General features: G+C 45.2%; 1 protein-coding gene across 2 annotated transcripts; it reads left to right on the top strand.

Moving 5' to 3' along the window:
• Nucleotides 1-42348: 42348 nt before the first annotated feature.
• ZNF217 (zinc finger protein 217) lies at nt 42349-69305 on the top strand. Of its 2 annotated transcripts, none has more exons than XM_084217687.1 (6): nt 42349-42406; nt 56186-57987; nt 60061-60186; nt 61010-62593; nt 65844-65967; nt 67156-69305. In XM_084217687.1, exons 2-5 carry the CDS (start codon nt 56589-56591, stop codon nt 65951-65953), a joined length of 3219 nt encoding a protein of 1072 aa, XP_084073813.1. In that variant the 5' UTR covers nt 42349-42406; nt 56186-56588; the 3' UTR covers nt 65954-65967; nt 67156-69305. The 2 variants fall into 2 exon arrangements, with proteins under 2 accessions (XP_084073813.1, XP_084073814.1); XM_084217688.1 differs by lacking the exon at nt 42349-42406 and adding an exon at nt 42863-43084.
• Nucleotides 69306-71216: the final 1911 nt, after the last annotated feature.

The raw sequence follows: 71216 nt of genomic DNA, 5'->3' as shown, positions 1-71216 counted from the left end.
GTTGTTGGTTTTTAGATTTTATTTTGGGGGTCCTTTTTAAGCAAAGCAGGCAAAACAATGAAATGAGATGAAGCATTCAGCACGGGCCAGCCTTTCCAGCTGCCCTTGGCAGGTCTGGGTGATGGGCAGGGTTGTGATCCATCCTCAGGACACTGCTGATGCTCTGGGGATCTGCAGAGCTCCTGAGCCCATCGTGTCCAGCTCTGCTCCAGCCATTCCCAACGCTCTGCTTCCCCTCCTGAAATGCCAGTTGACTTCAACACAGCTGAACCTAAAAATAATCCATACACAGATATTAGAGGTAACAAAAGAAGCACAGTAACAAGGAAAAAATCGCAATCCAGGTTGGGCGCAGGAGCGATTCCTAAATATTAAAGCCCCAGTGGTCTTATCTGGACCAGCTGCTTATAATGTCTGTGAGGAATGTGGCACATCAAGTGTGTGAACACTGCAGCTATTGTATCCTAACAGGCTGATTGAACCCTGGATAATTGGCATGTAACCTTCTCTATTAATAGTGCAGACAGATATGTGAATTAGCTGAATGCCTCAGACATATGCCATGCATTAACCAAAAGGGCTTACAATTCTCATAACAACTTGGCTAACTATTACACCAGTAATTATTCTTTAGAACTTGATAATATTAGAGCAAAATCAAGAAATAATTTGTAGTTTCGGGCCAGATTATGAATAATCAGTCGCACTGTAACACGACGCCAAGGGCTGGGCTGGGAGGAAGACTCAGGGCTGATAGTGGCACTTTGATGTTTTTAAAGGGGTCAGAGTGTGATTCTCTGGCTTTGTTTAGCTCTTGTAACTTGAAGGGTTCGATAGGCATGAGAAACATTTAGAATAATTCCAGGATTGCTGTTCTTTCCGTGGTGCAGGACCTGTACAGTCAGGGCCATTGTCTTTGGAGAGACAATAGATTATTTTTCCTTGTGAAATCCCAAGTGGAAGGGTAAATATGCTTCTTAATTATTTTCTTTTCAGTACATTGTCTTACTGCTCTGAACTTCCCATCCTTCCATTGCAGTTGTTTGTGTAGAATGAAATGGCAAAGCCACCTTTTACTTTTTAATGAGGTTCTTTTGCTAAAGTGATGGAGTGTATGATTCATGTCTGAGTGATCTCGAAAGAATGCAGCATTACAACACTTTGAAGGCAGAGAAATATCAACCATTTAAATGTGGGAGCCCCTAGAGCTGCACAACCTGTCTGAGAGTGTGGAGCAACAAGCTGCTCCAACAGAGCTATGGAGCTTTTTGTTATTTGAGAACCTTCCCTTAGAAAATCTTTTTGCAATTCAGTGGAAAATAATCGGATATTTTAGGATAGAAATTCAAGTTTAGATGTTCCAGCATTCCCAACAATTGTGCTGTTGTTTTGCAAATGCTTTACTCATTTAAATGCTCCTCTTAGTAATCCACCTCCAGTCAAATCCAATCAACACCGACATAAAAAGTGTTTTAACCAGCTACAAATACTACACAAACAGGCACGTTCATTTCTGAGGAAGTTTTATTTACATTTGCCCCTCTTCCACAGGGGCTGAGCTCAAAACAAAGTGTTTGGAAGGTGTTCAGGTGTAAAGAACTCAGAGAGCTTTGTTCTCACATCATTCCTGGGCATCAATCTCCCTTCATGCAGAAACTGAAATCCTTCTTGCCCTGGCAATTGCCTCTGAGCACCCCCCTCCAGCAGCTCCCAGGGGTAACCTTGGAGCACCACTCATCCCTCAGGTTTCCGAGGAATTCTGAGTGCTCTGGGTGCCCCAGCTCTCAAAGCCTGCCCTGCCCTGCCCTGCTGGCAGAGCCGGGGGAGCCCCAGGAGCAGGGATGGGATGGATGGGATGGGATGGGATGGGATGGGATGGGATGGGATGGGATGGGATGGGATGGGATGGATGGGATGGGATGGGATGGGATGGGATGGGATGGGATGGGATGGGATAATGGGATGGGATGGGATGGGATGGGATGGGATGGGATGGGATGGGATGGGATGGGATGGGATGGGATGGGATGGATGGGATGGGATGGGATGGGATGGGATGGATGGGATGGGATGGGATGGGATGGGATGGGATGGGATGGATGGGATGGGATGGGATGGGATGGGATGGGATGGGATGGGATGGGATGGGATGGGATGGGATGGGATGGATGGGATGGGATGGGATAATGGGATGGATGGGATGGGATGGATGGGATGGGATGGGATGGGATGGGATGGGATGGGATGGGATGGGATGGGATGGGATGGGATGGGATGGGATGGATGGGATGGGATGGGATGGGATGGATGGGATGGGATGGGATGGGATGGGATGGGATGGGATGGAATGGGATGGGATGGGATGGGATGGGATGGGACGGGACGGGATGGGACGGGATGGGATGGGATGGGATGGATGGGCTGATCCAGTGGGGCTGATCCACATCCATCCCTCACCCAAACCCAACGTCAGATCCTTGCTCTGAGCCCAGGCCCAGCTTTGGTTTGGCTCCTGCCAGTTCAGCCGTGTCCAGGAGGAAACTGAGGCAGCACAAAGGTTGTAAAACCACCTTGGCAGTGCTGAAAGAAACAAGGAGGTGGCGTGGGAGAGGCTGGAATACATTCTGTGTGCATGGACTTTGCTTGGCATTCTTTCCCATCTTCCCAGTGGAAAGATACTAAAAAAAACATAATTAAAAGGGAACCAGTGCCCACCCAGTCAAGCTCTGGAGCAGAGCTCTTCAAGCAAAGGTGTTTGGTATTTGTCAATCAAAGTAGTGAAATATGTTTCTGTTTTGCCCCTTAATGCCCACCCACCATCACATTTTTCTCTTCTGCTCCTGAGCAGGATTAGGTGAGGGGAACAGGAATGTGTCCTTTGTTTAGGGTCCTTACACATGATTTTCTCTCTCTTTAAAGTACTGAGCAATGATTTTCAGCTTTTCTTAATACTGAGAACACCTAACCTTGGGGTAAAGAAGTTCAAATTGGGTAGAAGTTAAAATAAACTTTGGCTATATCCCCCCCTTTTTTTATTCCATATTCCACCTTTGGTTCACACTCATGGGAAAGTTTCCTTGGTTTCATTTGGCAGCAGCTTAGTGAACTGCTGCCTTCTTGATGCTCAGAAGAGCAGAAGTGAGTGGGCCTGTGGCAGGAGAAAAACTGGAACTGATGCTCCTGAAACTGCCTGCTTGGGACATGCAGATGGGTTATCCCAGGTGGAGAGAGTTATTAATGCAGATTTGGCTTCTGCATTTAATCCAGATGGCCACTGCAATTAACCACAACGCAGAGGAAATGTCTAAAATTGCTGGTGACAGAAAAAGCACAAGCTTGCACAAGCTGTGGACCTGTCCTGATTCAGCTGAAAAGGGGGTGAGGTGTTGGTGGTAAAATCCTTGCACTGCACAGGGGCACCTTGAAAGCCAAGAGGGGAGGGGACAGGAATGTCTGTGCCAGGGGAGGGGACAGGAGAATGTCTGTGCCAGGGGAGGGGACAGGAATGTCTGTGCCAGGGCAGGTTTGGGGAACAGGACCTGCTCAGTGAGCAGGCACCAGAATAATCCAGGGCTGGGTGGTTTGGGCAGCTTTTGGAGGCTCCAGTTTGCATTCTCAGGGATGGGCATGGCTCAGGGGCAGGAGGGCAGGACCCACCTGTCCAGTCACTGCTGGGATGTGGGTGCAGAGTGGGAGCACCCAGTGGGCAGGAGCTGTTTCACATCCCATTTCCTCCTGAAAACCAGGAGCCATAACAGGAGGGATAATCAAGATCCAGTCTTTGTAATTCAGCATCAAAATCAGAAGGGAGACCAGGAATTCTTACAATTAGCTTAGAGCAGAAATCCCAATGTTAATGGAGATTAGGAAGTATTGATTTGTCACAGGCCATAAGGTTTCCTGTGTGCCTGACTTTCCTTAATTCCCCTGGGTTTGACAACATTGACTTAGACCTGTGATGAAGGATAAAACATCACCATCTGCTCAGGCAAACATTTATAACTTAAAAAGACCCATCAAGAGAGTGGGATAGAGAATAAAATCTTCATCATGTTTAAGGTGGTGAACAAAAAAAAAATAAAAATTAGAATTTTTAAATTCAGAGTTCTTTTAAAGGAAATCCAAGAGTAGCTGAGGAAGAAGATGACTGGGTTACAAACAGATGTTGGTTCCTGGTGAAATGATAGAGGCTGGCAGGCAGCAGGATGCAGTGGATTGAAAATTCTGTGTTTTGGCTGTGATGCCTCTGTTGGGGAGTGTTGCTGGAGTCGTGTCCCCATTCAGTCACAGACAGACAGACAGACATGAGCTGTCCCCACCTTTCCCCACAGACACTGTGACTCACAGCTGGTGTCTTCCTCCTGCAAGTACCAACAGCAGCACTCTGGGGAAAGACCCACAAAGTGAATCACAGGCCAGCCTGGTTTCATCAGGGATCACAAACACCCTGTGCCTTGAGACTCATGGCTTGGAGTGTCTGAAAATGCACATTTCTGCTGGGCTTTGGGTGACAGCTGCCAGCACAGCAGATCCAAATAACTGCAGGAGCCCTCAGTGTGTGCTGTGCTGGTGCTGGTGCTGGTGCAGGGCAGTCCCTGGCAGATGTTGCCATCCCTGCCAGCCCTGGGGATGCTCTCCTGCAGCTGGAACTGGTGCCTGGTGCTGGAGCAGCCCTGCCAAGGGTGCTGGATGCTCTGTGCCACCAGCACAGCCACAGCTCCCTGGAGCCACCCCTGGGCCAGCCTGGGAGGGCACTGGGGATAGACTGGGCAGGGATTCTGTCCTGCTGCAGCCTGGCTGGGCCAGCACCAGCCCTCAGCCCAGCTCTTGTACATCCAAACACGATTTTAGGCTGTGCTGGCACATCTAAACCCAGCTTAAATTGGGCAGTTGGGGTCTGGGGGCTGTGAGGGTCTGCAAGGGGCTGCTGGTGTCTCCATCTCCCTTTGTGCTGCAGCACTCAGATATGCAGCTGGTGAAGGACAATTTAGGATGCTCTTAAGCCAGCCTAAGGGCCAAGAGGCATGAGAAAGGATGGACTGAGGCTGCTCTGCTTGCTGCAGCAGGCTGCACCCTTACACAGCCCCATTGGTGAGCCCAGTTTACATTTTTGAATCCTTCTTTCACACACTGATGTGCCAGCATCACTGCTCTGCTCACCTGGGACTAAACCACAGAATAGCCAAACGCTGCGGGCTGGAAGGCATCTTAAAAATCATCTCCTTCCAGCTCCCCTGGGCAGGAATACCTTCCTCTGGACCAGTTCTGATAATGCTGAGGGTACTTGTGAATAAAAGCAATAACTCCTGTGGAACTGCTCTGCCCAGTCACTGCAGAGCTTGCTCAGGAAGCAGTCTGTGTGTAACTCGTGAGTAAGAGGCAGGAATTGTTTACAGTGATAACCACAATGAACATCACACTCTTCCCTCTGAGCAAATCTGTGTGAAGGCTGAGCCAGGCTGGGTTTATTTGTTAGTGAAAGAGCTCAGGTCCTGCTAAACATCTGCTTTTTGAGGCCCTTGCTTTGAATTAAACGAACATTTTTATCAGATGTGTTGCAGCACACTCCTGTAATGGTGATTCCATCCTTCCCCTCCTCTCAGTGCACACAGGGCACAGCCCCAAAATCTCCGGGGCCAGTGGGAATTTTTCTTTGGATCCCTGAGGCTCAGGCCCAGGGAAAGCTGCAGGGAGATCCTGGGAAAGGGCAGGACACCCAAAGGAGAGGCTGGTTCATGTGATGTGGCCAAAAAGCCCCGGTCTGAGCAGTTCAGGAGCCTGGGGTGCAACTGCAGGAATTCCTCTACCTCCCCTTCCTCTTGAGCACACAGTGAGCAGGAGGGAGATCCTTGTGATAATGAGCTGGCTCAAATAAGAGTGAAGAGATCTCATATCATCAGGGCTGGGCAGCACTGGGTACTGCACAGAGCTCACGCTGGTTCCATGCAGAGAAATTCATTTCAGCTGCAGCAAAGATCCATCCCAGGCCAGGAGGGACGGGCTCCTCCCAGGGTGGGCTCCTGGCAGCGCTGGGGATGCAGGGCACAGCTCCATCACAGGGATGGAGGGCAGAAATTGGCTTGCAAGGGTAATTTGGATGATCTGGGTACAACACAACCTCCTGGATCTCATGGACGTTTGGATCTATAGGAATTCGAGTGAAGCCTGGCAGAGGGGAGGGGGTGGAAAAGGGCTGGGAATGTCTTGTGAATGCTCCAGCTGAAGAAAACACTCAGATAACCCTCCACATTAAATATAATGATAAAAAAGCACCACTTAACCTGGGCAAGTTTGGTTTATTTGGGATAAATAATTATTATTTTGTTTATTTTGACAGAAGGAGAATAATATCTATTATATTATCATCATATTATTAATTAGTATAATATATTATCCTATTATCTTATATAAGATGAATATTAGCATATCATAGTCTAAGAACAGGGGAAACCCTTCCCCTGCACTTCGGAGGAAAAATAACTTCATTCATAATTTGGGGATTCCAAACGTCCAAAGCTGAAGATTTGGTAAGAGGGAAGTCCAGGGAAAGAAAGAAAAAGAAAAGTGGGAGTGAACACAGGTGGGAATGCTTCCTTTCAATAATTTTAGGGAAAATGCTCGCAAAAGAGGGGAAAATATTGAAATAGAGTTCAAAAATTAAAAACTAAAGGCCCATTCTAGGTTGGGGAGGGATGCTCAGCTGGTGGAGCTCCAGGGGAGCGTTTCTCTCCCGGCCTATAAAGGGTGCTTCCCCCAAATGTTTTTTTAATCAGTCGTGTTTTAAACAATGCGAGCTGACAGCAGCCCTTTAATATGCATGGCCGAGGCTCTCGGAACTGCGAGGAAAAAGGACGAGGAGATTTCCCTGGATTTGGGAGCGCGGTCTGGAATTTCATAGGTGCAGAGAAAAGGCTGCCCGCCTTTGAAGTTCGCTGCTTTATATGCTAAAGAGCGCTGCTGACTGATTTACTGCCACCCCGCATTCAGGGGGTGGGGAAAAGGGAAAGCCACGACTTTTTGTGGAGTGATGAGGAATTATTGACAGATAGGGATACGAGTTCCGCTCGCTTGCAAATTTGCTTTCAAACCCCAAGAAGTTCTCACAAGCCAGGGCTTGTAGCAGAGCAGTGCCACATTTGGTAGAGCCCTGCCACATCTGGAGCTGCAAACATCACCTGGCTCTCCCCAGCAAAGGCTGGCCCAGAGGGGAAAGGCAGCACAAATAGATTGTTATATATTTGTTATTTGTTATTTGTATATATTTGTTATTTTTCTACGAATTAGTGCAGCCCACTCTTTCACTGGTGGCAGGAAAGCTCTTTTATTTAGCCTGTCTTCCTAGTGAGTGTTTAAGATTCCTGGAATATTTTGTCTCCACCAGAAGATTTAACAAGCCTGATTATGCATCAGTGGCAGGGACGTATCCTCAGCAATAAATTCATATTCATGGGGGGAAATGAACTGTGGAGCATCTGTGGAGTTCCGAGACCAAAAACCTTCGGAACAAAGAAATTCCTCCCAAGGAGTGACCCAGTGAATTGTGCTCTGAACACTTGGGTTAGGAAGGATCTCTTCCCATGGTTGAGGAATAAATGCCAGGCTGGCTGTGGAAATACTGGAGCCTGTTGTGCAGTCTGGTGTCAGAATGTGCAGTTTTCAGCGTGGTTAAAATAAAAAAAAAAAAAATTAAAAAAAGCAATGATATGAAGCAGTGAGCAAGAATTGAATAGAGGTTTTGTTTTAGTGCCTCTGAAAGGAAGCTGTCTCCTCTAGGAGAACACTTCTTCCTCGATAGCATATCATTAGTTGCTTCTTTACATGCTCTGGAAAGATGTTTCTTTGAATCTTTATGTGTGGCAAGAGGCAGAAAAGGGTGGAGGATAAAAGAGAGCTAAAAATAGCAGCAGCATCTGAATGCACAAATGCAGAACTTGTCTGCAAAACGGGTAACAAAGGCAAACATGCCTTAGCACATCAAAATATTGCTTTTTGTTGGTGGGTATTTGTGTTCTCTAACGACATTTCTGTTGGGAAGGAAATTCTGCCTCCTCCTCCTCCTCTGGCAATAACCAGCAGGACAAATTTCATTCACTCCATTCCCCAAAGTGGAATTTGCTCCCTCACAGTCCCACTTAGCCCAGCCCTTCTGTGCCGTGGTTTCCTGTCTGTCAATTGAATTTTCAGGCATATTATTAAGTCATTTATGTGTTTTTAAAGCGCTTGGATATCTCATATAAATGACTGCAGGAAAGCGCACTTACACCGGTACACCTTAATAAACCCGGATCATGCCAGGCACAATTAAACTCTTTTTTAGGTCCCACCATGCAAATCTTCCTGTAGAGCTTGAAGTTTAACTTTCAAAGCTCAGCTGAGTTTATTCAACTGATTACTATCTAATCCACCCACCCATCATCCCACACTCCCTCAAAAAAATGTTCGAATCCTGCCCAGAGTGATATTTTTATTTTTAAACTTGAATGTCTAAGCATTCCTCACAGATGTGCGAAAACTTGAGGCTTAATCATTACAGCAACCCCGTGCTGGCATTAGCCAGGACACAGCCTCCTGCAGGATTGGGGTTTTCAGCAATAAACTGAAATAAAGTGCTCTGTGAGCGCCACGAGGGTGTTTTACCCGGGTGGCACTGGGACAAGGTGCCACCGTCCCTCTGTGCCAGCCCCAGCTGGGGCACATTGGGGTCACTTCCAGAGTTCCCAAGGGGAGCTGGGAGTGCTGGTGTGGATGGACAGACAGGCACAGGAGCTCTCTGTGGTGGTGAAGGGTACACTGGGCATAGTTTTGGGGACAGTTTTGGGGGGTACAAGGTGCCTGTGCCATTCCTTGTTGCCTCACTCCTGGCACCTCCTCCCTTCCCCTCCTCACCTCGGACCCTCAGGGCAGCACAGAGAGCTCCTGTGCCTGCTTGTCCATCCACACCAGCACACCCTGCACATTTTGGGGTGCCCTGCACATTTTGGGGTGCCCTGCACATTTTGGGGTGCAGCAGAACCACCTTTGCTGCGCTCAGACAGGGGTTAGCGAGCCAAGGGAGTTGGGCAGCCCCAGGGAATCTGCAGGTTTTGGGTTTCTCTAGGAAATTTGGTGCCTGGCCAGGTGCCCACAGAGGCTCTGGGGCAGCTCAGGGCTCCTGGACAGCCCAACACCTCTGGTGGGGTTTTGTGGTCTGGGAGAGCCAAAGATCTGGTGGGGTTTCAGTGTGAGCACAGAGCGATCCCCAAGTTCAGTTTCTTGATGATGATGATCAAGATGAGCCCAATTCTTTAGGGCAGCTCAGTGGAGAACCCTCCTGAGGAAGCTCCTTAGACAAAACTGTATTTTTGTGTGTCAGTGCAGCTGTTGGGCCGGACCATCCATCTCTGGGTCCATAAAAATCTGATCCACTTGATCTAAAAAGGGCTGATTTTTACAGGCTGGAGGGAGGGCAGCCTCTCCCTGATAATCAATAAATACTCTATTATTTGTACCAGCACTGCTGGGTGATCAGCAGCTCAGACACTGCTCACAGGGGGTGTTGGGGGGATTAATCCCATCTGCTTATAAACAATTTTCAGATGAGGCCCAACAAACCCAATTACAGTGGTCCAGAACTCATCAAACCCCTTGAACTCAAGGTGCCCTGCCAGGGTGCAGAGCTGGGCTGAGCCCCTCTGGTGAGATAGGGAAGAGCCCCTGGTGAACCCTGAAATCATCAGGGCTGCCAGGAGTTAATTAGGGGGGATTAAGGGCCCCTATGAAAAATAACAGATGTGAGTGAGCAGTAAGTTTGCAAGCAGCACTATGACCAATCAACATAAAGCTGTGTTTAGCAGGAGATTATGCACCAAACACGGCAGGGAGATTAAAAAAAGCAAAACTCTTCCTACTTGAAATCAGATTTGAAATGCTGGCAGTATGCAAAGCAGCCAATAATGAAAGCAGCGTGCTACCACTGCTGGGGGAACTCCTCCTCCTTGCTCCTACACAAGGTGATCTTTAAAAGCTTGGCTTCTTTTCCCAGTTTTGTTTTCACTCAGGCCAGAACAAAGCCAAGCACAGGTAACAGAAGTGCCTTAAATAGTTACTTTGCTGGCAGAGCATCATGTCAAGTCCATTTTGCATTTCTGTACCAGAGTGATTAATCTGAGCTAGAAAGGATGGGAAAAAATAAACATTAGGATAAGCAGATATGATATCAGGAGCTGGCTGTGCTTGAAATTTCTCTTGATTATTGCTGCTAATGCTCAAGACAGACAGGAACTGCAAATAAATAAATACGTTCTGTTAATATTTGCTGAAATTTTTGAACACATTCCCTTTGGCTCTGCTTGGATCCCAGCTCTCTTTTGCTTTCTGGGAACATATGTGTGATTGAGTTGGAGAACAAATGTTTGGAGAAGAAGTTCAAAGTCTCTAAAACTGGCCCACATTTGTATTTGTGTCAGAGATTTGTGCACTTTAACCCCAGCTCAGGATTCCTGCTCAGGACAGCGCTGGCACCCAGGTAAATCCCTGCCTGCACCAGAGCCAGGGGGATTTGGATGGGAAAACCTTCTACCATTGTCCTTTTTTCACTTTTTTGTGCATCCTGGGGGCTCTAATCCTTCCCCAAAATCCAGAGAAGTCAATGAAATCAGTCCCTTTTGGATTTTAAAGGACTTTGGAGGAGGCTCCCAGACAGCAAAGTTTTATGTGACTTTGCTCCAGCGCTGCAAACTCAGGGATTCACAAATTTTTAAGTCAGGCCCTGCAGAACTGTGGCAAAATTACATTTAAAATTATAAATTTTGGCTCTTTTGCCTTTTTGTCCCTTGAACCAACGTGGTTCATATTTCCCAGCTGCCCTGCTATGTTGGTGATTTAGTGAACCAACTGCCAACTGCGTTTCAAATATCAAATGCTGCAGATTATGATCAGCTGGCAAAAATCTTAATTTTTTGAAGCAAGTTTTCCAAAACACTTTAGTAAATCCTGTTGAACGAGCAAATCAAAACACTGTAGGAAAACTTGACTTGAAATGGAGGCTTTGCCAAGATCCAAAGAGTTTAATATGAGTTTGTGTTTACACTTGAGGATATTCCCTTCGCTGCAGCTGGGAGGTGTGATGTGAAAACCCTGAGTAAGTGTCCATACAAGCAGGCAGCCTGGTGAATGCTCTGGGTTTTATCCTGATTTATCTGGAGTTTATGCCACCTTAGCTTTGAGAGTCACAGAACCTATCCCAGGTTTTTCCAGCTTGGGCACTTCCAGGGATGGGGGAGCCCCTGCCAGGGCGGGATTTCATCCAAAAATTAAAATAAAGGGCAAAACTTGGCTTTGTACGGACTGGCCAGCAGAGCAGCATCACCTCTCTTCATCCACCTGCATCAGACTCAAAGTTTTAGGTGTGTTCCAAAAGGTCAAAACTCCAATTCTGGCTTGTGCTACAGGAAGCTCCAACTGGGTGACTTAAAACCTTTAGGTTATTCACCTAGTGGTTAAAAACATCAATGAAATGTTTTCCTCAGGAGCAGGAAAAAAAGCAAAACAAGCAAATAAAGAAACCCAAACAGTTCCAGAGCTGTCATGGCCTTGGATTTCTGAGTTTCAGCAGCTTCTGGGACAGTGTCAGGAGAAAAGCTGGGAGAGGGCTGGTACAGCCTGAGAACTGTGCAGCATTCTGAGGCTCCATGTAGGATTTAGTGGTTGATTCTGTGGCTTTACGACACCGAGGGGTTGCATTATTTGCAATTTGCAGACTCACAGGGCTGTAAAATATGGTGTGCTTACGTTTTGGAATTAAAAAGCCATTTTCACCAATAAATCGAAGCAGATTGGAGCCCATACAAAAATCTGTTCCTTTTACCAGAAGAGTTTGAACAGAAACTGGGCAAGGGTTCAAAGGCAGAGCACAACCCAGGATGTATTTGGGTTTGCAGGGATGCAGCCAGTTGTCATTTGCTCACTGATCATTAAATCAGGGCTGCTGAGGGGGCAGGATGGAATCAGCATTCCTCCTTTTTCTGTTCATTGTTCTTATCTCTGGACAAGTTGATAAGGGGAAAAATCAAGCCAGGACATGAGTAATTACAAGGTCCAAGTGAGCTCCCTTGCCAGGGCTGGGCCAGATCTGCTCTGCAGGGAAAGGGACACTGGCTGAGGGAAAACTGCATTTTTCTCCATACAAATCATGCTGGCTCATTCCAGCAAAATTCCCATGGAAACTCCAGGGCCATCCAGCGCTGCTCATTAAAGGGAAATGTGGTTTCAGGTTTGCTCTGGGTTCCTGTCCTGCCATCCAAGCTCTGTAGCAGGACAGGGACAATAAATGCAGTAAATCCTGTGCTCCACTACCTCAGGCATGGAAAACCATCCAAGCTGCATTTTCCATGGAATGGCAGCTGAATTCCCTCCTGCAGGACTGGCTGGGTGCAGAACTGAAAGAGCTGATAGCAGAAGCATCACCTGCAAAAAGCCTGCGAGGTTCAAACTCTGCTCCCCAGAATCCTGAAAGCACTTTAATTATTTTTAAAATTAGCATATATTTATTGACTTGCACTTTTTTTTCTCAGTAAGTTTTAGCAAGATAAAGAGAATATTTCACTGGTCATGGCAGGGCTGGGTCTCCTGCCAGACTTTGTTGGTTGGTTAATTTTTATACAGCAGGGGAAAAACAAAGGAAGAAAAAAAAAAAAAAAGTAAAGAAATGAAGTAGGGGTAAAAAGTCTCCCAGATATTTTCTGACTCATTTTGTTTCTGTATCAGGGTGGTTGTAAAAATGCTGTTGGATGTGCAGATTAACACCAGTCACCAAGCAACTAAGGTGGGGAAAAGGGATGAGTGTTAGCAGGAAAACAAGGATATGAGTAAAGCAGGAGCAGAGTTCTGGTTGTTCCAGGAAAAAAAAAATCACTTCAAAACAAACCCCAAAACAAACAACGCTTTTCACTTAGAAAATCCAAAACAACACATCAGCATTCGAGTAATTCCTGCCATTGAGTGCTTGCCTCTCACCCAGCACATATTCCAGCAGGAAATATCTGAGCTGTACAAATAAAAGGCACCCAAGAACCTTTGTTTTCCTCTGAAATGCAAGGCCAATAACTTATCTCTTATTAACAAGTTCATCTTTTGTTTTCCCAAGGTGCCTTTTTTATTTATCCTTTTTTTTTCCCCTCCGGTGTGTGTGTGTGTGTGTGTGTGCTCTTGGCTAAATTGTTTGGAACAAAAAAAAAGCAGCTTCCCCTCCCGTTGTTGTGCTGCCTTTGCAGGCATTTCTTTGCAGGGAGACAAAGCTGGTTTTCCTCTGTGCTGGTGCCCAAACGTCCCCACATTCCTGTGAATGGAGGCTGCTAAAGACAGCCCGCTCTGTTTGCGACTTGTTATGACAAAAATAGCAAAAAAAAAAGGGGGGAAAAAATAAAAGGAGGCAGCTTGTCAAATTAGGAATTACATGAGGTCAGCAAATTTGGGAACAACCGCAAGGGGAGGAGGGAGAAGGAGAGAGACCTAATTAGGGCTGGGGGAGGAGGAGGAGGAAGGGTGGCCCCTCTGAAAGCCCAGCGCTGCTTTTGATCTCAGAGGGGCACTGGGACCAGGCTCCTCTGATTCCGGTGGCCAGGGTGGCCCTTCACGTGCCTAAAAACTAAAAAAATGTGCCTAAAAGCTAAAAATCCTGCTGCTCCTGAGCTCTCTGAGCTGGGTTTGGCCCCAAAGCCCGTTCCCCCCGGTGCCTTTGGGGTTCTCCTGCCGTGCCCATCCCTGTGGCACCCGGAGTGGCCGGGTACCAGAGCCAGCTCCGAGAGGGGCTCAGCCCTGGGGCAGCTCTGGCAGCCCAGCACAGGGATTCCAGTGCCACACCTGGGATGGCACGGGCACGGCAGGCTCCTGCAGGACTGCCAGCTCCCATGGGAAGGGGCTCCTGGCACTCCTCTGTGCGCTTCCAGAAACAGAGGGGGCAGGAAAGGCAAACTCCTTCCTCCTGCTCTTGGGCAGGACACCCAAACTCCTTCCTCCTGCTCTTCTCCAGGCCTCACAATAATCCTGCTGACCTGCAGCTCCTGCAGGGCTGCAGGGGATGCTCTCCCTCCACCTGTCCATTTTGTAATGCTTGACAAATTCCTGGATTATATTTTATTTCCCAATCCCTGTTTATCAGTATTCCACAGTTCATATAAATTTATAATTTTTTTAGTTATAATATACTAGTAATAATATAGAATATTTTAGTTCTTATATAATAATAACAACAACCATAATAAATATAACATTTAATAGATTAAATACAGATTCTAGAATATATTTAGCTATTATAACAGATAATATTTTAGATATATTAGTTTAATAATAATTAATATAAAATACATTAGTTTTTATATTCCTTAAAAATGAAAAAAAAAAAAAGCTTTCTGCTATATTAGTTTTTATATTCCTTAAAAATGAAAAAAGAGAGCTTTCTGCAGGTGTTATAGGGAAGTTCAAATTGAAAGTAAGATTTCCACGCAGCCAAAGAGCTTTGAAACAGACCAATAATTGTATTTTCAAAGAGCATTATGATTGCTGGGCCAGCTGGGGAGTGAGGGTGAAGAGTGTCCTGCCTTGTGAACACTTGGGAATGGCATTCCCAGTTGTTTAGCCTGATGCAGCACAATAAACCATAAGGCAGGAGCTTGTTGAGCCTCTGCCTGGCTCCCAGGGCTGCACACAGAGCAGGGCTGTTCTTGCTGCTCGCCTTTGCTCACATGCAGATGCAGAATCCAAATCAGCAGCTCCCAGTTAACTATTTATTCAAATCAAATTCAACCAGCTAATTGTTCCCAAGCCTTTGCCTGCACTATTCATTATTGGGGACGTACAATCGGTCCCCAGGGACCCAGCCTGGATGACAAGGCTCTTTTTTGGGCCTGGATAATCAGAGTGTGAAGGTACAATCAACAGTAAATCCCAAATTTTCCTTACAGACACGAGCCCCCTCCTGCCAGCCCGAGCTCTCTGCTGACAGTCCCTCAGTCATGCCACAGCCAGCCAGGAATGGGGCACAGGGCTGAGTGGGGGGAGAGAAAAGCGCTTTGCAAATGTCTGTAAATCCTTCCCTGTGCCCTGGATGGTCCCTGTGCAGCACCCAGGGACAGGGGGTGACAGATCCCGGGGCAGGAGTCACCCCCAATAAATGTGGCATCTTTGAGGTGTCACACCTGGAAATGGCACCCTGCCAGCCACATCTTCAATCCTGCAGTTCGAATCTGCCCCAGCTTTGCATTGTCTGACTGGGGAGTTAAAAGTCCAACATTCTGATTTGTTAATTTTTAACCTGGGTTTGGAAAAAATGTTCTGTTTTTTTTTTTTTTTTTTTTGAAATGGGGATGTAAAATTAGCAAATCCACCCCCCTCCTGGTTTCTGCACTGGAATATAAAAACACCCAGTCAAGCCCCACTAGAACCATGCAGTAAGAACTAAACTAGATAACCTATTTGGGCTTAATCCAGCCTGAACAAAGGCAGCAGTTCAAGTTGAAACTGAAAGCCAATATTTAATATCTGAGCTGGTAAAGGCAGCATTTGGTGGAACTTTAACAGAATTGCCAAAGTTTAACAATTGGAGGGGGGCAAAGTTGTGAATTTCAACCTTCTGGTTATTGCAAACAGAAAGGAAACTTTTTCAAACAGCAGCTGAGGAAGCTTACAAATGAAATTACATGAATGTAGCTCATCGGGGAAGGAGGAAGTCCTGCTCACATACATATGTTTTATGCAGCAGAACTGTTTACTTTATTTGTAAACCCTTCCAAACACTGTCCAAAGTTCAGCCTTTGTTCAAGGTAAGAATGTAATTGCACTGCCCTGAGATGCAAGAGAAGCAATAAAGTTAGGATTCACCAGAGGAAGACAATTTGGAATTAAGAAAAAGCAATTTAAACAATCTTAATGCCTCTCCTCCCTCCCCTCCTGCCTAATGACTCTCATCCCCTTCAGAAATCTTTGAAGGAAGCCAAAAAGCACGAGCAGTGTGTTTAAAGGTCGTGTGTGTGTGCTCTGCTCCTCGCTGCAATGTGCCTTGGAGAATCCCACCAGGACACTCTTGGTTTACATTTTCATCCAAGTTTCATTTTTAGGGAAGACACAGCAATGCCCAGGCTTTATACACAACCTCTGAGATGTGTTTAATTTTGGTAATTAGGCTCTTGTTGGGACTTTCAGCAGCAAAGCCTCTCTGTAGAAGTTCAATGGAGATTTATTTTCAAGCACAGAGCGTGCTTAGAGAGAAATAAAATTAGGGAAATAGGAAGGCATATTGAATATAGGCACTCCTTCTGCAAAGATAAATGATTTAGTAATGAATAGATTCTTCAGGCCATAAAAAATCCATTTATTTCCTTTTGAATTTCAACCAGAGGTCTTGCACTTTCCCACTCAGTTATAATCAGTTAAGATGAGAACACAGAGAATGAAACCAGTGTACAGGCAGGGAAGGCAACAACCACAATGCATAATAATAAATAGAAGTTAAATTAACCAACATCTCAAAAGAGGCAGCATTTGCACAGAAAGGTGCTGGTTTATTGCCATTCAAAGGGGCAGGAAGATGAGATCTAAAACACCCAACACATACAAATTACCTGCCTCCCAACAACAAGCTGCCAGATTTTAGGCAACTCATTAAAATGGAGGATCCACTTGACCTCATCTGTAATTGTGGAAATGAACCAGAAATATGATTAGTGGGGCAACTCCAGGGGTTGCTCCACACCAAATTTGCCCTATCAGGGAGCCTGACCTTGCAGCAGAGCAGGAGCAGCAGCGCTGCCTCGGCTCCCCTGGGCGCTCCTGGGCTTCATCCTCTCGGGGAGGAGAGGGCTGGCACTGCCCTGGGGAGCAGCACAGGCTGCCCTGGCCTCCTGCCACCCCTCATCCCCCATTTCCAGGGAGATGGGCACACCAGAGGGGCAGCTTGGCCAGGCTGGGGCCACAGGATGGGCATTTCTGCCCCCAGGGCCACGTGGCTGCTCAAAGAAAATCCTTGGGCAGTTCTCTGACCTAAAAGCCAAATTCATCCTGGGCAAGCAAAATGGGCTTTTAGGGCTGAACCTGGCTGGGTGGCTGGGCTGAAAATGTGCTCAGCAGTGCTCAGCTGCTGCTGCAGCATTTCCCCTTCCCCCTTTCATCTCTGTGGTTCTCAGGCTCGGCTTGAACAAGACATCTCTATTTTTTCTGTTTAAATATAAACTGGAAGCAGATCTGGTGGTGCTACTGTAGAGTCCACAGAGACCTGTGCTATAGGAAAGGTCCCACTGAGGTCAGCAGGGCCATTTGCATGATTTACTGCAACAAGGCAGGTCGGAGAAACAAGAATTTTTATCTCACCTGTAGCCCTCATATCTTGGTGTTGTTAACGTGGTGAAATGAGCTGGGTGATTCCAGAGCAGGGAGCTGGCAGCCAGTTCTGCAGCAGCTCCATCCCCAGCTCTGCTGCTGCAGAGTTACCCTTGGATTATTATGACCAGGTAAAATGCAGCTGTCCCCAGGCCCTGTCACACCTCACTCAGCTCCTGCCATCTGCTCCCAGCGCTGGATTTGCATTATTTTCATTATTGGGCAGGAATCCCTCCCTGGCAGGGTGGGAAGGGGCTGGGATGGGATTCCCAGAGCAGCTGTGGCTGCCCCTGGATCCCTGAAGTGCCCAAGGCCAGGCTGGACACTGGGCTGGGAGCACCTGGGACAGTGGGAGGTGTCCCTGCCATGGCAGGGGCGGCTCTGGAGGAGCTTTAAGGTCCCTCCCAACCCAAACCACTCTGGGATTCCATGAATTGAGGCAGAAGGAACTGGGATTTGATCATCCAAATATTTTCTAACGTGAAAGTTGTGAACTGTATTGGGAAGTTTTGAAATGCTGCAGGATTCAGCATTCCTGCCTGAGCACAATAACAACTGGGAAAGTCTGCCCCAACTTCCTTGGAACACAAGTGCATCCCTCTGTTCTACAATAATCCACACAGTTTAGAGATTAGGACAGAAACAGAAAGAGAAGGGAGCAGAAATTAGGCTGAATAAAAGCTCAGTAAAATCCTGGGTGCTGGTTTTATGGCAGTGCTGTTCCCTCCTTCCCTGAGCTGCTCCTGGGGGCTGTGGCCCTGCACAGACACATCTGGGAGCCCAGGGCCAGGAGCATCCTGCCTGCCTGGTCCAGCTGGGCTGGGAAACACAGCCAGCCCAAAAGCATCTCCAGGGCTGATCCCTGCTCATTATTATCTGTGATCTGACCCATGGAATTTCTGCATATATCCTGAAGCCCAGGAATTTTAATCTAACAGTTTACATGTTTCAAGACAAGGGCTTTTTTTGGTTACCCACTGGAGCTGCTCAGTCCAGGACTGTAAATCTGACGAAACTGCTAAGGACTGAAACTGCAGCAGGCAGCAGGAATGATGCAAACAGAAGGTCCTGTTCTGACTCAGTCACTTACCAACTTGTGCTACATTTTTATTGCGGGTCAAAAGTCGACAGAGTATGCAAATGTACAGAGAAAAAGTTCTTGTTTTGGAAAAATACACCATTTTAGCATTTATAATTACACACTAAGGGCCTTTTATGCTCAGCCTCGTTTATCTTGGATTTTTTGCATAATTTGAACTGTAAGTGGTGATATATGTAGAGCTCATTTATTCAAATGATACAGGGTTAGTGTTTTCCCTCTCCTGAATGTGGTGTGCATTTTGGGAGAAGTGCCAGAATCAAGGAGGCAGGAGGAGGAGCAGAAAGAGAAGACACAGCAAAGAAGACCACAGAGGCACTTGTTCCACTTTTAAAATGGCTCCCAAGCCCTCATGACAAATTAGATGTGTGAGTTAAATCCTCTTGCCTTTGTGAGACAAATACATCCCCTGCAGATCCCAACAAACCCACCTGGCACCTGCCCTGTTGCTCGTGCCATGGAAGGTGCACAGGAAATTGCTGCTCTCACCTGTGTCCTTTAACAGCAGGGCCTTTTCTGCAGCCTCAGCCACCACATCTTCCCTTTGCACTGGGATCCTCCCAAGTGGCACCTGCCACAGGGAGTGACCTGGGAGTGACTCACCTGTGCCTGCTGTTGGAGATGGGCTTTGTGCACACCAGCACTTCCCGAGCTCTCAGGGTGTCACTCCTGGTCCAGCCTTGTGTGCCCATTTCCTCCTGCACTTCCAGGTCGTGAACCCAGCTGGGTCTCAGGCTGATCCTTGGGAAATGATCATTTAACATGCCCACAGAACCCCTCTGCCCCGCTCCAGGGAAAGGCTGTGATTAGCAGGATTTATTTTTTCCTTTCTAAGAATGCACTTGTTATGGAAAGAGCAGAAGTTGAACTTCCACTCCTTAGGAAACAAAGCTGCAGTGTTCCTTTTGTGAGGAGATGGCCTCCAGGAACGAGGAATAGGGGGGAAAAAGCAAAAAAAAAAAAGCAGCTATCCACATTTTACGACATCAAATGCTAAATTGTAATTTTTAAACAGCCTATTGCATCTCCATGATGGCCCATGGTGTTTCCCCACGGGAATCCATGGAAAACTCCCATTGGAAAGAGGCAGGGAGGGCCAGAGCAGCCTTCACGCACACAGACAGACACACAGACACGCAGGGGCCGTGTGTGAGCGCTCTCTGGCCAGGTCCGCGGCAGGCTCTGCTGCCACATGTCCCCATGAACTCGCAGTGATCCTCTCCCCATGCTAATGCACAGCTGTGCGCCGTGGATGCTCCAGAGCTGACTCACCCTGCGCAGCAGATTCGCAGCCACGGTGGAGGAGGGGCGCTGCAGAATGGCTCTTTCAGGAATTAAAAGAACTCCTAACCCCCAAAGTATTGCTATTCCATTACAGTATTTCTCTCATTGAAAACTTTGGGTTTTAATGACCCCTAATTGATTTTTTTTTTCTTTTTTTGGCTTCGCTTTGTTTCAACATAAAATCTATGTCACTCTGGCACAGCCTGCCAGTCTTTTGTCTGATGTTACAAACAAATCCAGGCAAACATTAAGATTCATAAGGGGGATGGGGGGAAGCACAGCTTCTTAAAGCCACATCAAGTATGTCAGAGACAAAACATTTAATTTAAATGGTAGAAACTAACACAAAACAGCTTCAAACTTAGTAAGCAGAGTCAGCTAAGCAGAAACACATGTTCTTTTGACATTTGTTTTCATGACAATTAGAAGCAACTAGTTTTCAGCTCGCATTCTTGTTCATCCCTTTGAGGCTTTGGCCGGGACATTAATTCCGAATTACTGCAGAACAGGTGCCGAGTGGAACATGCAACCTCGGAGTTTGGAAAGCAGAGCAGCCAAGTCTGGTTCAGGCACGTCCCTGGCCAGGGATCCAGTGAGTCAGGCAAATGAGGAACACAAAACGCTTTCATTTTTCTGCTGCTTTGACCTCAGTGTGTGTTTTGTTGGGATGTGTTTTGCATGCTCCGATCACCCTGATCACATGCATGTGTCTCATTCACTGCCTGAGCATTGAGTTTCTTCCCCGATGGAAGACAAAGCCCTGTGACAGCTTGCAGAGACAGGAACAGGTTTTTAAGTGTCATTAACCACTTGGGTTTGGTTGCAACAGTTTTAATGTCAGCCCAGAGCCACCGAGAGGATTAAACTGTCAATAGCCTCCCCTTACCTTTTTTTTTTTTAAATTTCTCTCCTTAGCCACTAAGTGAATCCTCATTTTGGTGAAGTCAGTGAAAGGGCTCAGACTGATTTCAGCAGGCAGGAGTTGTGGACTGGGGAGAGGCAGGGCTGGGGTTTCAGAGCAGCAGATGGGTCTGAGTGCCCTGCTGGCAGCAGGGAGGTGATGGGGAGCACGGGGAGCCACAGAACTGCCAGGATAACCCAAATAAACCCCAAATTATATCCCAGCTCTTCACCAGCAGGGGCTCCCCTGGAATTTGCTGCTGCAGGAATAAAGGAGCAGTTTGGCCAAGGCCAGGCTGGGTTTGTCACAAATGAGGGTGGAAACGGACTGAGGAGAGCAGGGAAGAGCTGAGGCTTGGCTGGGTTGTGATTCCTGGGTGCCCAAACCAGGTGGGAATGCCCCTGCCAGCAGGAACATCAGCACCCAGACCATTCTCCCTGTGGAATATCCATTTTTTTCCACTGCCTCCAGCAGCTCTGTGCCGGGGCCATCCCGAGCAGGATGAGCTGGGTGTCCCAGAGAGGAGAAGGCACAGGCTGTGTCCAGAGCAGGGAGACATCCCTGGGAACACGGACAGGAATCCCATTAGCTCCTCTGAATGCAATTTTCAGAAGAGCTGCTGCTGCTGTCAAGGGATTTGTCCTGGGAGTGAGATTTTCAAGAAACCCAAAGGCCTATTATTGCTGTTAGCCAATTAATAATTATTTTCTTTCTGTTTGTTTAAACTGGTTTACCGTGCCACCGAAAGACAGGAGTAATCTTAAAGGACTTGCTAATGAGTTAGGAAATGCAGAAACACCACACCCTGCTCCTGCTTTATTTCAGTCATACAATGGGCTGGGATGTGATGAAGAATGCAGATGGTGTCACATGACCAGCCCTGTATGGATCCAGCCCGCCTCAAATGGATATAGTTGTGACCTTGGATTTCAGGAAAAACCAACAAAAAGCTTGGCTTAACATTCTGAAAGCTTAAAAATACCATTTTGGCACCCATATGTGCCCTTGGAATACAAGCAACTGTATATAGAGGGCTGGGGTTTCTCCCACATAACATAAAAATATTATAGAGGATTCACAGACATCAATTGATGCCTCTGATGGGCAATAAGATGGAAAGGGACTTTTTATAGGAGCAGGTAATGACAGGACAAGGAGGAATGGATCCACACCGACAGACAGGAGGTTTAGATTGGATATTAGGAAAATATTCTTCTCTGGCACAGGGTGCCCAGAGCAGCTGTGGCCGCCCCTGGATCCCTGGCAGTGCCCAAGGCCAGGCTGGGCAGGGCTGGGAGCACCTGGGGACAGTGGGAGGTGTCCCTGCCATGGCAGGGGCGGGATAGGATGGGCTTTAAGGTCCCTTCCAACCCAAACCATTCCATGCTGTGCATTCCCAAGTGCAGGGAGCCAGCCTGTGGCTCTTGGGGACAAAATGTTGTCATTGCCATGGAACATAGAGGTGATCCTACCAATTTTTGCCATAGCAGGGTGTCCATTGCAAAATCAAAGGCTTTTACTTTGATAACTTTTAATTGCAATCAAATGCATATGGTTGGACCACAGAGCACTCTCCCTTAATTGCAATTTGCTAAAGCTGCAAAATGCTTCATAGCAACGGCGTGGATGTAGATGTAAACACTGCCCTTCTCATGCTGGTAAATTCTGCCTTTTATCTGCTGATCCCAAGGAGTTTATCAGCACTGAAGGATGCCCTCACAGCACCACTGTGCATCTTGCAAATAACTGAGATAATACAAAAGAATAGAAAGAGCTTTAAAACAACCCCGTGCTTTTTAAACAAGCTGTAACAAATTGTGCATCACAAGGTGCATAAACTCTACACAAATGCCTCTCCTTTGCCTCTTCCTGCTGCATACGATTTCGATTTAATGTCACTTATTTCTGAAGTCTATTAAACCAATTGTCTTAATCTCACTTATTCTGCAGTGTATTTGCTCCGTGTAGCAGCACATTAATAAAAATCCCTCTGTAAACACAGCCCAGCTGGAGCGAGCGGCACAGGAACTGAGCAGGGTGACCCAGATGTGCAGCATTACCGTGTTCTTTTTACGAGAGATAAACATTTTGTCTGGTCCCTCTCAGGAATGCCTTCCCCGGTGTCCTGCTCTCCCCAGCAGCTGCAGTAAATCAGGATCCTTCCATCCCACTCCCCAGCCCATGAGGAAGGGGAAATCTCTCCTGCCCTCCCCTTTTCTCTGTGTTCAGCCGGAGGTGATAATCCCCACGGAATGCAGCATTTAGCACTTGTCAGGTATATGGTAATTGCTACATTCCCGGGGGATTAAATCCCTGGAATCTAATTACAGTCGAGGGAAACCTCCCTATAAGAGAGGAGCTTTGCTGGATAGGAGTGAAAGTCTGCGGCAGGGCCTTTGCCTCTGTCCTGCCCAGCAGCAGGAGGTGCTGCTCCAGCCCTGGATGCTGCTCCTGGACAGGTCTGGACATCCTGGTCAGGGCAGACTCGTATCATGGAATGGTTTGGGTTGGGAGGGACTTTAGAGCTCATCCAGTGCCACCCCTGCCATGGCAGGGACACCTCCCACTGTCCCAGGTGCTCCAGTCCCAGTGTCCAGCCTGGCCTTGGGCACTGCCAGGTATCAGGGGCAGCCCCAGCTGCTCTGGGCACCCTGTGCCAGGGCTGCCCACCCTGCCAGGGAACAATTCCTAATTCCCAATATCCCATCTAACCCTCCTCCTGTCTGTTTGGAAACATCAGGGTGTGGAAGATCCTGTTAATCAGGGCTTCATCCTGAGGCTGCAGAAATAGGAATGGAAGATGAAGGATAAGGCTGGCTTGGCACCAGCCAGGAATACAGGGCCAGGCTGGTCCCAGGTGGGATTGGGGATGGGGATGGGATGGGGAGGCAGCAGCAGAGCCTTGTGGCCATTCCCACATCCTCAGGCACCAGCTGGGGTGAAGCTCCCTCACAAGGGTCTTCCATTGGTCCCAATGGCTCCAAGCTCCTGGAGCTCCAAGCTCCTCCTCCATTAATAATTATAATTTTATAATCAACTCGTTATAATTTTGTTCAATCAAACAGCAGAATGCATCCACAAATACACCCCTATCCACTCACCTGCACAGCTCCATAAAAACTGCTCTCATGGATAATCTAAGCCAGCCTCGGCTGCCACTCCTCTGTCACCTAAAAGATTTCAGTTCATTTTGATGTGATGTCAGCAGCACATTTTGCAAAGGGGAACAAAAAAATACATTGCAGAGGGGGAAAGAAAATTCAAAAGTAGATAATACAAATTACTAGATGATACTAGAAGAGAATGAAGGAGGCAGGAACAGGTTCCTTTAGAGGAGGGAAGATCTCACACACACAAAGATGAAGTGTGTTTTGTCAAGATCCTGAGTGTGATTTTTGCTGTTTTATTTAGATCAAAAAAGAACAGATGCACTGCAAGCCTGTCTGCATAAGCTGTCTTGTTCCATTCAGTTTTCCAGTGAATAATTATATTTGGAGACTGAAAAAAAAAAAATATATATAAAAACCACCTTGCTATCTGAAATCAAAGCCCCCTGCAATTGTGTGTGTGCCTGTGCTGAGCAAAGGGCCCTGCCTTTGATTACCCCCCCAATCTCCTGCAAAGATGGGTTTCAAGGAGAGGAGTTTCTCCTCTCAAATCCCCACCTGCAGACGCTGGAGCTGCCGGCACACACGTGCAGAGATGTGAAAATGTTGCTGCCTCTCTGCATTATTTGTGTCACACTACCAGGGCTGTGTTGCCAGAAAACCGTGGTAGGAAGAGTCAGGAGAGTGACTTCCCAAAGCCTTGGGGTTTAAAAATACTGCATCCATCTTATTTGTTTGGGATTTGGGAGACTTTAGGTATTCTGGGCTCATATTTTCAAGCTTTTGTTTTCATTCAGAAAGACCAAGAGAAAAAAAGAATTAACTTCCAGAAAGTACTTGCAGTTCTCATGGAAACACATGAGAACATTTCTGCCTCCCAGAACTGAATCTTTAAAAAACCCCAATATTAAAAAGCTTGGTGAGATTCCTGGAGTTGACACACTATGCAAAACATCACTTCTGTTGCCTTTGAAATATTATTTATAAAATAGAGAGATGTACAAACAGTTCTGCAATGAGAATATACAGAAAATATCCAATTCCTCCTGTCCTTTCTGGAGATGTTTCCCTTCTGATTTTGGGAAATGTTGAGGGCCACAATTAAACATTAGTAGCAAGAAAATGCTCATATGTGAAATGGACAGATAGAAAAATTCTTTATTCACTTACTCATAAATTATTGACCCTGGCACACCTGTCAGCTGAGCAGCACAAACAATTTGACATTGCCCCACCTGCTCTTTGCAATTTTCTTTGATTTTTCTGCATTTTGCCTGTGTATATTTAGAACAACACTTTGAGATGCAGCAGTGTCCTTTTGTGGTTTTGTTTGAAATATTTTATCTTTCGCATTTTCCTGTGGTCACCCTTTGTTACAGAGAACACCAATTTTAAACAAGAGGGTGTGTGGAAAAGAAAGATGCTCATTCAAACAGAGGCAGAGAAGCAGGAGTGTGTCACAACCCAATCTCCATTAGCCCACAAGTGACAAATTACCTTGCAGTCCCCCAGAATTTCCTCTGCTATTGCACTGAGTTTTTGCCTGTTATTTATGAGCTGTTGCATTCGACTCCAGAAGTGGCTGCACTTCCCACAATGAAAAAATCACTGTACAGTTTTGAAAAGCTCATTAAGTGGGTTCCCATTTATTTATATGATTTATATTTATTATAATATCCAGGTCTTTGGGTTGGACTGGTGTAAAACACGAGTGAGGAGCTGGAGCTGGCCCAGAGGGTGAGGGTGGTGTGGCAGAGGTGCCCCACAGGCAGAGAAGGGCTCTGTGAGGTGTCAGTCAACGTGAAATCCCTGTCCTGGAGAGGGGCTGGGGGACACAGGGGACAGGAATGATCTGATGGGCTGGACAAAGCCCAGGGGTGGCTGGGGGGTGCTGTGCAGGTGGAGACAGGGCAGCTGGGGCTGCAGGAGGGCTGGGAGGGCAGAGGAGGCTGGTGGCATCCCTGGGAGACTGGAGGGCAGAGGAGGCTGGTGACATCCCTGCAGGGACACAGAGCCAGGTGCCACTCTCCCTCCATCAGCCCCTTCTGCCTGCAGCCAGGTGTGCCCTGCCCAGCCATAATTTTTGGGGTTGGATGGATGGTAAATTGGGTGGTATGGATGGTAAATTGGGGTGGGATGGATGGTAAATTGGGGTGGGATGGATGGTAAATTGGGGGGGGTATGGATGGTAAATTGGGGTGGGATGGATGGTAAATTGGGGTGGTGTGGATGGCAAATTGGGGTGGGATGGATGGTAAATTGGGGTGGTGTGGATGGCAAATTGGGGTGGGATGGATGGTAAATTGGGGTGGGATGGATGGTAAATTGGGGGGGTGTGGATGGTAAATTGGGGGGGGATGGATGGTAAATTGGGGGGGGATGGATGGTAAATTGGGGTGGTATGGATGGTAAATTGGGGTGGTGTGGATGGTAAATTGGGGTGGGATGGATGGTAAATTGGGGTGGTGTGGATGGTAAATTGGGGGGGGATGGATGGTAAATTGGGGGGGGATGGATGGTAAATTGGGGGGGGATGGACGGTAAATTGGGGTGGGATGGATGGTAAATTGGGGGGGGATGGATGGTAAGTTGGGGTGGTGTGGATGGTAAATTGGGGTGGGATGGATGCTCTCCTCGCTCCCAGGGCATGGGGGCTCCAGGCTGGTGCCCTGCCCAGGGCTGTGCTGGGCTCTCCTCAGCCGTTCCCTCTGCCCTGCCCAGGAGGATCCTGGTGCTCAGAGCAGTGCTCTGGTTTGTGGAGCTGCTCCTCTGACAGCTCCTGAGGTTTCTGGCTCTGCTGCCCAGGCTGGACCCTCCCTGTTCTCAGCTCCACACTAAGCCCCTTATTTCATGTTCCTCTGCCATCAGAAGCCATGGGTTCTGCTATACTGATGTACAAAACATACTGATTTTGAGACCTTCACAATAGAGTGACTCCATAAAGACCTGGCTGTGTTCAGGCACTGAAACTCCCCTTAATATTGACGCTGTTTAACCTGTGTCCTTTGAGCTCTGGGGGGTCCCAGCAGAGCAGTGGGAAGTTTTTTGTATTTCTCCACACAAAGGAAGAGTAACACTTGGTAATTTTGTGGATATCTTCACTCATTTTTCTCTCAGTAGATGCACAGCTTTTAAAAATAGTGGAGATTTAAAAAAATTAAAAACAAATCCTGAGAAATGATAAATTTTTTTTCAGAAAATGTTTGTCCAAGCATTTTTTTTCCTTACTTTTATTGACTACTAAGTTATTGGCTTTGTGTTTGACTGATTTTATTTTTCATTTCATCTGAGTCATGTAACATTTACCAACAATAGCAGCAGAGCCTGCTGGGGGAAAAGAACCGCATGTGAATCTAACCCAGAGGAATTCTGATTGAAAATTGTCACCTATTGATGGAATTGGTCTCTTAATTTAGTGGCTGCAGGAATTGCTGCACCTGGATTGGTGTGGCCAGCTTTGCTAGAACCCGGTGAGGGAATCTGAGAGGGGAGATGCAGGAAAGCCAGGACTCAGCCTCTCCAGAGCTGCTGTTTGCAGGACAAAGCTGAAAGCGTTCAGTGTTAGGAGGCATTTCCTCCTTGCTCTATTTTTAGAAGAAGAACTTTATTTCTTAGGTTGAGATGTTTTAATAAGTATTAGATTTTTTTAGCTTTTCTTCCCAGAGGATGAGCGTTAACTCAAGCAGAAATGTAACATCTGATTACAGATAGCTGGGAAGTGTGACCCAGAATTGTGAGACCAGAGCACTCTGGAGGAGCCCTACCTCAGATGTGCACTTTTTTTATCTTGAGGAAGCACTGGGAATAGGGAGTAAATTCCTGATTAATACTGGGGACACAGAGATGAAATTACCAACTGCCTACACATGGAACATGAATTCCCCACTAGGAAATGAGCAGTTGCTGTTGAGCTGGGGTGGCTGCGAATTCAGAAGGTAAAATACAGAAAACCTGGTGTAGTCCAAGCCTCATTTACATGGAAAATATGCAGCCAAATGCCTGTCGGGAAACATCTCCAGATTTCAGCAGTTTAGGGCAAATTTGCAATGCAAGCTGTAATTTATCCTGTGGGGCTGGCAGAGGAGCGGCCATCGGTGTTTAAACCTCGATTTCCAGCCCTGATCCTTCACTGGGCAGCTCCCAAAATACCCAAATCTCAGAGAATCCCAGGTGATGGAGCTCTGCATACCCAGGACTAGCAGGGAAAATAACACGGATGAGCAAGGAATCATCCCAGGTGCTCCACGAGCTCTGCTGCTGCCCAGGCTGGAGGTATTTTAACAGCCCCAAACTGATGTCACTGTGGCACTGCATTCGTGGGGTTTTGTGTTCCTTTTCCTGAAGAGTTCACCAGCTTCTTCATCTCATCAGGGTGAACTCACAAGCCTTTAGAAAATGAGAACAAAGGAGACTATTGGCTATTGCCAAACCATTCCACACTCTTGCCAAACTGTGAGACTTCTATTTTTTTTAATGCTTCAAAGTGTATTCAAAAACAGATTTCGATTTAAACTGAGTGGTGGAAACAGGAAGCAAAAGGGAAGAATTCTTTTATTTGTCAAATGTAGTGGAAAACAACAGCACATTGCTGGACACTGGTTATCAACTACTACTGAAATAGATTCATTTGCAGCCATATCACTATTGTAAGGTTCAAAAAATTATTTAATAGATTTGTTTTCCCCTAAAAAATCTCATAGCCAGCTATTTTTCATTCTTTCTCATCACCCTCTCAGTGCTTTGCTAGGAATACATTACTCTGTTTGCAGACTGTAGTTCTGCTGATAAATCTGCTGAGACCTTGGCTCAGCTCTGAGCACGATGCACGAGGAGCTGGATGATATTTCATGTACTGGTTTATATCTAAATTCAGACAATATGACCCTTATGTTCCTAATATTGAAAATGCTTCACAAATGTTCACAGCGTACCTGAAGTCCATGGCAGAAGTAGGAAAACCCTGAAGATGAAAACAAAAAGAGAAAATTGTGTATATTTAACTTTAGGTAGATATTGAGGTTACACTTTTTTTTTTTTTTTAACAATACCTTAATGATATTATAATTTAACATAATACTTTTTTTAAAATCTGTATTTTTGACCTCTTTATTCAGTTCTGGCAGAGCAGTGGGTGTTCACAGCTGGAATTGTGGGCTGAGGTGTCCCGAGGCTCCTGCAATCCCGAGCAGGTACAGCAGTTAATTAGTCCCCCAGTGTGAAGTTTGCAATCAGGTGTGGAAGCAGTTTCTGTTACAGTGTTGTGGTGAATCATTTCCTTCTGATGCTTGTGGTGATCAATCATGTGGGGCCCTCGTCTAGATTTTCACACCAGCTTCAAGACAAAAGACGTTCACAAAGAAAAACAAAATATTATCCATCTGTGGGTGCCCAGCGTGGATCTCGCCTCGCCTTGCTTGTTTTCAAACCGTGGGGTTATCCAAACATTCTTCTTTTTGAAAATTTACATATTAATCTGAGACAGACCTCATGAGGAAATGGCCTAGAAAAAATATAATCCAAAATACAAACACTACATTTAGTTCTGAAAGGGTGGTTTGGTTTTTTTGTTGTTGTTTTTTTAAATTATTTTTTTAATTGCTGGCCTTTCTGAGCATTACATATCCAGCCCATACAACAGTCAGGAAAGTATCCAGCTTTTCCAGAGGCAGCTTTGAAACTGCAGAACACATTAAAAAACCTGAAATACTTCCATTTTTGGCCTGAAATAAACGGCAGCACAGGCCTGTGCTTGTATGACCAGGCATTTTTCCCTGCGTGCACAGCAAGCACGGATGAAGAATTTTCACCTGCAGCTATTTGGGAGAGATTGATTTGGATTCAGGAATGCATCCCTGGTGGAGCCCGCACTTAGGGAATGCTTCAAGTTGGTGACACAGTCAAATGTGGTCTTGGGGAGAGAAAGTGGTTTGTGACTCATGGCCTTTGTCATTGGCACCCAAACCTCCCAGCCTGCGTGCTTTAATATCTAAAATAATTGTGCATATATGTAATAAAATCGTGTGCTGCTGAAGATCTTCAGCTCTGCCATGGTTCAGTGGGAATTCAGGATGGTTGGAGGTGGTGAAACTAACAGCATTTGCATAAAAATGCACATTGGGAAATGAGAACATCAGCTAGATCATAATAATATTCCAAACTATTTTCAGTGTGTTCCCTATTTTTTTAGCTGGCTGATGTGTTCAGGGTGGGTTTTGCTAGAAATGTAAATGAAAATGTCTTTCCAAAGACACATTTTTTTCCCCTTTTCCTGATGGTAATAGATAATGGGAACAATTTTTAACTTTTCCCCATTGTTCCCTCCATTTTCCAGCCCCATACCCTGGGGTCTGGGAAGATTATTAACTGTGAGGATTGCTGGCTTTCCATTGCTACTTACAATTATCAAACGGTTAAATGAATAAGGAATAAGGAACGTGACCTTGTCACCCTGACTCATGAGTGACTGTCAACTGAGGGATCCCAGTAGGTCAGATGCTGAAGTCTTCATTTATTTGTTTCATTTTGCCATGAACTACAAAAGGAGATGCTGATCTCCCAAAGACTTTGGTGCACTCAGACTTTTCAGATATTTTAAAATCTGCCTTAAATCTACGTGTTACAGGAGGGGACCCGAGGGAATGTGAAGTCAAGCCTGGTGACTTTGTGGAGGTTTTCCCATGAAGGGTTGTGGGTTCCTGGGTGACACAAAGGGAATTCAGGCAGTGCTGGGTGTGCTCAGTGAGGAAATAATTAAAGTTGCAAGCAAAGTTCCAAACGAGCACTGCTGATGAAAGAGGCAAACCAAGAAAATGCGAAGGTTCCTGCTCTCCTCTCCTTTAATTCCTAACAATAATTCCCCAAAGCAGAGGAGGGGGATGGGAACATTTGCATTTTCAGGGCTGGGGGATGTCACTCGTGTAGGAATAGTGATGATGTGGAGACTCTGGGATGTTATTGCCCTGCTACAGGATTTGGGATGGCTGGATCAATACAACATTGGCTGTCCTTGCAAAGCACAACAGGTCAATAAATAACTTTGTCAGCATTTTTCTAGCTTGCCATGCTGGGAAATAATACAGGTTACTGAAGAATTGTCACCTTTGATTTATAAAGCTAATTAAATGTAGGTGTGTTGGATTCTCTTGAATCATTCAGCAAATTAAAAGATACAGGGGAAGAAAATTCTACAAGTGAGCCAGAGGAATACAAAGTACATCTGAATTCTTCTCAGCTATTGGGGTGAGCTGCCCTTAATTCCTGTGACTGCTTTTAACACCTGCTTTAGTGCTGCTTACCCCTCCTCTATTGACAAGATACAGTTTAAGATTCTAGGAATTCAGTTCAGCTTCAATCTTGAAACAGCAGATATTTTCCTGAGTGACTTCTTGCTTTTTCTGCAGTTACAATTTCCTATTGCTTTGCATGATGTTACATTAATGATACTTGGGTTTACGTTTTCTTTTGGGTTCATTTCATGTGCAGACTGGCTGAAGTCTTGTATTAACAAATATTTCAGTCCAAGACACATCCTGAGAGCAGACTTTGGGAACAGACAATTTTTGTTGTGTTGTGAATGAGCAGCTCCTGCAAACTTAAGTAACAGTTCTAGGAATTTTTTTTAAATAATGGAATTTCCTTGAGCACCTTTGGCTTGCAAACAGTGAGGGAATCCCTGATGAGAGTTTAATATTTCATTATAATTAGGATTCCTTTGTTTCATTTTGATGAAAAATCTGTATTTAGGTTGTCTGCATCTGGCTGCCATCCCAAATTGTGCCCTCAGCAAACCTGTGCAGCCTTTCCCAAGGAAAACAGCCTGGCTGGGGTTTCCTGGATATTGCTGGGTGAAGGGTTTGGATATGTTCAGTCTGAAGAAACCAGGACAGTGAATGGGGGGAGATGAAGCAGAGTGGGAATTTCTGATATTTCCCTGTGGGATTTGGCACTGGGGTTGGCAGGTGGTGTCTCCAAAGCCAGGAGTCAATAATTCCTGCCAGCCAGCAGCTCCCAAATCCACTCAGCCCCTCCTTGGCTGTGAGGAGCTGATCTGGGCTGATGGATTTGTGGCTGGGACTCCCTGGACAGAAATTCAGGGACATGTGCTGTGGGATGGGCCAGGGAACAACCTCCACCATGAACCTGGGCTACCTGGGCTGCACCAGACTTGCTGCAGGTCCCTGAACCAACCCTGCACCCTGTGCTCAAAAACATCCAACATTTCCCAAAGAGTGGCACAAGACCTCCACAGCCATTCACAGATCAGGGAATTTGGGGTGTATGGAAATTCACCCAACATTACTGCACAGAAATCCTAATTGTGCTGCTCCTTTAGCCAGAAATCCCAGCTGAGGGGCAAAGCCAGCCCTTGGATCTTGAACGAGGAAAGAAAGGACAAAAAATTACTCTCTCCATTTTGGTGAATAAAAAGGGGTGTGTGTGCAAACATCTAAGCTTGGAGCAGCCCTGCTAAGCCTAGGGTTTTACATCATCCCATTCTCCCTCTCCTTGGTAATTACTGCCAGATCCATGGATTTGGTTCATTGGCTGTCACATGGCCACAGTATGGTGTTCTTTAAAGGTTTTATTCCCTCGTTTCTGTGGTTGTGTCCCACACTTGTGTCTTGGGGAAAATCCTGTGCCCTTCCAAGCACATTCTCCATCTGTGCAATGGGTGTGGTGATGCCTTGCTCTGTTTGTGGAGGTGTGAACACATCAACGTTCCCATGGCCATCTCTGACTTTTGATTAAATTATGAACAGCTTTCAGTGACACTCCTGCTACCTCTGCAGCCTGGGCCTCTGTAAGACACTCACTCCTACAAAATGTGGTTTTTAAAAGCCCCAAAACTGACATTACCTTGGACCTATCCTGTATCAGACATGAAAGTCAAGGACATTAGGGCAGACCTCCACCCTCTCTGAGCCAGCATCAAAAATGGGATTATTCAGAGCTATCTCCAAAAAAGTCTTTTTCCTCCCTTGAAAAATGGTCAAGTAGAAACAAAGGCTGTTCAGGTGACAAATGTCTCTTACTGAGAGTAAGTTAAATCAATGAAAATATTTATAAAATTAAGTATAGGTGAGTTTAGTGAGCCTGCTGACTTTATGTAACTGGTTATTATATTAAATACAAGGTGTACTGTTACTACAAATCCATTAACATTCACCGTGTGACTCCTTGTTCAAAGCAGTCAATGCAGTTATGAACCTGTAAAAAGGATTAGTGATTTTATTACCTTAGAAAAGGATTCTTCCCCCTTTATGTTACAAATTCCCAATTTTATTTCCAAAGCTGAAACAAAGGGAAGGCTGTGCTCCAGCAAGGAGATGCACTGCTCCAGGCTGGCAGCTGGAGCACTGGATATAGGATGGCAGCTCTTGATTTGTCAGCATGTTGCTATGGGATGGGAATCTGGGAAAGGAGTAAAACGCTGGGGAGATATTCTGGGATCTCCCGGTGCTCCGGCACGCTCCTCCATCCCTCCTCTCCACATTGGCTGCAACTGCCAGGAAGGAAAACAAATCCTCCTGGTGAAGGCAGAAAGCACATCCTGCCCTTCCTCTCGTCCTTCTGCCTTTGGGCACGGGGATAAAAACTGCCAGAGTGAGGGACAGCACTGAGAATGGGCTTGGGAAAGGGGAATGGAGGGAGGAGAGCACAGCAGAACCTCCTTCCTAGGGAAGGGAAGGGAAGGGAAGGGAAGGGAAGGGAAGGGAAGGGAAGGGAAGGGAAGGGAAGGGAAGGGAAGGGAAGGGAAGGGAAGGGAAGGGAAGGGAAGGGAAGGGAAGGGAAGGGAAGGGAAGGGAAGGGAAGGGAAGGGAAGGGAAGGGAAGGGAAGGGAAGGGAAGGGAAGGGAAGGGAAGGGAAGCTCAGCACACTGGCATGGCTTGGGACACTGAAACTGCGGGATCTCTTCCCTTCAGGGGCAGTTCTGTGTGGGATCCAGAGGCAGTTCTGTGTGGATCCAGAGGCAGTTCTGTGTGGATCCAGAGGCAGTTCTGTGTGGGATCCACAGCAGGAGATAAATCTGCCTGCAGTTGAAATGCACAGGCACGTACTCCTAGCGAGCTCTTCCCATCTCTCCTGAGTGTCTGCACAGGTAAAAGCAAATTAAAATTTGCTCAATTAGCTGCTTCCATGTACAATTATCTGGTTTACATACCCGAATTAGAATAATTACATGCCTAAAGCAGCCATCCAGCTCCACACACATTTGCAATGCTCCTCGAGTTCCTAATTTCTCCTGAAAATCTACCTATTGGACTCTACACCAGCATAATGATGGAGCTTTTCTGCATGAAACAATCACATTCACTATCACCTTCCAATGTCTGCAGGAGGTATTTATCTAAACCCACGCACACAACACCAGAGGACACAGCACTAGCAGGTTACACTTTTTCTGGACTCGTTAAGGGTTTTAATTCACTTCTCAGCCTGGGAGAGATACAAGCCCTGAGCAAAGTGCTGGGCAGGGCAGCAGCAGGAAGTGTGCAGCAGGAAGGGCCTTTTCATGCCCAGGGGTTGTAGTGGCACCAGAAGTCCCTGATAAAGCCACGGTTGCATCTGTTGGGCAAGGATTTTGTCAGCACCAAAAGCTGTTGTGGGAGACCTGGGAGAGAGGTCGACAATCCCACAGCTCCCCACTGCCTGTGTCCGTAGTCTATCCTAAATATTCTGCTTTCCTAACCACAGGAACCAGCTGTCTTTGCCCAAATTGTTACAGAAACTTCATTATTAGAAAACTAAAATATCCTATAATTCTGGGAGAACACTCTCCTAATAAAAACCCCCATATCGAATTTTTCTCCTATTTAACCTGCAATGACACCACCTCAGATGGATAAACTGAAAGTGTTTTACATTCGCAATTTCATATTTGATTGTTTAATTTCTGCTTTTGCTTGCACAGAACAAATCACCTTTCTCTTTGTCTCTTGTCAGTAGTTTAAGCTTAGAGTGTCCTCAGTTGGGTTATTGTCTTGTTCAAAAACATCCTTTTTACCTGGACAAAAAATTCATTATGTTCATTTAAAAAGAAATGCTCTCAGAAACTTCATTATGAAGTAAGAGCTAATTTCTTTTGAGAAGAAAAAAAAAATAGCCATACAGGAAATAATGTAACAATGGCAAAAATGAAGCAAAATCTGATTCTTTACTTTGAATAATATCCTGACCCAAGCAGCCTCCTGCAGGAAGATATTCCTGTGTCCCATACACAATACTTCCATTGTGCAAAGCACCAATGTCACATTTTGAATTTCCCCATGTGAGTGGAACTCTGGTTTGTTGATGGGCAGGTTTCAGGGGGCTGCAGTGTCCCTGCAGCACCGTGCCCATCACCCCAGCAGAGCAGGAGCTTTCAGAGTGAAAAACTCCCCTTAAGCTCCTAAAATGCTGGGCTGGAACCCCAGCTGCTGGAAATGATGGTGGCTGTATTAAAAGCAGGAGTGTCATATCGATATGCAGCAGCTGAAGCTCTGCTCTAGCCCCAGCCTTCCCATCCTCATCCTCCTCACCCTCATCCTCCTGCATCCCAGCAGTGCCAGGACTGGGAGGGAAGGCCCACAGGGGAAGCAGGAGCTCAGCATTTCATACAGGAATGAAATCTGGCAGGTTTGCTGGTATTTTCTGCCTCTCAGGAGTTGCTGTGTGTGACATTGGCAGTCTATTGACCAAAACTCCCCGGTGGAATTGTTTGGGAAGTTTTGGCACAAGTGGTACAAAGAGGCTGCACTTTGGGCTCGGTACTGAAAGTTATTTGAAAGCTTCTTAGATCTGGGAACTGTGGGGGTTTGTGTTCCCTTCCCATTCCACACAGCCCAGAGATGGCAAATGATCCTCACCTGTCTGCTCCAGCACCCCACTGCAGTTGTAAAACCTTATTTTTGCAAGAAGAGGGAAGCAGAAAATATAACAAACACACGAAATGCAAGGACAGGGGTCGGGTTACTTGTCGGTGGTGAAAGGGGAAAGGAGAATGTGTTTGGAAGTAAATGATATCTTCTTCTGGTGCTGCAGAGTAATTGTCAATCCCCTGTGAGTGAGAACATGAGGCAGCTCTGTCCCCATTAGCTGGCACTGGAAAGAGGGAGCTCTGGCACACCCCGGGCCTTTGTCCACTGTCATGCTAATTCCCGGCTGGAAACAATTCCTGCTCTCTTTTAGCACCTTTCAAATGCACATTTTGTGCCACAGCAGCTCTGCTGCATTCAGAACCCAGAAGCCTCAGGTTTTTCTTCCTGCATTTCTCATACAAGGAGGAAGTGCTGCTGCGAGTACAATAGGAAGAAACAAAAGATGATAACAAAGGCCCGAGCTCAGGGAATTCTTTCTGGTAGCAGATTAGGATGAAGGAAAAAAACTGTTGCAGCCCTCCAAGAATTACCTTCATGGTAATTCCACGTCAGGATTGATCAATATTAGCTTTCTATTTATAGAAAACCTTTCATTCTGAGGCTCTGTGGTGTTTATAAATTAATAAACACATGAGCAAGAATCCCACCATCCATTATTAATGTTATCAGCACCTTCAGTTTATGAGAGGTAATTATCATTTTTAACAGCATGAAAGTCGTGAAAAGAATCACAAAGCCACTTTTTGTATCCTCGTCTCTCTTCTTTATAATTTGGGGAATTAAATGCTGTAGTAAAACTATAGTCCAGTGAGGACACACTCTGAGGTAAATACTTTTGCAAAAGTATGGCTCAAAAATTAACTGAACTGCCACGTTTTTCTGAGGGGTTACACCTGACAGAGTCTGGGTAATCTCACAGTAAAACCTTTACAAAATGAGCACTTCCTTAACTCTGAATTAATGTGCAGGGATGCCTCAGTCTCTCTGTTATCTCAAGGCAGATAATTTTGCTTCCTTGCCCATGAGAAGTTCTTAAAGATCTGCCTCCACATCACAATTACAAGGAGCAGTAACTGCTACCCTTAAAGGCAGTTTTGGTCTCTGAATACACTGGGAATATGCCATAGGAAGTAAAGGAATGAATCTAGAAATGCCTTCTTCAGTTAGGAAACATTTTGAGAGACTCCATTTCCACTATTAGAATCTACTTCCATTATTTTGATGACAGATCCTGTAATAAATACTATTGGTGTGCTTGAAATTTTGATCTGAGATCAAGACAAAGAGGAGAGAAACTTCTATAATTGAAGGCAGAATAGTAAATGGCCCCAAAAAGGAGAAGTGGAAAAAAGTGACATTTGAATTACACATATAGCACACGTGTCAGAACTGGAAAATGGCTGTAAAATTCTGCTTTATCTACACCAAGAATCCAACATACTACAGAGCTCACAAGTCTGTAAAACAAAGTTTTTCAACTTATTTTGTAACAGGCTTGCACTGAGCTCTCTAATGGAGTGAGGAAAATTATATTAACAAATAGAGAATTTAGGCACGTCATCCTATCCAAACAATATATTTTGGTTTCAATTTTAGAACCAGTTCAGTGCACACCTACCTCTGTATGTGAGTAGTCAGCAGAGGGTTGGGCTTTTAATATTAGACTTGTTTTTAATTGAAGAATGGTGTCAGGTGCTCATTAGCATGAGTGAATGTGCTTTTATTTTGCCATATCCAAGCCATAGAAAGAAGCAGTTTACAAATTGAGAGTGAGAAGGCTGTAAGCTCAAACTAATCAAGGAAGGGAGAGGATTAACAGCCAGTCTCTAGATCTAACTCTTGATATTCAGAGTAAAAACCATGTGATACTGGGAAGGACGATTTGGAAAGTTACAACAAAAGTTAAAGTCTTCTGGTGCTGATAACTGAGCCATGCTGGGCAGAGACTTCATCATCCAGAGCTGTTTATCTTCCTGAGCAGCCTTTTTCATAGAATTTGTGTTTCACCAATGCATTTCTGTTCCCTCGCTGCCCTGCACAGATGCATGTGAAGCTCATTTCTGTTCCCAGCCCTTTCAGAAGGGCTGCATGCCGAAGAGATCTTCTCTCTTCTCCAGCCACATCTCAGAAAATATTTTACTTCTCCATGCAAATCTTTATTCTCTCTCTATCACAGAGTGGCAACAATGCTTCTGTTACTGCTGTTGTGATAGAGCCTATCAAACAACAACCCTGGGCTTGAACAAATACCAGGAGGATCCCAGAGATCTTTCACCCCATGAGTTACAAGAAAAGAGAACATTCACATGGTGCTGTGCAGTCATTTTGAAAAGGATCCATTTGCAGAACAAAGTACAGGAACAAAACTGCAGGTTGAGTAAAAAGAGGAAAAAAGTGAGATGTTTTCTTTGAGAAATCTGTGCGCTGTTGAAGAAGCTTCTGTTTACTTGTATTTTCCTACTCTAGTGTGCTGTGATAAGGAAAAAGAAAGGACGTCATGCTCGAAGTCTGTTAAAGTTCATATGCGGCGAAAACAAAACAAAATCAAGGTCAAACAGAAAATGTTTCATAGCTGGACTGTCAATGCGCCTCGCAGGATTTGAAATCTATGAGTTTACACAGACAGGATGCATAAAACAGGGACAGAACCCCCCTGCGACTCCTTTATCACTACAAAAACAAACTGTTCTGCGTTCAACGTGCTGCTCAGACAGCAAATTTTAGCGGGCCATCCAAACACCTCCAAGCAGCACCCAAATAGCGGGGAGGGCGTTGTGAGAGCATGCGGCAGCTGGGGCTGGAGGGCACAGGGGGCAGAGCTGGCGCTGCCCAGGGAGGCTGGGGCTCGCCCTGGGCTGGGGGCAGAGCTGGCGCTGCCCAGGGAGGCCGGGGCTCGCCCTGGGCTGGGGGCAGAGCTGGCGCTGCCCAGGGAGGCCGGGGCTCGCCCTGGGCTGGGGGCAGAGCTGGCGCTGCCCAGGGAGGCCGGGGCTCGCCCTGGGCTGGGGGCAGAGCTGGCGCTGCCCAGGGAGGCTGGGGCTCGCCCTGGGCTGGGGGCAGAGCTGGCGCTACCCCAGCGCCAGGCGCATTCCTGGGGGAGGCGAGCCCCGCCGCGCTCAGCGCCCCGTGCCTGATGCGATGTCGCAGCACCCGGTTTGTCACCTCGTGGCTCATCCGTGCCTCAGGCAGCGCGGGAGCCCCGTGGTAGCCAAATGTGAGCCGAGTGTGCCGGCGCAGCCCCTGCTCAGGCGTTTCCTGTAAACACGAGCTGTCGCAGCCGCCCCGACAGCGCGATCCCGGCGCGGGATCTGCTCTCAAATCGTGCTGAAAGAGGCGATTTGTGCAAAAAACGCGACAACAAACCGAGCCACAAAACGCCGATAAAGCTTCTCATAAGCGATCCCATGTTCTGGCCTCGCTCTCTCGTCCGAGAGTTGCACAAACGATTTATTTTGTAAGCGAAGGAGCAACATGATCCTGATTTTGCAAATAGATGATGTTGTGCAGAAATGGAGGGTGTCGAATTTTATATTCCAGCTCGTGGCCCAACAGCCCAAACAGTTCTAAAAAGGACTTCTCGAGCCATTAGGTCACACTCTGATTGTGGTTGCAAGATTATCTCCTTAAAAGCCTAAAACACTTTGTATTTACTTTATTTATCTATTCATGCCAGCAAACAGAGAATATCATGTAATAACTTGACTGCTAGAGCAGGGACTTAAAAAACCCCCAAAACGCCCAAATTTCGGGAGCCCTGGGAGAAGACTTGCCCAAGATCACTCAGGAAGCCTGGGGCAGAGCTGGGACTGAGCCCAGCTCCCCTAAACCCCATTTGTGCCTTAATCACACGACAGGCCAGATTTGATAGCTGCCTGAATAGGAATCTAAAATGAGAGAGTCCCTGTGCAGGAGAATGAAACTTGGCTGATCTTCTGCCAGGGACAGCCCAGGCGTTTTTCTGCTCAGGTCAGTTGTTTGAGACAAACACCCCAGCAAGATTTTAAATTTAGGTGAAAGCTTCCTGCTGCCTGCTCAGCTCTGTTTTCATTCTCCCTGACAGCGAGGGTTTCCCTCTGTGTGCTCTGAGAAGAGCAGGACTTGAGCCAGATCACAAAACTTCCAGCCTGGATTTTTGCATAATGTAATTGTACATAATGTAATTTAAAAGGACTCAGACATTTAAGTACTTTCGGAGGTTGGGGACTGCAATGAAACTTTTCAGCTTTCAGCAGTGTTATTTTATTTCTTTCTGTTGTTCTGGAGGAGATTATCACAATTTTGGGCGTGCTGCCTGGTTCTAAAGTCTACTTTGGGGCTAGGTTTAATATTGCAAGACTGTGGAGTAACATATAGTGCAGAGCAGTAAACACAGGTCTGTCAGGGTGTTTGGTGTAGAAGGCTTTGCCTCATACATAAAATATAGACTGGGGAAGCCTTTCCAGAAAGGCAGCAAATGTCCTCAACACGGGACAAAACAGAGGGAGAAGAAAATCTGGGATTTATTTTTCCATGTTGGCCCTTGCCTCATATCAAACATTTCCAGCTCCATGAGCATAAATCACAGAGGTCACCGTGGCTAATCTGTAAAAATAAATTGGATGTTTTCATTTCACTCCTGTAATGTGATGCATTTTGAGCAAAAGAAGAAAAAGTTTTCAGATATTCTGAGCCTCTCCTTTTTTCCTGAAGCAGTCTTTTTATTTTTCTTATGTTTTCCACAGAGGTCCCATATCTCAGTGGATAAAAACCATGCGGCTCCTGTGTTCTCTGGTAAGTCATGTTTACAGTTAGCCAGAGCCCTGGCTCAGGGGAGCAGCCCTTGTGATCAAGGGGGTCAGTAAATTTCACATAGAAAAGTAAAATCTTTAAAAAATGAAAGAGGAAGGGGGCAAATAATGGCTCTTGGTGTGTTATGAGAACAAGAAATACCACAACACCTGGCTCAGGGAGGCTTTAAGAATACCGAGTTAAGAGCAAAAATACAAATTGAATATTTTTATTAGTTTGTGTGCCTTGAATTTGTTTTTAACTCTTCAATACAAGGTCTTTCAAAATGCTAACATCAGAGCAAAACAAAAAGAATACATTTTTAACAGACTGTTAAGAGTCACTTGGGGTGGCAAAACCTGGTCCCTCCCACACCCATTTCCAGCAAAATTCTGCTTTGTTCTCCTGGCCTCGCTGCCATTGGGAGATAATCAATACTTAAACTGCTCCGTGCTTCAGACCTGGGAGTGTTTGCGGGATCAGGTTTGGTCACATAGTGCAAGGTGGTGTGCAGCGAGTTCCAACGAAACGGAGAGCTCTTGCAAGACAAAGGAATATTTTGCATGCACGGATAAACACCCGGCTCCGGATACATCCTACTGCAAAAAAGTCACATTAAACTAGCAGGGATTGAGCAATAAAATCTCCTTTGTCCGTTCAAAACTCCATCCAGGGCCGTGTGAAGGCCGGGATTCAACACCTGGAAATCTGTGGAGGAGCACAAGGTAAATGCCTTTTCCTCGTGGTTCACACACTTGATGGACAGAGATTTTAAACTTCGGGAAATTAGGGAGGCTCTATCAACCCATATGACCATTGGAAGGGGCAGGACTTAAAATTATCTGTATTTTAAAATCTTGGTCTTATCAGGTTTGACCACTTCAGGAAGACAAATCTGCTTCAAGTCAGCGTGAGGCAACATTCACATTTGCCAATAAAGATATTTCACCTTCCAGAATTACCTGGTAAGTAATTACCTTCTATATATTACACATTCTGTAAAAGTTTTGATAATCTTTATTTGCCACATAAGCGACCTAAATTTCAGCCTGGGTAGGGTTGCTCATTTTAGACTGGTAGAACATTTTCAGAAGAACTTAAAAAAAAACACATTAAAAAAAAACTAAACCCAAAACACATGACTTTAGCTGCAATTATTTTAGAAATGTCCTCCATTGAGGCAGGATGATTTTTATATTGAAGGAAACAAGCCCCCGGGTGCGATGTAAATGTAGTGATGTAAACTGAACTGACTTTAGCAGGTCTCGGTGTGTCTTTGGGGGAAAAAGCAGAGACCGTGTGGAAACTCACCTCCTTCTTATCCCATTTACTTGAGGGAGGTGCTAACCTCAGAGTCTAGCGGAGATTAAGCACTTTGCTAACAGCATTACAGATTGCATTTAACTCCTAAAAACCTCCTCAGTGCCAAGTGGGACACTCGGAAATGTATTTTAAGTCTTTGCCTGCCGCACTGCATTCCTCTGTAGTGTCCATCCCTCTGGAACAGACGGAGCAGCTGGGTGTTCGAAAAAAATGAAAAATAGATTAACCCTGGGCTCTTTTGGGGCAGTTTCCGCAGTAAATCTGTGTATTCTGTCCCCCTGCTCCTCGGGCAGCCCTGATGTGTGCCAGGCCCCTCACTGAGCACTCGGGGACCACGACAAAAAGGGTCGTGGTCATCATATCCCCGATGACCCACGCAAGGACCAATGCTGGTGACCAATGCTATAATTACGTTTGTGCCTGGGTGACACGGTTCGTGGCTCGTGCTGGGGTGGGAGCGGCTGTGTTTTGGATCGCGTCCATCACTCCTTGTCCTGTCTGAGGGGACGGGGCGTGGCCACCGCTGGGCGTGGCCCTAGGGGCGCGGTCAGAGTTGATTGAAAGGCGCCGGGCGCGTGGCCAATGAGGCCCCGCCCCGCGATGGGCGTGTCCCGCGGGAGGGGCGGGTCCCGGGGCTGCCCGAGCAACAGCTGCCGCGGAGCCGTTTACAAACAGTGCCCCGAGCGCGGCGCGGCCGCTGCCCCGCGGCGCCTCGGCTCAGGTGAGGCAGGGCTGGGGGGCACCTGCCGGGGGCTCCGGGCCCCTTCCTCCTCCTCCTCACCTTCCCCGCCCCCCCGGGGGCACCTGCGGCAGGCGCAGCCCCGTCCCTCGGGCGGCCTCTGCCGTGAGGGGCCGGTTGTGCGAGTGAGCGCGGGGGGGCCGCTGCCGCCGGCATGTCTGAAGGGTTTGGGGCGCAGCCGCCCCCCCCCCCCCCACCCCGGTTGGAAGCGGGGCTCGGAGCCCCCCCCGTCCCCGCGCTGTCCCGGCGGCCGCGGGGGACGGCAGGAGGAGGAAGGGCGGCGCGGGGCCGGGGGGGCGGAGGAAGGTCCAGGTGTGTGTGGCCGCGCCGGCCCCGCCCGCGGCCGCAGGTAGCGGCCCCTCCCGCCGCCCCCTCCCCAGCGCGGGGCGGGCGGAGCGGCGGCGCGGCCGGAGCCCTTCCCCAGCTCCCTCCCACCCCAAAGTTCGCGCTGGCCCCGCGCTGCCGCCGCCGCCGCGCCGCCGCCCCCTCCCCTGCCGCCCCCGGACGGGGCCGCGCTGCCATCCAACACCTGGGGGGTCGCCGGGCCCCCCCGAGGCGCCGCGCCGGGCCCGGGGGCCGCTCTCGGCCGGGGTGGGGGTGTGCAGCGACAAGAGACTATTTCTTTGTGAGTCAAAGATGTTCCTGGAAGAAGGATTTGTAGTAAGTGGCTCATGGGGCGGAGGGGGGGCTTGTTAATGAAAAGTTTATTGATCCTTTTTGCCAGTTTTTGTTTCATTTACCTTTGTCTTTCAAAGACCAAAGCCTTCCTGATCATTTCTTTAGCATCGTGGTTTTTTTTTTTTTTTTTTTTTTTTTTTTTAAAGGGGAATAGGAAGTTTAGAAAATAAATAAATAAGCCTCAACTGACTTCTTAAGCAACAAAAGAGGTTGCCAGGCGAGGACAATAAAATTCTAGAATATCCAGAGATTGGATTTCATTCCTGTTCCATGATGCCCCCTGGACTTTCTGATTTGGGGTGTGAGGCTTTTTTTGTTTGTTTGTTTGTCTCCCACACAGAAAACCTGCACCCAAAGTAAGGTCTGTATGTTCTCTAATGAGCCATCCCATAAAATGTGCGGTGTGACTCCCAGTAAGTATTTGAATTGAAGTGTAATAGTTTTGAAGTGGTGGGGAACAAAAATCTTTCTGTTGGGTTATTGATCTGCTGATGAAAGGCGTTTGAATGTGAAAAGGGTTTAGTTTAGGGGGGTTGTGTGTTTAAAGGGTTTTTTTTTTAAGGCAACTTTTTTTTTTTCAATTTTGAAATGACCTTGAGAGGTTTAAAACTACATCAGTTTCTACCAGTGGGTTTGAGGGGGAGGCATGAGCAGAAGAATCTAGTGAAAATCGAAAATAGAAATAGGAACTGAAGTATAGCTGCAGTGAAATATTTTCTTATAGAAGTATGTGAAAAGGGAAGTTTTTGTAAGAATCTGTGAAAAAGAGGAGAGGGAAATAACGCAGTTTCAGATGCAGGGAGGGGGGGAGAGAAGGGAGCATATCATTCTTCACATTTTATTAGGCCGTGAAATGCAGGAGTGATATGATCTGGAAGACACAGAAATAAAACGCCTAACTACAAGTTGAATAGCAGGCATTGACTTGCTGACCAACGCTTCCATGCTTGGTGGGGGCTGGTTCTGGGGCTGCAAAGGTAGCAGAGCACAGGGCTATGACAATGGCTTGCAAATGCTTTAACGCCATGTTTTATTGCTCTTAGGAGCTCCTCTTAACTGGAGGTTTGGGAATACGACTAAGACTTTAATTTGGGATGTCCACACTGAGGTTTCAGCCTTTCCTTGGATAATAGAAAAGGACAGTTGCAAATAAGTGGGATAAACTGCATTCTTTGGCAGAGGGGGAGGGAAGAGGGCGAGGGTGGAGGAGGGTTTTTTTTCTTCCCCTTTACTAGTTCTGTAACTGAGTCAATATTTTAAGATCTGTAGCAGGAATGTGGCTTTGTGATCACTGATCGTTCTGCAACGTGTTTTTTTTAGTGAGCAATCTCGTCATGCTGAGCATAATACTTGGATTTTCGATCTCTATAGGCTCTTCCCTGAAATCAGCATCTGAGTTTTCAAGTTTTGCCTTTTAAGTTTTTCAGGGTGGTGAATATGAAAAACAAATAACTTTAGAACCATGGCGATTACAGTGATTATTGATTGGCTTGGCCTTCAGCCAAGCAACTCTTCTGCATGCAGCAGAGTTGCTGATTTAAATTCTGTGGATTGTTTTTCATAAGTTAGCCTTTTTTAATCTTTAAACAGCATATATGGCAGTTGAGGAACAGTAGATCAGTTTTTAGTTAAGGTTGTTCAATTATGTCTTCATCGCTTTGGAGTTGGTTGAATGACTTGACATGAGATTAAGCACAACAAAAGAAAAGGCAGGGGAACAACAGCTGCCTTCCAGTACCAGAGCTCCAGATTCTGAGCAGTTCAGCGTTTTACCTTTTACTGTTACGTGGTGTCAGGTTTAAATGTGAATATTTCTATTCCCCTTTGCGAGAAGCTCAGGCTTGCTGATAACACATCAGCCACTCAAAGGCTGGATGTTCGTGTTTTGGGGGTTGTTTGTCTGCTGCATTTTGCAGAAAATGATCTGAGGATCTGATACTGAGCAGTGAATTGATCTCATTAACTTTTAAGACAAAAGTAGCAAACAGTCCCCACTAGTTTGTACTTGTTTAGTTACTGTGTGGTAAGAACTTTAAGGTGTGTCCTTAATGGCAACTGACGATTCTTGCTGCGAAGCCTTGTTTATTTTAGGTAGATGTTTTATACAGAATTTCCAGTGGGACAAATTACTCCACTGACTGCACTTATTCTTTCTGAAGGCTGACTGTGAGCATAAGAGAATAATTTTGCCATGCTGCAATCAGGCTATATTTAAAAATTGAAGCCATTAAGTTTTGCTGTGTATTTTAAGGCTTTTCTTACTTCCTTTGTTTAAACATTCTCAAACAGTGCATATCATAGATGAGTTTAAAACACTCATATGGCACTGTTGGGGCCGAATTTAAAATTAAAATGAATACCGACGTCCTTGTTGATGAAAATAGAAAAAGCATTTCTTTAAATAAGTGGATGTTTTCTGGTTTTGAGTGTGGTAAGGAGGCTATATTGGTGTCTTGTAAACAAAGTTTCATATTAAGTAGTCTTTAGAGAATGGCTTCCAGGCTTTGCATTAGAGGATTTCTTTCTTTTCCTCTTTAAGTGGATAATGTTTTTTGGTTTTGCTTTGTTTTGGTGGAGGGGTGGGGAGAGCAAGATTTAGGGTAGGGGCTGGAAAAGAGAGGAAGATAATAAACTTTAGCACCTTTTTATCAGACTGTCTTACACAAAAGGCTACTTGATTCTGGTTTCCCCTTTCATTAGATCACAAAAATTCCTTTTTGAGCACTTATTCTAACCTTCAGAAATACCTCCTCTTACCACGTATTTTCATTTAGAACTATGCTGATGGATTAATACCATATTTTATACAAAGTGCTAAGTTATTACTGTAATCAGGGGGAAATTATTTTAAAAGGGAACTGTGGCTTTCACTTAGACTTTCAATCCAGTGATTACAGTAAACTTTTAGTTACAAAAAAAAAAAATCTGAGAGTTTGCAATTAAGAAGCTCTGGGGAAACGTTAAGTAAATTTTAATTTCCCTTTGTTCTTTGGGACTTTTTGTTGTCCCAGCTCTTTCTAACCTGAATCTTGATTTGGAATGCATTGTCTTAGGAAAAGATTCCATCCAGTGTATATGTAAATACACTCCCTCTTTCCTGTGTTATGAAATGCTGGCATATGGAAAGAGCAGCCCCCCTTTCCCCAAGGTAAAATGGGCTGAGCTTTCTTTTCTTTGCAAGAAGCTGAAAGAAGAGTTTGACCTTTGAACTCAGCCTCACACTTCCACGCTGCTTTCAGGATGATTAAATAACCAAGGATATTTGCCTGTGTCTTATGCTTATTTATCTCACTTTAAATGTTGTAATACTTCACTGTTGAGGTATTGTCTTTAAATATACCAGGACGAGCCTTTGGGTTGCAGCAGGGCTGCCATGTGCCAGCTCAGCTCTCACTGGGGACAGTCTGCATTTCCAACCCCCCTCAGAGCCTTCCCACATCTCATATCGGCATGATTTGCAGATTGCTTTTAACTTTTAACCGACTTTGGGGCATTTCTGATCACCCCCCCGCCTTTCTAAGGTGACTTTAGGAAAAAAAAAGTTTTTCTTCCTGGTGCATGAATGCGCTGAGGGGATTCTGCTGACTACTGTATGCGTGCTTTGAGAGAGATGTGACTCATTCCACAAGAGATTTGCAACTGAATACAAAAGTAAGGAAAAGGATATGACCAAACTATGTAAGATTCTCAACACATGTTGTATTTTAGGATTAAAAAAGCCTTTTTCAGCCTAAATTTACCTAGGTTTTTATGTTTTTCCAAACAGAAAGTTGTTCTCCGTAAATAATTTGCTTTTAGAGATCAACTTTTTTTTTTTTTCCTTCAGTGAAATTGCCAAATAATCTCCTTTTGTTGCTGATGAAGCTTGTTTATGCCAAACGTGGGTGTATGTCAATGGGAAAAATACATAAAAACTTCTACTGTTATAATCATATGACTTTGGTCAGAGCATAGTTTATAGCTTATCATAAATCTAGCACTCTTGATTCTTCCTCCTTTTTTTTTTTTTTTTCTTTTTAAAGCGGTGTGATAAGAGCAGACTTTGCAGTTTCAAAGTAGAGCAGTGTACATGCTGGGAAAAATGAGTTTGAAATTAAAAATATAGGTGACATACGTGTTTGGAAACACAATGAGATGGAATTGCTTATCAGGCTGCCTCGAGGATTTCAAAAGAAAGTACAAGAGGAAATGTGGGTAGAATATGCAGGGAAATCAGGGTGACTTCAAGACTGGAGCAGAAAACCATCCAAGCAGAAGTGAATAATTGACTGGATGGTGCTTTTCTATGTGCTGCAGATTTTATGTAACTAAAAGTATCAAAGTCTGAGTTTGTTTATGCGCAATAGGTACACTTGCATTTCTCACTGTAATAAAGGGAGTGCAGTGTGCTCTGATTGAGCTGCATCAGGGAAACTGAGGCCTTTGTGTTGGGCCTGCACTTTATTGTGATGGCAGAGAGCTGGATGGGTGGAATCCTGGGGGTTCTCTCAGCCTCTCTCCCTTGGTACTCAGGAAAAAGCAATTTAGATTTGCTTAGATTTACACCAAGCCCTGATGTTTGGTACAGCGTAGGGAAGATGGATGTAAAGGTGGCCTACAGAAGCCTCACCTTTCCTGTTTGTTTCTGACTTTTTTGTTCTTACACTGGTAAAACTGGGGTCTGAAATTGCCTGTTAGAAGGCTGTTTCTTGCAGATGCTGCCTTTGCTTTACAGGCCAGCTTGGCCCTGTGCAGCCCAGGCTGTTGGCTACATCACACATCCCTGCAGCCCACTGCTGAGGGGGAACGTAAGGCTGGGGAGTTAAAAAGTCCCCATCAGTCTCTGGGAGATCTCCCACCTGCATGGGAGAAGGGAGGCAGCTTTTGAAAGTGTGTTTCCATCACTTTTCTATTTTAGTACCTTCAGATGCCACTCCAGGGGTGACTGAACTACAGGTAAATGTCTTTTCCCTGGACTCTGTACCTTCTTCCATCTTTCAAGACTGCCTTTTGCAAGCACCTAATTGTGGTTGTGTTTGAGAGTGACAACTTCCAAGTGCCCTGCAGAGGACAGGGATCAGATACTCCTTCCAAGGGGCAGCTGTTTGAGCTCTGCTGGGTGAGAGTTGGGTTCAGACTTGAAGCCAGGTGAGAGCACTAGGGCACATTAATAGTCTTAACAAAGGGAACTCCTTGGAAGTGACCACTTCTCTCAAATTTAGGAATAGTAAAATAATCTTTTCCTGTTATTTTACCTGTACTGCTCAAAGGGATGCAACTTGCCTGTAATTGCTACAGAGGAACTCCTGGCTCTTGAGTAATAAGGAATTAAGTCTAATTTGGTAAACTGAATTTACCACTTCTTTGTAGTTGTGGCTGTTGGAGAGACCTTACATCCCTCTGCCAAGAAGTAAAAATCTCAAATTTGCTTTTAAGGTCTCTGAAAGTACCTTCTTTTAAATGAAAACCAAGGCTAAACATACAAGGCAGTCTGTGTAAGGTGAGACTGACTCAACAATAAAAATGTATCACTCATTCCACCGAGAGCCTTTACCTGCTGTGGAGAGAACAATAAACTGTTTTGTAAGGTAAGGGGTCATTGCCAGTTTAAGTGCATGTAACTTCTTGATTTAGTGAAGTTGCATCATCCTACAGCAGTGGTGAAATGTGTCCCAGACTTATTTAAAATGGGATTATTCTTGTGTCTTACAGCTTTTCTACAACAGGTATTGGGCACTTCTGTTGTCTAAAGTACACTTTGGTTTTGTGGCTCCTGAGAAATTTTCTCCTAATCGGAGGGAAAAAGGAAAAAAAATCTGGCAGTTTAAGCAGTCCTTCTGAATTTTAAAAGTCAATACTTACTTGTAGTGCTTCCTCCTTTAATGCCAAGAATTAGTCTCTTTTATATTTGCTCTTGCTCAGTGGAGGAAAAACATGTGCAGAATGCTGCAAGCTTATACGTTGCCTGCTTTAAAAGGCCTAATTACATCCTTTGATAGAAGAGGCATTCAGTTCTCTGAGGAGACACACTCAGCTCATCCATCCTCTGCCAAACCCCTGGTAGACATATAGCCTTCAAGAAGAAGGGACTCTACAGGAAAAGGTTTTTTAGAGAAAGAGGATATCCTTTGTTTTTATTAGTATAGATGTCTGAGATGGGGGGAGGGAGTTTTCCTAATATTGTTCATTATTAACTATGAGTTATTTTCCACTGGTGATTAAAATCCTGTTTGCGAGGCTTCAGGGGGAAAATGACTCGCCTGTGTGTCTGTTTTATCTGACTGCTAAAGGGCTTTCAACACAAAATCTTTCTGAAGTGTGTGTGCAGAAATGCTTGGATAATAACAGTCTCGAATTGTGTGTATGTCTCACTCTGATTGTGTTTTTGTGAATTGGTTTAGGGTCACTGTGTTGGAAATCTCTGGTGGTGTTAGAAGGAACTATAACTGAGCGTCTCTCTTAGAGGGGATAAAAAGGATAAGCCATGAAAGAGTTTAAATTTAGGATAACTTTGAAATCTTCAAGCCTGAAGGATGAAGACTAAGGAGGGGGACTTAAATTTGCAGATGGAGGGAGTGGAAATTCCAGTTTAGGGTCATCTTTTATGTTCTCTTTTCAACCTGAACATCTTAGTTTTGATCTTTCCTGCAACTGAAACAAACAACTCTCTTCCTCCCCTTCCTCCCCCTGAATCTCCATTTCCTTTACAAGTGCTTGTGTTAGTTCTTTATCAGGCTGAACTGTTAACAAAGTATAAAAAAGTTTTGTGCTTGCACAGTTGGTATAAAAGGCTCGGTGTGGAGACAAGCAGCACTGGGATCACTCACGTGCTCCTCCACTAACACAGAATGCTCTGGGAAGTTGTGTGAAATGATCTACTGTTCAAGATGGGAGTAGCTCTTTCCCTCCCTAGAAAGCAGCAGAATGCCCAGTAATGAGGAATAATTCTTGGCTTCTGTGCTGCTCTGCAAAGTCAGGTTTTATCTGGGCTGACTTAAATAACTTTCTGGTGTTGTCACTGGAGTTGTGGGCAATGGACACTTGTATTCTTTGAGAAATAAGGTCATGGTCTGTGGAGCAAACACTGCATCATCTTCCCTAAAATCAGGGACTATCCCTGTGTCAGATGGGGTAGCAGAGGCATTTGTGCCTGACGGAGGAAAGCCCCTCCTGCCCCAAGTGTGACACACGCTTCTGCTGAAGCGCACAGAGGAAGTTCTGTGGCTGCCATGAACCCCTGCTACCTGCAGAGACAAACCAGAAGTTTCACCGTGGACTTTGGAAATCTGACTCACCTTTTGGGACAGTTGGTGAGTGAGAACCTCACGATGACACTTGGCTTCGCTATCTGACCAAGTGTGGGAGCTTAGGGATGCCAGGGTACACCAGAACTGCTCCCAGCACGGAGCTGGGGTCTCTGGTGGCTCATGCAGACACCACACTCAGTCAGGACACTGGAGGGGCATCCCAAAATCTGGAGCTCCTAAATATTGTTAGGAACTATTTTAGGGTGCTATTTGTGCTTAACTTTGTGGGTGTGGTGCAGCTGCCTTAGCTTTATGCAATGATGTATATGTATATTAAAAAACGTCCTAAATAAGTTTAAGTTCAGCCTCAGCTCAAGTTTTAGTTGAGGATTTGAAGGTGTATTTATGCATGAGCTGCTCTGCCTGTGATCAGTGTTACACCTGAACACAGCTGTGCCCAGATAAAACAGGTAACATACGTAAGCTAGTTTTTATTTGTGGTCCCAGTGAGGTGGTGTTAAAAGTGATGTTAACTGGTTTGTTCTATCTGTGGTCCTTAGGTAGGACTGGAACAACTACAGTAAATCTTTGAAATTGGAAGTAAAAAAAAGGTGTTAAACTTGTAATTTCCAATAAGCAATAAGCAGTATAAAATCTATTTACCAGCAATCTGTTCTGGGGCATAAATACACCAAGAGGAAAGAACAGTTCATGTAAAATGACTCTTAATATCCTGAAACTTCTTGAAACATGAGGAAAACTGTAGGGTTTTTTTTAAGTGGAAATGAGAGTTGCATGTAAGTTTCTCAAGTTCAATAGACCCAGTAAAAATTAAGGTGGTTGATTTGCAGCAGCTGGAAGAAGCTGGTCAGCTAAGCAGTGATAATTTTGCTGCTGGCCTTGAATTTGAGAATCTGGGTTTGGTCTGAGTTTTTATCTGCCAGAGAAGAAAAGTAACTTCGCTGTCCTGGATTTGGCTGTAACTCTTCAAGTTTTCTCACTTCTCTTTTTCAGAAAGTGTTGCAGCAACTACTTTAACTTCTGTAATTGTTCCAGGTCGCTTTTAACAGTTTAACAATAGTTTTGCAGCACTGAATTACCAAAGAATCGCTGTTTATCCTGAAACTTGCCATGCAACTTTTATTCCCAGTGCCTCTGTAATGTATTTAAAATGGGAAATTCAATGGTTAGACTGTGCTATTCTCTGAAAGGTGTGTCTAGAGTTCTTGTTACATATTCATGGAAATTTTGAAATGCAGGAAGTAGAAATGCAATAAAATTACTCCTGATAGGTCATTTCCCAAAGAAATCTTCAAGACTATGTAATATGTTGTCTTGGGTTGTGTAATTTAATAAAAATAAATTAAATTTCTCTACAGGCACTTAATTAAACTTTTCTCTGTTTTAATAATCCATTTATATGCAGCAGGGTTTTGGTGTGGTTCTTAGGTTGTGTGGCAAGTGCAATGAAAACAAGATGTTCTCATCTGTCCAGTGGAATCTTTATGGGTGTTTTGTGGTGTTTATAAATATAATGGGTATCGCTGTGAACCTGCTGAAATACTCAGCCAGGGATGACTCACTTGTGAGCTGAAGTGTGCTAAATGCTCAGGCTAAAGCTTTCCCAGTAATTTTATTCTTTCTTCTCAGTTGAAATATATTTCTAGTTGCATCAAGTGCAGTAGGTGGCACCCTAGAACTGAGGTGGATTGGTGACTCCAGGAGAAGTCCAGGGGAGCTGTGCAGGCTCCTCCTGCCCTGCTCACTTCCCCCGGAGCAGCCCCTGGAAGCTGTGGGCCCTGGGCTGGGCAGGAGGGGCAGGGGGGCGTTTGCAGATGGGCAGGGAAGTCGCAAGTGGAACTTCTTGCCTTGCTCTGTGAGGGGGATAAGTCATTTTTTATTTTCAACCTTGAGTTCATCTGTAGCAAGTTTATCGCTTTTCAGCTGTTGGAAGGAAGGATTTCCTGTTTTGTTCTGTTCCTTTACTCAGTATCTCTGATACTGGTGTGTCCTTTTGTCTTTTGAAAGTGAAAGAAGGCACAAGAAATGCAGGTACTTTATTTTATTTGCTGAGCTCCTGCACAGACCTTCAGCCATAGTCACAGTGTTGCAGGTTGTCCCCTTTTCCAAGGAAGCAACAGAATTGAGGCAACTGGACAGTTTTCCTGCTGCCTCCAGGGTTTTGAATAACAGGAATGTAATTAATCAGCGTTTTTGGTCCTCAAATCCAAGGCATATATCTTCAGTAGGAAGAAAGGTTTGCTACTAATGGATAAAATCCTGGTGGGGATATTTGGGTTGTAGTTCTGGCATGTGTTGACTTGTCTGAACAGCGAGAGCATAAAATCCTGCCTGCTTGTAAAAGGCATGGATCTAATCAGAGTGAAGTGTGTAATCACCAGATACAGAATAAGACTTGAGCTTTCTAACTCACCTCCTGACTCCAGTACTTGTATTCTCTCTTCTTCTCAGTTTAAATACATTCTTGTCTAGTTGTATCTGCACTTTCCCTCAGAAATGCTACCTGCAGTTTTTTCCCAGCCTGTAGCTGCTCTCTCCTGTGTATCCAAGAGCAAGAGCCACAAAGAGGCATTTCAGATTCCTGAAACAGGAATATCTTGCTCTGTTTGCAGTGCTGCCTAGAGGATGAGCTGTGGCTGGTTCTTAGGACTGTTCAGAGCCTCTCTGAAAAGCTGTGAGAGCAGTGAGCAGTCAGCACAGCTTGGTGGAGGCTGCACAGTGCCCTGATGAAGTCTCCAAAGGGCTTCAAACCTATTGATAGCCACCAAAATTGGCCCCAAGCTCCTGTGGAACTCCTGTCATGACTCAGGTGTTGGTTGTACACTCTGTGTTTGTGTGGTTGTGAGGACAGGTTTTGTTTGCCAGACAGCTGAGATGGGATTGAAGCAGCCCTGTTTCCAAAGACTTACCAGAGATGATGTTATTGATTGATGGAGGTGGAGTTTTCACCCACCCATGGCCAGCCTGGGACATTGCCTTGATGTGATCTTTGCCTGTCGCTCAAATTCTAAAAAATCCTGGAGCTGTGGCTGTCAGTGTTGGTTTTACCCTAGGCTGGGTTTGGGTAGGGCCATGTGTGGTGGCCCATGTTAAAAGGAGCTCCTCTTCTCCCCCGCCTCCCCCCAGAATGCCACGAAGAACAGGGCACTGAGGGTGGATTTTGCTGTTTCTCATCTGTTTCCTTTCTCCAGTGACCTTATTCTTGTTGCTCTATTGTGTGTTTGCTGTAGTGCCACAAAGTTGGAGTGTAACGAGCCTTAATTGACTTTTTCTGTTTGTAGACATGAGCAAGGAAGTAGTGTGGCTGCTGAGTCCCAGCAGTTTATGTTGTGGGACTGCGGGCACTGCCCTTTGGATCTGCCTTCATGCCCCAGAAATGCCTCTTGCCTCTCTCTAGCTGGATTTTTACACTTCTTCCTGCAGAGCACTTCCCTATGGCTCTGAAAGCAAATGCACTCAACTCTTAAGTTTGTTCCACTTTTTTAATCTTGCCTGGATTGTTTTTTTGAAATTTGAAACTTAAGTTATTTTCAGGCAGATGCTCACTGAGCTTTGCTGTAGCATGTTGGGTAAAAAATACCTTTTAAAACTCCAGTAGAAATAAAACAAAAAGGCAAGTTGAAACATGAAGCATAAAACATGCTAAGCAGCAGCCTTTGATATGTTTTCTCCTGATGTTTTACAAAAGGGAAAAAGTTTTTTGAATGCTTGAGCTTCAAACATTGGCTCTGGCTCCTTCACCTGCCTATAGGGAGTGAGGGAAGGTCTGGGCTGAGTGGGGAAGGGAGAAAGGCAAAGGCTGCAATAGAAGCAGAAGTGTCACCCCACACTGAAGTGAACCTGTCTGTTACAGGAGGTTTTTGATTCATTCTGCAGAGAGGAAGTGTTAATCATGGCAGTGATGAAACTGAAAATGGGGATAAAGGGCGTAGTTAGAAAAGAGACTTTGGCTGTGGAAAATGCAGGTTCTGTCGCCATCAGAAGTGATCTGGTCCCTCTTACACCCCACCTTACCCTGCAAGATCCTGCATTTGTGTCTAACTTGGGGTAAGTCTTTGGTCCAGGCCAGAAACAATTTAGGATTAAAAAACCCTATACAATTCTTGATATTAATTGTGCTGATTGTGTCAGCCTGGGTTAGAGGACTAGGCAGTGAAGAGACTTTAAACTTTGGAGAAACAAAAAAAAGAAAAACGAGCAGCTGGCAACAATAATTTTCTCCTGTTACTGGCATTCTGTTGTGGTGGTGTTTTATTTTCTATTTTTACCCATGTTCATTAGGCCCGAGGATCTTACGGACTGTGTGATGGGAAAGGAGGTGCTGACTTTTCAAATTCAAAGCAAGGAGTGTTCTCAGGGCAAGGCTGCAGGAAGTGGATGAAGTGTTGGACATGTTGGATCCATGACTCCTGCCAGTGTGTGCTGATGTTTCCTTCCCCAGCTGGTTCTCTTGCCTGGGCTGATTTCTACTGAAATGGTTTAAGATTTAGTGGCTCAAGACCACTTTTTCTGTCCAGCCAGCTCTGATTAGAAATAGCTGAGAATCAACTGATAATCATCTTTATAGTGGAAAGCTGGCAGGCTCAACTATTGCAGGGCTGTGGTTGAATTATTGTCCTTTCTTTGGGTCAAATAAAACAAAATGCTTCCTTTTTTTTCCATCTGAAAGCAAGGCAGAGGTGGAAATTGAGGCGAATTTTAAACCCCAACTGGGTCCACGCTGTTTTCTGCTCTAAGAGTTATAGAGCATAATGTATTTTGGGGTATATTAGTTTAAGTCATGTGGTCACTGGCCAGCTGGCTCTTAGGAAATAATTTGCCAAAGTTTGAGTCAGATTTTGAATGTATTCTTTTCATTAGTTATTACTTTATTTGGAAATGTCTCAGAACAATTCTTCTGCAGTTTATGTTAGTCTTATGTTAGTTTGCTAGACTTTACCCAAAAATTTCATCAGCTGGAGCCCTGAACTCCACAAAACTCTAATTTGTCAGCCCAAAGTGGTGGCCCATGAGTTGCTGCTAACAGGCATTATAACTCAGTAGACTTAGAGATTTAAATTGGAGTTGTGAGTGACTATATTATTTATAACTGTTTAATCTTGCGGAATCTTTAACCTTCCTTTGTGAGTATAATCAAGAATTCATTTTTTGTTTTACGACACTTTAAAAGTTAAATTAAAAGAATAATGCTGTTTTCATAATGTAATAGTTTGCCTCTTGGATGATTTAAATGCTAGATATAAATACTGTTCAAGAAACAGTATTATTAGTTCATACAAAATGTTGAGATGTTCTTACCATACCAGCCCAGAATTGTCACAGGCATTGTAAATGTGGGTGATAGGGAAAGCTTTGAGTAGTGGGACTGCTGAATGGTTCTTAATACAAAGATTGTGCTGACACTCCCTGTGTACCAGGACTATAAAAGCTGATGCCAAGCTATCTGGTCTTAAAAAAAAAGGTGTTTTGCTTAACAGCCTTTAGAGGACAAACAAGTGAAGTTCTGCTGTGGTTTTACAGGTTCAAGGAAAGGTTACTTGGGCTACTGCATTGTTATGAGTTCAGGAGTGCACTGAAATATGGTTTCAGCAGCATTATATAACTGAGTAAGTGCAGGTTTAGAAGGGACAGACAAAGTCTAGCAAAGACATAACAGTTGTAAACAGAGGGATGTTCAAGACCAAACTGTTTCAATTGTGGCAGGTAGAAAAGTTGGCTCTTAAAAATACGCGTTCTTCTAAAGCATTTGATCCTTCTCAGCCCTAATATTTTAATTATTTGGGAGACAATGCTTCTCTTTTGAAAAGTCTGATTAACTCTTCTCTCTCTTTCCCAGGTGCTGGAGTTTCTTTGTGGAACTGAACTTGGCCTTGAGTGTATTTTACCCAATGCAACTATTTGAAAAGTTTGTGTAACAAAACTAAGTGCAACTGACTGTATCTGTAGACTTGAAAAATCTGAAGAAACAATCCAAAAGAAACCTCATCCCATCTCTGAGCGAATCTTTGGATTCTTTTGATGGGATGTGTGAAAGCACATAAAGCTGAAGAAGAAACAATTTTCTGCTGGTGGAAAGAAAAAAATTAAAAATTATTTTCCTGGCAGAAGTTTTCCAGCTGAGCAGACTTTTGAGCACATGTTGGAGAACTGTACAAGTGTCCTTACTGTGATCAGGGAGCACCCCCAGGGAAGTGCAGGCTGCCATTAAGAGATGTAAAAGGGAGCAGAAGGGAGGAAAGATGCCCACGCAGCCTCTCCTGGCATACATGGACGGACCCGAGGGAATAGCCAGCGCCGTGGGAGCCCAGATGGAGACCAGCGATGCCTCCATGACCATCAAAGGAACCAACACCATCTCCTACAAAAGCCTGCAGGAGAAGTTCCTGCTGCAGGCCGAGGGCTGCATGCCCCTGGACTGCATGTTCTGTGACGAGACTTTCAAGCACCCTGAGGAGCTGGGGAAGCACGTGCTAACTGAGCACAGGCCCACGTTGTGCGAGCCCGCCGTGCTCAGGGTGGAGGCTGAGTATCTCAGCCCTCTGGATAAGTGTCAGGTAAGAACCAGCTCACCTTCACCCAGCAACGAGCAGGACAGCGAGGAACTGAGCTGCAAAGTTTGTGGGCAAACGTTTGATAAAGCTTTTGACATTGAGGCGCACATGAAAAAGCATAAAGATTCTTTCACATATTGGTGTAATGTTTGTGGGAGAAGATTTAAAGAGCCCTGGTTCCTCAAAAATCACATGAGAACGCACACTGGAAAACCTGGTTCTAGAAACAAGCATCAGCAAGGTTCTGAAGGCCCCATAACAATAAATGAGGTGGTGCAGGAGCATGTAACTGAAAATGTAACGTCACCTTACAAAATTTGTATGGTTTGTGGTTTCCTATTTCACAATAAAGAGACTCTAATTGAGCACAGTAAAGTGCATACCAAAGAATCAGTTCCCAACGGTGAAAGCCCCCAAGTGACTGCTGAAGTCAATGCAGAAGAAACACCTCAAAACCAGGAGTTTTTCCAATTCTTGAATTTAAGACCAAATTCAGTTCCAGAAAAGGACAAAGTGCAGAAGCTTGCGAAGTGGATTGCTGAGCTGGATCCTTTCACCACGTATCAAGCATGGCAGCTGGCTACCAAAGGTAAAATTGCAGTTGGCCATGGGCAGATTAAAGAGCCAGGGCAAGAAGGAAGTACAGACAACGATGAGTCATCTTCAGATAAAGAAGAACTCTGTGAAATTTGGAATGCAAATAAAGGTAGCCAGGCTGAAACTACAGGGAAGTCAAAGGTAAATAAAAACAGCAGTTTCACAGGGAATGGTAACTTAACCCAGGACAAACTGAAACATCCCGCTGGTGAAGTGCCTTCTATGGAGATGGATTCTAAATCATCCCAGAACAAAGAGAAGCCAACCCACTGCTCTGAGTGTGGGAAAGCCTTCAGGACATACCACCAGCTGGTCCTTCACTCCAGAGTGCACAAGAGGGACCGGCGGGGTGATGGAGAGACTTCCACTGCTGCCAGGACCTACTGTGCAGACATCATTGGGAACCTGGAGGAGAACGGGGCAGCAGAGAGGATGGAGGGAGGCTCTGAGGATGGCTCTGAAGATGGCCTTCCAGAAACAATTCATTTAGGTGAGTAGCACGGGGAACGCTTCAGTTTGAAGTGGCTGTTACTGAGAGTTGTTTAGGAACTCCTTAGAGCCAAGGAATGTGTCGTGCTTTTTCGTTATCTTTTCAGAACGGGATAGGAAATGTTAAAAAACTAGATAGGGAATGTTATGGTGGGGGAAAGGGAACAGAGAAAAATGAGAGTGTAAGGAAGGTTTGGATGCTGCCATTTTGAGGTCTTTGAAGTTGTGTTGGGGCTTCTTGCAGTTACTGCAGTCATTGAAGTCAATTTCATAGCAATGAGTTGAACAATTGGAAAAAGTCACTGTTTACTCACCCCTTATCTCTAACTTTACTGAATGCTTTGGAGTGTTCCATATCCCTTCTCATCCTGCACATGTTTTTTACAAACATGTATTTTATGAGAAATAATTGTGGTTTTACTTTCCTCTCCCCTTTATCTTCTAAGGGCAAAAAATGTTCAGTGCTTGATAGCAAGCAGTTTTTGAGGTTCTGAGAAGTAAAGAATAATTTAAAACTTTTTTCTGTCTAACTGCAAGTTCAGTGTTTGTTTTGAACAGTAATTTGAAAGCCTAAATATCAGAACCAGCATGTTTGAATCATTTGTGTAAGGCCACAGGCTGTTAATATATGTCGACCTGTATGTAAGAAAGGTGTATATTTAACTCCTCTGCCTGGAAGGATTGCTGACAGCATGGATGGACTCCATCTGTACATTACCCAGATTAATTCTGTATGTCACAGTGTCTTAGAAAAGCAAGTGATACTGAATGATTCCTTAATTGAAAAAGATTGCATGTCAGGGGACAAAAGGCCTGGCAGAAAGTCTGCAGCTAATCTGCGGTTCTGTGTGTGACATGCTCCCAGCCGGCTTTAAAGAACAGACACTTGCATAATCTCAGGGCAAGACACGGCGTACAGAATGTCCTGGCACCCACACAGGCCTGACTTGGCCATTTCTGGTAATGTGCAGCCCTTTATTTTGCCTGCAGGAACAAAGGAATGAAATGATTACCTAATGTGAAGTTGCTTAGTTTGTTTCTCAGTGCCTTATCCTAAAGCAGAGCAGATTTTGGTGTGAGCTGCTGAGTCACACCTCTGGAGACACGAGCTGTTTGTTTAACTCACCAGGGCTGAGCCATGCAGCATTTCCAGGAGAGACACTTTCCAGCAGGCAGGAACCTCAAAGAGCTCTTTCAAGTCTATTATAGATCCGACTTGTTAGTCACGCCGAAGGTCTCCTTCCTCCCAAGGTTTCCAGTCAGCCCTGCCTTGGCTGCTTAGTGGAGCACTCTGGATTTTCAATGGGAGCTGCAGCGCAGTCGCTGTGGCTGCTGGTGGTGTTTGGGTGAATTCTCTGCCATTCCGCTGTCCCTGCCGCCCTCCTGTGGTACCTCCTGCCTCTGCACTGGATGGCACTGCTTGGGCATCCCTGGATTTATTCCTGGAATACCCAGGGCACCGTAGGGACGCCCTGGCACTTCCTCACTCCATAATAATACATCATCAAATCTAAGGAGCTTGTAGGAAATACTCCTCATCAAATCTAAGGAGTGTCGCTTTGCAGACATTCCATTGATTAGCACATAAATAATACAATTATTGGAATTAATTGAAAAGAAAAGGCATATTGCCTTCCCTCCACACCTCTCTGTGTTTGGTTGTCGTGCACAGAGCGGGATTTTAGTCTGAATCATCCCACTTGCACCAATTCAAACATCCCCTTTAATAAAATAATACTGTTATAACCTGTGTGACTATTTGAGATGGGCCATTCTCCACCAAGGTTCTGTAGGTCAATAAAGAGAACTTTTTTTTTCTTCTTTGAATCTTGTTTGAAATCTTATTTATTCTCTGGGCTCCTTGGTCACTGTCACCGACCGCAGTGTTGTGGACAGAAATCTCTTTAACTCTTGTGGTCTTGTTACTCAGAGTGCAGCAAAACACAGCAGAAGTTACCTGCAGAGTGTAGAATTTGACTGCAGTTCAGAATTTTATGTTTATCATTAAAAAACCTGTTTTTAATAAGCAAATTTGCATTTGCTCTTCGTAATATGCCTGTATTTTCTCCCAAAGATAAAAATGAAGAGAGTTTGGAAAGAACAAAAGTTAAAACCCTTGGGACCTCCAGAGAATGCAGCTACTGTGGAAAGTATTTTCGCTCCAATTATTACCTCAATATTCATCTCAGAACTCATACAGGTAAATGGGGGCTACACCTTTTGGGGAGGGGAGGGAAATCTGCTGAATCCACTTGGATAGAATGTTTGATTTTGCTTTTGAAAAACAGAAACTGCCTTCAAAATTGCTGATGTTAAGAACAAAGTTTTCTCTAATTCTAAACAAAATTAAATAATTGCAATTAAAATCTATTTTAATTATTTATATAAGTATAAACGGTTTTAAATAATGCTAATTGCATGAAGTATTGTTAAAACCATATATTTTAGTTTTAATTTTTTCTGTATTTAGTGGTATAGCAAAAGTTTAGGGTTTGGTTTTAATTTAAAAACCAGCCAATTTCTCAGGTGTGAAGTTGGTTGTCTGCCAGCTGCTGCCACCTGGGGAAAAGCTGAGTCTCTTTTTCAACTCAACTCCTTGTTTTGCATAGCCAGACAAACCCTTCCTGCTGCTGCCTGTGTGTTCTTGGGGGGCAGCTCTGTTTCCAGCTGAGCTGCCCCATTTGTGTTGGGAATAGGGCACTAGTGGGATGATCAAGGGCTGCAGCTTGTTGGGGTTGACCCAGAGTTCCACTCCTTGCTTATCTCTGCCAAACACGTTGTCAGCTCCCATCTCCATCCACAGCCAGCGTGTGGAAACATCCCAGCACAGCCAGAAGATGTCACTGTAGTTAGTAAAACCATTAAGATACTGTTGTTTAAATGTTTTCCATGAGTTTGGGACTTAGGAGTGCGTGGAAGGGGAGAGAAAAATCAGTTTTAATGTTTGAGTCCACAGTGTTCCCTTGTGTTTGTGATCAAGACTTCAAATCTCAGAGTGATTTACTGATAAATTTGTGTTGCAGGTGAAAAGCCGTACAAATGTGAATTCTGTGAGTATGCAGCAGCCCAGAAAACTTCCCTGAGGTATCATTTAGAGAGACACCACAAGGACAGGCATGGTGACAGTGCAGCTGATGGGAAGGGTGACAGCAAAAGTTCCCTGCGGGGTCAGGAGACGGCGCTGTCACTGGCTGCTGATGCTGCTCCAGAAACCAAAAATCTGAAGAGGCTTTTTGATGGTGCCAAAGATGCTGAGAGCTGCCCACCTGCCAAGCAGCAAAAGGAAGTTCTGTCCTTGAGCAGTGCAATGGGCAGCACAGTCTTTTTAAAAGTAAAGAACAATTCCAGGGAATCGAACAAAGGTTCTGTTTGTAGCGGTTTGAATCAAGTACCTGAGAACATGCCCGCTCCTTACCCGGAGAAACTAAAGGCTGAGAAGGAAACCAAGGAAGCTCAGCCTAAAAGAGAGAGAAAGGCTTCTGTGGCATCAGAGGAAGATGATGTCCAGTACATCTGTGCTTTTATTGGTGGGAAAAATGTGAACAATATGCAAGAATGCACTGACAACTACAAACGCAGACCTGTCGTGGACTGTCACGAGCAGCCCTTGGACTTAACCAGTAAGAGTTCCCAGGAGTGTTCAGTGATCTCAAGCAGAGGCCTGCTGGCCCCCAGCACCTGCCCCTTCTGTACCTACAGGACATTTTACCCCGAGGTCCTCATGATGCACCAGAGGCTGATGCACAAGTACAACCCTGACACTGTTAACAAGAACGGCTACAGGAGCAAGGCCGTGGCCAAGGCCCGGCGCACAGGCTGCCCCCCGGCCCTGCTGGGCAAGGATGTGCCTCCTCTGCCTCTCCATCCCAATAAAAACAAGGCTTCCACAAATCCACAGCAAAAGCCACTGCAGACAGGGAAAGCCAAGCAGTGTGCCCCTCCTCAGAACAAAGCCCCTCTCTTCTCCATGAGCGAGTCAAGCAGTACAGCCCCAAGTAACCTCAAGTTTCATAAACAGCAAAGTAACATTGGAGCTCAGGCAAACAACTACAGACAACCTCAGCAAGAAGAAGTGCACTCCAGTTTCAGGATCTCTCCAGTACTGGACAGAGTAAAGAAATCTGACTATAAAATCAAAGTTCTGGGTGCCCCAGTGACTCAGTCTGGTCTGGTCAGCAGCAGCATGAATGGGGCTCTGGAGTCTCACCTCAATGAACCTGGCTGGGCTTGCCAGCGGGGGAGAGATTATCTCTGCAGTAAATCTGGGAGCAATGCGAGTCTGGACTACGGAGAAAGCTCTTCCAAGCGGATGAAACCCTCTGTGGTAGCTGTGGAGCACCTGGACTCTCCGCTGGCTAATTACAGGAGATATGAAATGAGCAGATTTCACGTTGCAAACAGATATGCAAATCTGCTACCTCAGGAATACCCTCGCACCAAACCCACATCCTCTGTTCTGCCAACCAAACAAGGGCTCCTCAGTGCAGATGATGCTGATCCTCCCAATGCATTGACTGCTCTCAAACCCTATGAGCCATACAGCTCTGGATCACTTTATGCTTCTTGTGGATCTAGCAATGGCCAAGTCACCAGCTCGACAGGAGAAGGTACAGTCCCTCCTTCCTCCTCTCGCACCGCTGCACAGGGAGGGGAATGGCAAATAAATGAGTGTGTGCCCACCTTGAAACATTGAAAATACAGCTGTACTTGGCATTTCACCCAGCTCAGTCAGTGCTTGGATTTTAAACTTCCAGGTTCAGCAAACCCCTGGCTTGGGGAATTAGGTGTGGAAGGGCTGAATTTTAAAGAGGGATCTGAATTTCCTCAAGTTCCCCCTTGCCCTCTGCCATGGGTTTCTGATGGCAAACATGTATTGTTTGCTCATCAGAGCACTCCAGACATGTTGACTAATCCAGGATATGGAATGAGACTTTCTGCTTAATGTGCCAGAAGTCTTGGACCATCTGGAATATTAATAAAACTTTTTACCCCCCCCAAAAAAAGCCGCAATGGACAATTGTTCCCTTTAAGAGCAGAAAAGGATGTATTGCAGATTATAAAACTGATGTAAATGTTAAATTTCTGCTCTTCAATGGGTTATTTTTTTTTTTATGTTTAACTTCTAGTAGGAACAGAATACTTTGTTAAATCAAGACAACAGATTTCTGCTATTCTAATTATGGTGTAGCAATGCTCTGTGGAAACTTCTGGGCCTAGCAGAGATAAATGATTTGTGATGTATTGGGAGAACTCTGGTACTTCTGCAAAATACATGCTTTTTGTGTTTTGTCTTTGGTCAACATTTTCAAAAAGTCAGCAGGAGGCCAAGATTAAAAGGTGCTGGGTGATACTTAAGCAGTTGTCTGACTATTTGTAGAAGGTGGTATTTATGACTTGAAGCTGAGCTCAGCATGGACTTAGCTACAAATACAGGACTTTGAATTTTGAGACGAAGATCCCATTATAAAAATGAATAGCCTGTGTGGGCTGTGTAGTCTGAAAGTCTGTGAAGTTCCTGAACTCTGAATGCTCCCATTCTCTGGAAGCAGTAAAGTTGCTCCTCTGAAGTAGTCTGGGATGGTAACAAGCAGGGGTGTGTTCCCCCAGGTCAGCAAACTGCAAATACTGAATCCACATTAACTTATGAGGCAAAAAAAAGGTATTTGCTCACTCTGTTCTGGTGTTTGTTTGCTTGTTTTAAGGCTGTGGGCTTCAAAAATGTATCACATATAAATAATTTATGTTTATATATAAATATGCAAGCTTTCCTAGTGGGTTATGGGAAAGGTGAGGGAAGGTGTCCCAGTTGTGTGCCCAGGCTGGGCAGGGAGTGGAGAAGGAAAAGCACCACAGCTGAGTCACTGAGGGGTGAGGAAATGGGGTTAATTCCTGCTTGGTGCAGGGCTTTGGCTGTGCACCCTGAACTGCTGTGAGGAATGCACAGTGGGCACTGGGTAATGCACAGGGGTGGCCAGGAGCAGAGAAGGTGCTGTCCTGGTGATGTGAGAGGGATCAGTGAGTGTGTGGAGAGATGGGGAGGTGCCAGCAGCATGAGCCAGGGCAGCCTGCTGCAGGAGCAGCTCTGGTTTTAAACAGTGGCTTCACTGGAATCCACCTGGTTCTTCTTTGGGAAGCTCCACCTGGGCCAGAGAAGTCTGGGCTGGGCTCTGCTTCCTCTTCCCTGGTGCCAGCCTGGAGACACTGCCCTGCAGTCAAGAACTTTGCACTGGTTCTGTTATTTAGAGCCCTCAGAACGGTGGCTGCAGCTAATTTGACAGAACTGTTGTCATGGAAATGAGAATTTCATTGTTCATTATCCGGTCCTGGCTCAGGGAGAGAAAAGCAACTTTTCATGGAAAGGCTCTGAAACGAGCCCCCCTCTGCTGGGTGTTCGTAGCAACTTCCATAAAAGCCCTGGGCTAGAAGATGTAGGTTTGTAAGGGTAATTTCTTGATTTTCAACCAATTTGCTCAGAAGTACCCAACCCAAACCTGGATAGTTCTTGAGAAGGGTTCAGGGTAAATGCCATGCCACCTCTGTGTCAGAATGTTATTGTGTGTGGAGAGCAGAGATAAAAGTTTCTTTAAATTTTTTATTTTTTCGTTAAAAATATGAAACACAACAGTTTCTCTTGACTTCAGCTGTGTGATACAGGTCTGCACCTGCAGAGTTGTGCAGGTGCAGACCTGCAGCTTTCTGCCCTCTCTTCCTCTTGAACGCTGCTGATTTTATAATCCATGATGTCAAAACCTTTTTCTGAGGGCCCGTGTGCCTTGTGGCAACATCCCTGTGGTGCCCTGAACGTGTTCTGTCGCATGTTAAATGCTGGATCAAGTTGTCAGGAGAATATGTTCCACTTGGCAAACTTGATTAAAGCATGATGCCTTCCCTTATTGCTTGTAAGCTTTGCCATCCCGTGTTGCCCTGAAGAGACAGAAACATTCTGAAACCACTCAGTTTGTGTTATTCTCAAATTAGTTGCCTTTGCAATGGCAACATGTTATCAGGGATAACCTGTTGGCTGATTGATTTGGCAGAGGCTGCAAATTAAAGACAATTGCTCGTGACACACTCCAATGGCTCCGTGGATTCTGTTGAAATATTAATTTGGCTGTGCCATTTTAATTTAATTAAAGATCAGGAGTGTTTTTTCAATGCTGCACTGGAAGCTTTCATGGAATATGGATGGCAGTTGGGCTTTTTGGATCCTGTGGGAGTAATGATTCTGGACTTTTTGCCTTAATTTTATGAAGTGTTTTTGACTGCTTGCCTAAGCTAGTAAGACTTAATATGGAACAGGCATTGATTTCACATCTATAAATGTGAATTAATGGTCTCAGATAAACACAAAACTACCTGTACACTAGACTGAAAATCACTTAACAAAGGTCTGCAAGTAAATGTGTATTAACACTCCTTAAAGTGTCAGGAGTTCCATGTAATCCTCGCTGGCAGCAATGAAATAGCCCAGTTTGCCTCTCAAATACTCGTTGAAAAATTGAGTTTTCAAACAAATACAGGAACTGAATTAGGCATTAAGGGTGCAGCACTTAGACCTTCTTAGGTAGGGCATCTGCTGTGGGATGAGTTAAGCAAAGACATTTCTTTCATACAAGTAAAATGAGTAAAATTTTGAGCTGGACATCACTTGGATAAAACTTACCACAAAGTTGTTAAATTATCTTTTAATTCTCCTTGTATTTATCCTGGATGGTGAATTTCATGTAATAGGAATATCTAGATTTTTGAGGCCTGATTGTGAGATGATTTGCCAAGGTATTTTGGATTCTGGATGCTGATGTGGACCTGAGAGGAGCAGGAAATAATGCTAACGCCCTTAAATGACTTTTTTTCCAGGAAAGAGATCAGTGTCATACCAACACTTACCCAGCAACCTGCTGCAGAAGAGAAGTTACGAGCCCTTTGTGGGGAACACACCCTTCAGACCCAGTGACAAGAAGAACTGAATCACTCCAGAACGGTACACAAACCTTCTGAACTAATTGTTCCTTAAATGTTGCATGGGGTGCTGATGGCATCAAAGGTTCCTGCACAGCATGAGGAGAGCTTGTGAAAGTCTGAGCCTGAAAAGATAAAATTTTCCTCCTTTTAAAGTCACCAGATGCTGGGGTGGCAGCACTGATTGTTTGGAGTAGTGGTAATGGCCTCTTTGATAGGTACAGGATGCTCTTTTTTGAAGAGAAATGGGAGGGTAGCACTACATAAATACATTAATTAGTTCCAATTCCAGTGGGGAGTGTTCAGTGAAAGCCAGGAAGTCCAAGTTCAGTCAGTCCTTGAGGGTGGAGGAGCAGGAGTGGGAGGAGGTGCCTGTGACACAGTTGTGGGTGCTGGGGTTGGTGGTTGGGCCCCCTGAGGATGCAGCCCCTGCTGGGCACTCAGGGCTCCTCAGCCTCAGCTCTGGGCTGGCTGAGTCCAGGGGGAAGGGAAGGGAAGGGAAGGGAGGCCTTCCTGACAGCTCCTGGGCAGCTGCTCCCTGTGCTCCAGAGGGTATCCCAGATGGCTTTCCCTGTGCAGCAGAGGGAAGGGTGTGACCCCTGGGGAGGGAGGGCAGGTGAAAGCTGTACCTGGTGCTGTGAATTCATCTCCCCAGTGCTGCAGCTGGAGCTGAGACCTCAACACCCTTGTGCCTTCATTGCTCAGGACAGAAGTGCCCTGCAGGACTGGAAATAAATAGATCTATTTGCCTTTTTCTAACCCAGGGCTACAGAGCATTTCCCTTTTAAGGGGAATACTTAAGGAGTATTTCTGGAACGCTGTAGCACCTGAGCCAGCACAAATGATTTTATGGAAAGATTTTGGGAGCAGAGCTGTCTGACATTCAGTTGACAGCTTTTAAAACACTTTTATTTCTTTGCATTCTTCTCATCTTACTGCTCTTATTGTCCTCCTGCTAAGCATAGGTGTGTCTGCTTGTGTTGTTAACTTGATTTCATGCCTGAGATTCTTCTTGGGGCTGAGCGTCTTCCGAAGTAGATTTTATTTGCCAGATAAAAGCTGGCAATCCAGACTTCCATGGAAGTATCAATTCTTTAGCAAGGACTTGGAATTCCCTTTGTTTTAAAGATACTCCTCACAGCAAAAACTGTACTGTATTTTAGAGCTGTATGCCACAAATTTATATTATTCCTCTTTTTTCCCTCTCCAGGTCTAAGGACACAAGTGCATATTCCATGGAGTTATACCTGCAGTTCATCCCCTGAGGAAGAGAAAATGGTGAAAGCTACTGAACTAAGCTGTGATTGTACTGTATATAGAAACACTACAGTTTTATAATATTGGTTCTTTTACATTTTGTACCAAATAGCCATACAAAGGTAGTCTAAACAGTTGGGTTATGAAGGTGTGTGGAGAATGTATATCTTGACCTTGACTTTTGAGTATTTTTCATTAGAATTAATTGACCAAATATTAGGTAGGAGTTCTATTTTTACATACTTGAGCGCTGCTGAAGAGTTTCTCTTGGAAAGAATATATATCGTTGCACCTCAGGTAACCTGTAAATAGTGAAGTTGAAAATCCTGTTGGCGTAATGCTCCTTTTTCATAAAAGTGAAAGTTTCTCATCTGTTGGTTTTTTTCCTGTTGAACTATGTTAGTTTTTTAAAAGTTCCAAATAAACTGTCTGAAAGTGTCCGGTTTATAAATGTTGTGAACATTAAAGCAACGGTGCTGACATTGATCTGCCTTGGCTGGGTGAGGACCAGGCCGTGCTGGAGGGCTCTGCTGCTCCGGGGCTCTTTCCAGCATGGTTTCAAATGCAAGCATGAGGCAATACTTGACATTTTGGATTTCCTGAAATGTGGCTGGATTCTTCTCTTGGCACTGGTTGATGTTCTTCAGAGAAGCCTCTTAAAAACACCTCTGCCACCATCCAAACAGAAAATCCCTGGGACTTGCTTGAGAAACAATAATAATCTCCATGTTTCAAATGTTTGGTTCTGTACTGAGCTCCACACAGTCACATTTCAAGAAAAAAAACTCCTTTGCACCTTTGTCCAAAGCTGTAAAGTCTCAATAAGAGCCTTGAAATACGAATTTGGGTTCTGCAGACTGCAAAAGGGATGTGGCTGTGATGGAGCCTACTTGACTGTGCTTGGAAGCTTCTTGATGTCAAGTTTTAGCATCTTCTGGGTGTTTAAAATGAGTGAGAAATCACCTGTAAATGGGAGAATATCTCCTTTTATTTTTTTGTGAAGACAACAAGAGTTTTTTCTAATGCACATGCAGTTTAATTTTTGTAAAGGGAAGATGGCCAGTTACCAGCCAGTAAAGCAGAACTGTTGCATATTTTAACTTGCCTTCCTCGTTTCTTCTCATGAAGTTGTAGTTAAGAGTTAATTCCTTCTGTACCTGGCTTTGACTTCCATATATTTTAGTAAAACAAAACAATTAAATATTTTGCACTGTTTGTTTTTCTCTCTTCCCTCTTACAGCAAATGTAAAATAGCAAAACCTAGAAACTCTTGTTTTTTCATTATGCAACTTGAGATGTTCCAATTGTCTTGGTTCCTGTAAATGGGACTGGTTTTTAATGTCTCTGTAAACTGGCAATGGAATGAAGTGCTGTGTATCAGGAAATTGTACACTATTGACCTGTTTTCCTGTTCATAAGCTGAGCCATATGTACATAATCTAGATTTTTGTTTTCCTAGTTTTGCACTTTTATAGCCTATTTTTGAAGATGAATTCACTTGGAAAAGGGTTAATCTATTTTTGTGTGTGATCTCTCCCTGTCCCGGCGGTGCAGGGCTGGAGCTGCTCTGCCTGTGCCACACGGGGCAGGGCTGCTTTTTAACGTGTTGCAGCAAACAGACCTAAGGCTTGTTTGTTTTTTAATCTCCTTCATGCTGGTACAGTTTCCCTCAAGGCTTTTTTTGGGGTTGGAATGGAAAAATGGACCTGAAGACTCCATTCCATGGCAGCATCACCACACTTTGCCCATCAGTATTAACTATTGGGATACTACTGGTTTTGTATGTTCCTTTGGAAATAACAGTGCATATATAGAGGTACAAATTGTTGATTTTTTTTTTCCTTTTTTTCTTTTTTAAATGTATTTATTTCATTCCATTTTGTTCTATTTTAATTGTTGGAACCGGAAGTCGGCAAGCAGCAGGCACACATTACTCATTTAATTTATGATGTATTTCACTTTAGTTGAGTATATTATTACATGTGGATGTAAATATAGACTTGGTGTTTTGCAAAACTGGTTTCTGTGTCTTGCTTTTAAGGCTTAAAAGGAGTTGCCTGGAATTTCATGTTCACTTGACCTTTCACCATCCTCGCAGTGCTGGGGGAGAGGGAGAAGCTGCCAATAACCAAATCCAAATTCATGTTCAGTTACATGAAAATACTGAGTCACTCCCCAGAAAATCTGTCTTGAAATAAGGAAGAAACTTTTGCTTTCTTCTCTTGCAGTTATTTTCCTTCAAGAAAGGAAACCAAGTTATTTTTTCTGATAGTAACATTGAGAGGAGCATTAATTATGTTTTTTATTGTGAGACTTCATAACTTGTATTAAATTATTATGAAGTTTTTAAACCAAGTGTGTTCTGCAAAAATTTCTTAGGTCTGTTGTGTTCTTGGAACTCTGAGGTGCCAGACCTCACCAGCACCTCTGACCACATCTCAAAACTGAAATTATCAGCTTGGAAGGCATCTGGGGGAGACTGGTCCGAGGCACCTCATCCTTGGGAGAGAGGAATTTCACCAGTGGGAGCCCCAGTGTGAGCCAGCCCCATTTGGGGGCACTAATGAGGGGAGCACTAATGAGGGGGCACAGTCTCCTGCATGTCCAGGCTGGGCTGGGCTCTTGCTTTAACAAAAACAGCTCTGCTGGGGAGGGTGAAACCTTCCAAACGTGGGAGCTGATGGCCAAAATGATGTGGAATGAAGTGGTGAGTCCTGCCTGGGCCTGTGGGGCACACAGGGGGGGTCTGAGCACCATGGTGTGGGTCACAGGGACTGGGTGCTGCTGCTGGAGGGGACACCAGGGTGGTGTGGGCCCTGCAGCCCCCCCGGGCCCTGCAGCCCCCCTGAGCCCTGCAGCCCCCCTGGGCTCTGCTCTCCTGGGTGCCTTCCCCAGGCTGAGGATCCCTCGGGTGGTTTCAGCTCAGCCACGCAGAGCTGGCTGTTCAGGATCTGTGAGCTCTGCGCAAATCTCAAGCCAAGGGGCAGCTCCAGTGCTGCCTGAGGAGGTGCTGAAGGTGAGGACCAGGACAGGATATTGTGTGTGCTTGGTACCTGTGAGTGCCAGGCTCTGTTTGCTGCCTCCAAGCAGAATTTTGGGGTTTCAAGCACTGTCCAAAATAGCGAAACTCTGGTGTGAATGTTCAGAGCAGCATCACCAACACTTGTTTGAGGGCTCTTTCTCTCTGCTTTTAGCAAATTGCACCTTTAGATCCATCTCTGACTGCTCTGTGTCCTGAAATTGCAAGGAAGCAACTCGTTCTCACTTAGGAGGAAGAGCTAATATTAAACCAGCAAACAGATTCTTCTCTCCCTTTGTGAAAAAGGAAAATATGCAAGTGCTTTCCCGAGCAGATTTCTCTGTTCATTTGCACACACTTGAGAAAAGTGCATTTAATTAGGATTAGCAAGTCTCTAAATTGCAGATGGTTCTCAGGGGAAAAAAATAGTTATGAGTGCATTCATGACATTAAAATCAGTACATTTAATTCAATTTCATCTTAATATTAATTCATAACATCTAAAGTAGTAGTTCCTACTGAAGATATTCATATGATCCAGGATTACTGGGGCAAATGAGATCTGGCAGTTCCAAACAGGCTGCAGCATGATTACCACGTGTAATTATGCAGATTGAGTAACCACGTGCTAATTGCAAGAATGCCCATTTTGACACGTGGTATCTGGAACGAGGGTCAGCTGTGTGACAAGCTTTATTTGGTTTGGAGTTCTTTGTTGGTGGACACAGAGTCCAGGCTTGGGTCAGGAGTGAAGTACAGCACAAATCAGGAATTAGGGGAGCAGCTGGAGCAGAGTTCCACGGAGGAGGCTGCTGGGATGAGCATCCCAAAACACAGAATGCTCTGGGTTCGGGCTTCTCCTCCTGAAGGATCCAAAGGGGAAGGTGAGGTGTCCTCCCAGCCCACCCTCACTGTGGGATCAGTTCTGTCCCAGCAGCTTTTTATCCTCCTCTGTGTGTGTGAAATCAAAGCCCCCCAATCCACTCCAGCCCTTT

This window comes from Fringilla coelebs (genome assembly GCF_963513975.1).
Source record: "Fringilla coelebs genome assembly, chromosome: 18".
Taxonomy (NCBI): Eukaryota; Metazoa; Chordata; class Aves; order Passeriformes; family Fringillidae; genus Fringilla; species Fringilla coelebs.
Note: the sequence above shows the minus strand (reverse complement) of the source record. Positions and strands in the feature narration are given on the sequence as shown.

Coding starts and splice junctions, on each gene's coding strand:
- ZNF217 (XM_084217687.1), top strand. CDS start 56,589: ATGCCCACGCAGCCTCTCCTGGCATACATGGACGGACCCGAGGGAATA. Junction 57,988..60,060: donor TCCAGAAACAATTCATTTAG/GTGAGTAGCACG, acceptor TTTCTCCCAAAG/ATAAAAATGAAGAGAGTTTG. Junction 60,187..61,009: donor TCATCTCAGAACTCATACAG/GTAAATGGGGGC, acceptor TTTGTGTTGCAG/GTGAAAAGCCGTACAAATGT.